This window comes from Gymnoscopelus braueri (assembly GCF_963280865.1).
Source record: "Gymnoscopelus braueri genome assembly, chromosome: 16".
Lineage (NCBI taxonomy): Eukaryota > Metazoa > Chordata > Actinopteri > Myctophiformes > Myctophidae > Gymnoscopelus > Gymnoscopelus braueri.
Window position 1 is genome coordinate 25,948,187 of NC_137616.1, and position 63,255 is coordinate 26,011,441.

A 63,255-nucleotide genomic window follows, 5' to 3' on the forward strand; every position below is an offset into this window, starting at 1 on the left:
GGGTCGGTCAGGACCCCTTCCCCTCTCCTCTCACCACATGAGACAAAAATGCTGTCTTCCTTCGAAGGAGGTTGCTTTTCAATTCAATTCAAAGGAGCTTTATTGGAATGAGAAAACATACGTTTACATTGCCAAAGCAAGTGTCAAAATATAATAAAATATAATATAAATATAGTAAAAACAGTTGAAAATGGGGAAAGTATATACAGTTTCCCCTTTCCCTTGGTGGAGGTGGGCCTGCCCGTTGAAGGCCTTTAAACACATCCTGCATACTGTCAAGTATACCCTCTAAATTTGCTGCGTGAGCGAGGAGGTCGTCGACCACAAAATATATATATTCTCCTACATAAATTCTAGCCGCTAATATCACAACCAGGATTGTCGAAGCCGCTCTGTGGCTTTTGACCACTTAAACCCCATATGGGTAACCGTAGTCTCTCAATACTAGTGTCTTTTCCGTTTTCTGTTATTGTGGGGAAAGCTTTCGCTGAAAATAGTCGATCGACAAGCTCACAATGCGAATGCAACCGATGCTGGGGTTTAAGTGGTTAAACTTATTTTAAACTTGTATGTTTAAAAAATCATAAACAAGTGGTCATTTGTGGAGATTATCATGTTGAACAAAACATGTGAATACCATAAGGCATGGGTTTATTTCCTTCATTCATCCAAAACCCAATGTAAACATTCCATTGGAAATATGCGGTACAGCCTGAACCCATGGCAGAGGTAACTTCTGTGATGGCCTACAAAGAGATATGTCATCCCTGCAGCAATCTATTGGCAGCATGGCTGACATTGACTACATCCAGTGATTGAGGAAACAGAACCCTACACACACCAGTGAAACAGTTAGGGATTTGAGTAACCACAGGATGGCAGGCACCGCTGTTGATGTATTTTTCCCCCTTTTTCTAACTAAAACATATTTAGTACATCCTTCCAATTTATTAAATGCTGATTTCAGAGCTGGCTTAGGTTTTTGCAGCATCTGCCTTGCTCTGAAAGTGTGGCCAAGCAACGACTGAGCTCAGAGTCCAGGGTAGCCACCAAAAACAACATCTCGCACATACACACAAACATGGCCTCCCAAGTTAATGGGCCCCATGATATTAAAAATTCAACTTGTTATTTACAGCCAAGCACTGTGACATCCACCCATCGATGGAATCGGCAGCACTAAATCTTCATATGTCGGCTATTTTCCAGTGTATGTGTCAGTTCCTCTGAAGTAGTTTTTATGCAAGGAAGTGAAAGTCAAGGTCTGCAGATCATGCTGATCCTTTATACATATAAAAAAGGGTAAAAGGGAGTCCTGGGTTGATTGAGTCCAGGCTCAGCTGACTTTCCACACGTGGACCTCACATCACAAACTCTGCTACTTTTCATGCTAGCTACCCGATGCTAACTTTCAGTAATATATGGCCGCATTGTGTATTTATTTAGAATAACCAGATTTCTATATATTTGAATACAGGAAAGAAAGATCAGTGCATATAAGGGCTTATAAAAAATTGAAATGTCACGTGACAATAATTTGCAGAGGCCATGAAAGAATGCAGGTCCCTCCCACATTTTTCCACATGCTGTTCTTTTTTTCTTTTTTTCTTTCTTTTTTTGATGGAAGTGGGTCACACTCTGTTTGGGTTGGAAAAAGTTAGACTTCATTCTGGAGAGATTAAATCATTGGTAGAAAAGTCATAGGAGGGGGTTGGGGTTCTGAGAATAAGCAGTTTCACAAGACATCAATCATTTCCTATGGCAAAATTTCAGTCCTACCAGATGTGGGTAATATTTTCTAATCAAGTATCAACTGTTTATAATATTGAATGGGAAATTCATGGATGTATGTAGAAATGTGGGTGAGCTACTGTAGATTATGGAGATTTAGAAAAAGATAACCAGGGATTATCACAGTGTATACAATTTGTTTTGTCTATTTCTCAATTCTGATGCAAGTTAACTACTGTATATAGTGTAAAATAACACAAAAATGGTGAGTCAACCAGGTTATCAGAAAGCTCATGCTAACAATAGATACTTTTGCTGCAAAAAAATATTAATTGCAAACAGTTTTCTTTCCCAATGTCTCATTTGGTAGCCTGTTTTTAAAATGTCAGCCTTAAAATGACCAGGAGTTCCCAATATGTGACAATTTAAAAGTGTGGGGCTATTAGTGAGTAATGAAGTCTGTACAGTGTCAAAGCAGTTCACCCAACCAGGCCATAGACATGCAAGTAAAGACCTCATTCTTTTTATATGTCCATTTTTCCATTTAATGTATAAGAGGAATCCAAAAGTCTAATTTTCCAGTGAAGCATTTGGATGGTTATTCATCCAATCTGGACTCAACTAAAGCATCAGCATGCTATATTTACCCCATTATAGCCTTTTGGAAAAAGTTCAAATTTCTTACCATTTTGGGGGTTTATTGTTTTTGTGTTTTTGTTTTAATACTGTCAATTGTTGATTTGCAAAAACTTTCTCGTATATCAGAAATATTATACACTGTGAAAAAAACGTTTTTTTTAAGATGTCATCGTTTTTATTCCCCAAAAAGTTTTGTTATAACTCTTACGTGTATTGGAAGGCACACAACACTGTCTGGAGTCTGAAGGAGAATGAGCAAAGAATCCAGGGGGACATCCTGTATCCCTGGCAACCGGCTTAGAACTGCAGGGCTGCCTGGACCACAAGCCCATAAATAGAGGCCACAAACAACACAGAAAGAAAATGGCTTCCCCTTTCCAAACAAGGATTTTATAAAAGAGATATAATGGAAATAGAAGATCTGAGAACTCAGCTTCTCTGAGCCATAATATTTACCCAGCTATAAGATGACATACTGTAAGAGGTGCGCCACAGCGACACCCACTTTTAGTCGTTTTGGTCTCAACTTACTTTTGTTTTATTGGGGCTTGGATGAGAGCCGAGTTGCTTACTGTTCACCACTCTGAGATCATTCTGAAAGCTCTGCAGTATGAACCCGTTTTGAGACCCCGCTGAGACTTGCAATTATATCATCGCTTTGGCAAAAGAGCAGGTCACGCTGCTCACGCATCAACCTAATTCAACAGGCTACCCTGTAAGGGGAAATTAAGGGTTGAAGCGCAAGGGGAAAGAATTGGCATGGAAAGATGGTTTTCACTTCCTGGTCAAGTCACAAAGGCAAAGATCTGTATATCACAGTAAATAATCATTTACTCCCCCCTCCCCCTTTATCCAAGTTTAAAGTTATATGTAGGGTTAAGTGATTTTCTTTGGTTTAAATAAGTGTTAAATAGCTTTATATTCCGAGTACTCATTGCTATAGACTATAGAGTGTTTGTTCAGTAACAGGGCTCTTTATTAAACAGAAAATGCATTTTCAGGTCTGGATCCAATCAGGATCAAGACAGAGAACTCAGACAGGATACAGATTAAACAAGTGAAATTGGAAGTGATGACACAAAGAAATGAGCAGACTAAATTGGAACTGGAACGCTATAAAGATGAACCTGATAAATGGGTACTTTTTCCTGATTGGCTGAAATTTTGTCACCTACCTGGAAATGAATTTTCTATTTATTAAAGAGCTGGAGAGACGGGGAGACACCTGTGACTGAACAAACACTCTATAGCAGGGGTCTTCAACGTTTTTCAGGCCAAGGACTCCTTAGCTGAGAGAGAGATGAAGCAGGGACCCCCTGCTACATATTGTATAGTCTGGGAGACTTTGCCTCAGAGCCTGGACAGCAGGGGCGCGGCCACTGCGTTCTGATTCAAATCAACAGCCAATGAAGAAAGGGGGGCGGGATCCACATGCAGTGGGTGTTGCATGTAAATAGGAGCGACGGGAAGCAATTTCTCCTTGAGAAATTGCGGCCGCCATTGTTGTGTACTGCTGTTTGCCTCTTGTCGGACTTTTTAGACGAGTTGCACAGCTCTCAGACCGGTAAGAGGCGTGTCCGCTCAGATTCTGAGCGTAAGTTACATCCCGTCCACAAATACCAGGGCTCTGGCCCAGAAGTTTCCTCGCCCCTCCCGTTTGTATGCGAGAGCTGGCGAAAACTTCTGGGAACTCAGATTACATATTGTATAAAATTGTGTTGCACTTTTTCATAGATTTCATAGATAGACAGCTTCATAGACTTGCTTCATCCATCAGCGTTGGATTCATGTTAATGTGTTTTTTCAGACATAACTTGACGTTTGGTTCTGTACTTTTTTTCCTGTTATTTTTCCCATCTACACCAAACCTCTTCGCAGAGATTAGCCGATCTACAAGCTCACAAGGCATCACTGCGCGATGCGTTGTGAGCTTGTAGATTTGCTTATAATAATAGGGATACTAGGGTTCAAGTGGTTAATACATTTTGTATTATCTTTTATGTTCCTATCACACAAAGATTTGGCGGCCCCCCTGTAGTAACTCTGAGGACCCCCTGTTGAAGATCCCTGCTATATAGCAATGATTACTATCAGAATACAGTGCTATAACCTACTTTTATAAAACTTTTTGTTTTAACCAAATAATACTTACCCTAACTTATAACTTATACCCTTAGTATAATAAACTGACAAAAACAAGCAATGATGACAACAGAAATATGCAACAATCACGCAAACCAATTAAAAGATAAAATACTATATTACTATACTATAAACATCAAACAGTACAGTACAGATTTAATACTATATGGTTTAAAACATGAGCAGGACAATGACAGCTTATCCATTATCTGCCTTTTTCAATAGGGTAATGAAATGAGGTGTTCAGGTTTAAGTTTTCCTGCAAATCATTCCACAACCAAGCTCATCTGGCCTGCCTCGGCTCAAACAGCAGGTAACGTTACAGTATAACGCAACCATTTTTTTGTGAACATAAGTTATGACTACTCTGTGAAAATAAACACTAAACATTTATATACATAGGCAGCTTATAAAGACTGGCTTTATCCTGTATCAAAATTGCCTATAGAGGGTGGGTCAACGGTGGACGGTGGACGTCACAAACCTAACATGCAGACTTGCGAGGCGCACCATTGCTCCAATCCACACAAAACACTGTTCAGGGGGTCTACCATGACAATAGTCACACCAGGGTCCATACTGTACTGTATGTGGCCCCCAGGAACAGGTAAATAGCATCACCTTAGTCAAGCGGAGATAGGAAAAATCCTAATGTGGTTGATGTTAGGCTTGCACTGCAGTTACCTATTTACAGTAGGTGAGAATTATATGTTCTGACCTTTACTGGTAACCAAAATCGGTTTATTTAGCTACGTCTAGTCTCCACATAACCTTTTAGCATACCTTGGTCAGTGTGCAGGTCCAGAAGCTGTTAACGGATCATTGTTACTCCGTAGTGTTAACATGCATTATTATGTTTATGTAATGTAGTAAAGCAACATGGGAGGGTGTAAAAACTGCGGTAAATCCAGAGAAGTGGACAGCTGGACTTGGCTCGGCACACAAAGAGCAACCCCTGAGGGCCATGTCTGTTATGCTGTAGCTCTCAGTGTGTGAGTGCAGTGAGACAGATAGACAGAGACGGAGAGAAGGGAGGCGTGAGGAGTAGGAGCACCGTTTTAAAAAGTGTTGACAGATATAGGATTGAAGAGGTTTAAAGTGAGAGGAACCAGGGCAGACAAGTATGAATAGGGACAGAACGAGCGAGAGTAAAAACTAAACTAAACAAATTTGAATCGAATGCCAACCTTCTCTCCTGCATCTCCCGTCTCAGCCTTTCCAACATGTAAGTTGAAAACTCCTGAGTGGTATTTAAACTAACAAACTAAAAACATTTACTAAAACATTGAGGGTCCATAAGGGTCCATTTCTAGACCCACTTGCGGCAGTGTGTCTGTCCCTCCAACAGTCCCAAACAATATCTCAAGAAATACTGGCCAAATTGGCCATTTCTGTGCACCTTCATAAGCCCTACTGATGTTGATCATCGCATGGCCTTTCTTTTTCAGTGTATAGTCAGTTCCTCTGAAGTAGTTTTTATGCAAGGAAGTGAAAGTCAAGGTCTGCAGATCATGCTGATCCTTTATACATATAAAAAAGGGTAAAAGTTTTCTCGAAATCAGATTGAGCAGATTGGGCAGATTTCCGTGAAACCTATACTGAGCACATTCATATGAACATTTCTCTCATTATCTACCCTAATGACATTGGTGATCCTATGACTTTAACTTTAGTGCCGCACTTCGGCCAGGGTCTAGTTTGGTGAAAGGAGCCTCATGGGGGTCAGTCCTATGTTCCCTCATACCCTATGGTTGCTCAGTTTAGGATTAGGATCGGGGCTATGGTTAGGGCCAGGGTTGGTGCACCATGGGGGACCGGGCCTTCTGCTCAGCTGCTGCTCCTCGGCTGTGGAATGCCCTCCCTGACCATCTGAGAGCACCACAGTCCGTTTACGCTTTTAAAAAGGGGAATAAAAACCTTTCTTTTTAACAAGGCATTTGCCTAGATGGACTCAGTGATGCCATGTGTGTTTTGCTCAACTTTTTTAGACTTTTTCTTTTTCTGTGTATAGCTGATCTGAATTGTATTAATTTCACTTCATCTTTTTTGTTTTTGTTTTAATATGTAGCACTTTGAGATTTGGTTCAAATATAAAGTGTGTTAGAAATAAAATGTATTATTATTTAGGGTTAAGGTTGAGGAAACATAGGGTTGAGGGAACATACTGTAGAGCTAAGGGAACATACTGTAGGTGCGCACCCGCCGCACAGACTCTCAGGGCTGCTAGTGGGGTTTTTAGTCTTGTTACACTCTCAAAGTCAAATTAACGCTCTGGATTTTTCGGTGTATTGTCTCAACAAAGAACAAATGCTAAAAGGGGAGTGAACTGTCGAGTCTGTTTAAACTAAGAGGGAGATTAAAGAGGAACGAGAGGACGACCGGGAGACACATTATGGTGACAGGAGGGAAAGAAATGAGTGCCTGTGAGAGATGAGAGGAGACGAAGAGTCCTCCTCATGACATGAAGTGTTGGAAAGGGTTTTATACTCAGCTAGGGTTTCCTAGGCAATACTGCTGCCAACATTCCAACTTCCCATTTAAAAAGCAATGACGCTGTTTGTTAGAAAACTGTTGCTGTTTTGGGGGTTTATAATGTTAAGTCTATGAAGTACACACCGCACACACACACGCACACGCACACACACACACAGTGCACCAATCTGTAATGAAAGGAAAACTTGTATTTATAGAGGGACACTAATTTTCAGATAATTATGTCAGGCGAGAGCTGTATTGCCCCTTATCCCAATTCTGTCATCAGTTGCGGATGTGGCTGTCTAAAATGCTCTTTTGAGGTAGAAGAAACCCTCTGGAAAAGTAGTGAAGAATTTAAATTTGCCATCTTAAACTATAATGGAGAGACACTAAATATTGAGTTGATTGTTAATGGTTTTCCTCTGTAAATGCATGTGAGGTCTGAGGTGCAATTAACCTCTATTGAAAGTACACACGCGCACACATGCGTGCGCACTCGCACACACACACACACACACACACACACTCATACGCGCACACACACACACACAAAATTTACAATCCCTGATTGTAAAAGAACATTTTGTATGTCAGTTTTACACCAAATGAACAGACCCTCCCAAATCCAGTGGCTTTTAGGTAATACAGTTCTTTATTGGCTCATAAACCACATGGATTGCGTTGAGGATTATGCGTAATAGCGGCTGTGGTTTTGGCTTTCGCAGTTAGCTGAGCCATTCTGTCATCCTATCTCACATAGCCTGTATTTTCGATCTGATAAAGGGGCAGCGAATGTCCATGACTAAGTTATTGTGCCTTTATAGCCTCTGTTAAAGCACTAATGAAGTCTGCTTTAGACACTGGAATCGATTAATGAGGTTCCAGACTTCCATGCTGCCAGGACGGTGAACATAGAAGCTTAAAGCCTTGCTGTAAAGTCTTTGAAAGTTACTTCATTGACGTACTCCTTAAAACCTTGAATGTGATGATCCTCTAATAGAGGAATGATCGTTTTATTACAGGAATTTCTACTGTTACTTCATACGCTATAAAATCATCTGTGTTAATTTGTTAATTTGTAACTCTGAGAGTGTACTAATACATCTACACTCTCAGAGTTAAATTAACACTGAGGATTATCTGCAACAGAAATGGGATACAGCAGAGATACAGAGCTGGAGTAGAAAAAGTGAACCCTTAACTACCAACATCACTGCTTTTCCCCTTTGACTGACCAGTACAGTGAAATTCTCTGTGTTAATTGAACTCTGAGTGTCCAAATGCAACCGGTCCATTTGGTTACATTCATACACTCTTGGAAGTTACAAATCGATAAATTACCACTGTGGATCTGTGTGCCTGCTCTGAAATGCCATTCCTCACAAATCCTAATTAGTTCCGTTCCGCACTACTTTGAACCAGCAGCTGCTTTTTCGACTGCGCCATGACTGAGTGTAATAATGGCTGTAGCAGATACCCAACCTAAATGAAAACTTGAGGATTTTGCATGGTGTAATCAACTAGACATATGATCCAAAACCACAAGACATGGGTCAAATAGTATTGTCATATCGTTTTCAACATTTATTTGTGTCTATTTTGAAGCCAAATAGACAGTCACTACAATGAGTGCCAGAAATCGCTGACAATCACAGGAAAATATTTGAAAGTATATCGAGTGTACTTTTCCTGACTGACAACTCATGCGACATGAGATTAATTGTCCTGATGTGGTAAACCCTGCCCGTCTGCTCCTTCGATGACCTGACAGATTGTTTTCAGACTTTGGGCCTGGCTACAAACCATTGGATTCAAGTTCATTAAACCACCTCCACTGCTCTTGCCCTGTGCCAAAATTACTCAAGTTTTCTATTACTTCATTATTATCGTCAACCACGGTCCGCAATTGATACAATTACATCATTGCACCAGTACGTGCCAGTGGAATTCATGGCCAGAAGCTGTTTTGCTTGATAATCAAAACACAAAGTTGGCAGTGGTGTCTACCTTTGACAAGTTTATTGGTATTGGAAGACATTTTCCCCTCATCTTAACCTTCCATCATGGCTGTCCGTTATTGCCCCTATTGTTCAAAGGGTTTCTATAGATTAATCATCAGTGTTAGTACAATATTTACAGTATGCTGTCACTTTTCTGAACAACTCAAACATTGCCTGGTTTACCATAGCAGCCTTATAGTCAAGTACAGATGAAATAGTGAGCTGAGCTTAATTTAGAAGGGCGGAATCAGCTGAGATTTAATTTGTTTGTTTAACACCCCACTGAATATTTGCTGAGCACATTGGCACCTAGGAGTTGCCCAGTGCAACCACAGCATTCTATCATTATTACACTTTACAGGAGGTTAGTGGTATTGTAATGCCTCCAGTGGCCCTAGTCTTACAATCCAGGTAAATACAAGTCTGTGACAAATACAGCCTATATGGACATGAATCTGGTATTCCTCTGCTTCAGATCACTGACACGGTATGTTCATCAAGTGCTCTGCTCTCCATCTCTGGGTTGTCACCTCTCCTTATCCAATTTCTCTGTCTGCAGTAGGTTAAAGAACACTTCACCTATCGTCCTACTAATGCTTACGATTAAGTTCTCTTTATTCACTCTGCGTCTCAGAGGCGAGCTTTGGATATCTTGAAAATGTACCTTCTGATGACATCAGCAGCAGAGACTTCAAACTAGATTTAAATATATATATATATATATATATATATATATATATATATATATATATATATACATATATATATATATATATATATATATTATATATAGAATATATATATATAGATGCAACAACCATGGCTACAATAATATCGTGCTAACGTTCCAGCAAGAGAAAGGCTGTAGTTTCCAATCCATTAGCTTGAAATCCCTGCAGGTCCATTTTTGAACTATCCACAAACACCAACCAAGTAGACACTGTGCAAATGCTGACCTATGGTGAACATTACTGACAACATCGAATATATGGACACAAGGTAAAAAATACACCCTGTGTGAAGTGGGCGGTGTCTTGCTAGCTAATCACAATACTGAATGGAGTCGATCAATCATGTACAAAGGATAAATACATTTATTGAAACACTCTTTATGATGGACAAAACCATAACTTGAAAAAAACCAAATTTTGGTTTTTTTCAAGTTATGGTTGCTTATATAGGGCTATGCACATGTGTCATGTGACACTGGCCAATCACAGTCCTGAATAGGCTGTGATTGGCCAATCACAGCCTATTCAGGACTGTGATTGGCCAGTGTCACATGACACATGTGCATAGCCCTATATAAGCAACCATAACTTGAAAAAAACCAAATTTTGGTTTTTTTAACTTGAAAAAAACCAAATTTTGGTTTTTTTCAAGTTATGGTTGCTTATATAGGGCTATGCACATGTGTCATGTGACACTGGCCAATCACAGTCCTGAATAGGCTGTGATTGGCCAATCACAGCGCAGGATAATTCTACTAATTTCCTGGGCCCAGATCACAGCGCAGGAGTTAGTACATTTTTCCAAATCTCACTTATAGGGGCGGTTTCACCGCCCAAAAAGAGTTAAGAGTTACTTTCATTCTGATGCATGGGCTGACACCACAGGGGTTCTGATGACAGTTCTATCATAACCACATACTGCAAATGGACATTTTATATCTCCCTCTTGACATGATCTACTGTTGACATGCAAAGGCCATCATGTTTGGCAGTGTGGTGGAATCTCAAATCCAACATCACACTGAAGTAAACTCAGCAGGTTTAAATGCGAGCTGTGAAATTGCACCAGTGCAACTAGACAGACGTGACGTCATTTAAAAGCCATGAGGCAGCTTTCCAACAGCAACGAGTATCGACACTCCTTTGGTAATGAAGCAGAAGGGGGGAAAATACAGAGGTGACAAGCGGTTACATAATATAATGAAGACATGCATTGCACTGCATGGGACCAGAGAATAGAAAGTGTTTGGTTATTTCCCTTTATCCATCTTCTTCCTTGCTCACTTTCTTCTTTCTCTCCATCTCCTTCTCTCTTGCTCTCTCTCTCTCTCTCTCCCTTCTCTGTTAAACTGAAAACAGTAGAGCGACAAGCTTGCTAATTTCCCCTGGCCGTGTGTTAGATGATGGTGGAATATTTGCGTTGTTCTTCTGGAATCCACCCGTGCCTGTAGGCTTGTGAGTGGTACTCCTCCAGCCTGTGCTGCATCAAAATCAATCAGCCAAGACCAGACTTGACTCCAATGCAATGTTGCAATTATCTATCAGTGTTTATTTTAACTTGCACCAGATGGTCAGTTCAGAATGGTGTCAGGTCTGTTATCATGCAGTCACAGATAGTTGTTACGTAGTGAACACCTAAACTTAGCCGTCTGAACCACAACATCCATATTCTGGGGAGGACATTAGCTGTTTGTAAATCGGTAATTTTTGGCGAAGAGATAACTGCACTTGTTAATACGTTTATGAGCACTTCAATCCGGAAGAAAGCGGTCCAAGTACAGAACCGACTCAGGGCCAGTTTACCACGTCTCGAGGGTTTAAGTGGTTAAACATCTAAACGTTCTGACCTTGTGGCAGTTCTGGCATTGCGGCATACCTGAGCCTCACTTGTTTGGTTTCTTGGTCTCGCTTTTTGTTGCCCTCTTTATTTTTCCTTTATTTTGTTTGTCTCCCTCTTGCATCATCTAATGTTGATACCATACCTGATAAAGAAACCTCTACTCCCAGTGGATGAGAAAAACAGAGAGGCAGCCAGACAGACAGACAGCCAGCCAGACAGACAGACAGCCAGCAGGAAAACAGCAAAACAAAGACGCCATCTGGGTTAAAGCTGCATAGCGAGTACATCGGTCTTGTCCTTCTACTCAGACAGGTATCATCATTTATTATTCATAATTGACCTGGGAACTGGAATCATTTATACACAGAAGAAAACAGACAGATGTGCCCATTGCCCAATTTAGCAAAAACATCCTCACAGATGTGCATACAGTACACATGCAAGCACGCACGTGTGCACACACACACACACACACACACACACACACACAATGACTGGAAGCAATGCTTGATCCAGACATCGTAAACTTCCTGAGTGTCATGAATCCGAAACTACTAGGCATTGAATATATTATATGCATTACTTTCCTCCTTCCTCAGCGTCTGTGTTAACACCACTAAATCTCAACAAAAACACATCTTGAAAAGCCATCTCATACCAAGGGAAGTCATACATGGAAAAATTAGAACGCAGTTTCCCGAAGCGCCTTCCAGAGCAATATATTACTTAATGTCTTATTAATCACCGGGCATTAAAAAACATCCTCACTGTCAGGGCCAGAAGATGCTGCGAGAGAGTGCAGGTCTCGCTCCATTCTGGCTGATTGGCCGTCTCCCACCATTGTGGATGGAAAAAGTCACATCACATGAGTAGCTGCCTGTGCTTGCTGGCTAGCTGGCCAAGGTAGAGCGATACTGTAGCCAGCAGACGGAAGCACAGGGGAAGAGAGGACAGCAGGAGCACAGTGTAATACGTTTATGAACACTTCAATACGACTTTCCAGTGAACTTTGACAGGGAGCCTACATGGACTCGTAAACACAGTAGGGCTGGCACTTAAGGTTGATTTATACTTAGTTGTCATGCACAGAAAATAGCCGATCTACAAGCTCACAACCCGTAGCGTTGGCATAAGGTGTCAACTTACAGTTCATGAAGTATGCCAAAGGGTGATTACTTGATTTGTTCCCGCCAACTGTAAAGAATATCAAATGGATACTTGGTGGTGGTTAGGAAAATGTTATATTTTGCTCACGCAACTCTGCATTTATGTTTATTATACCTAGTATTTGTATTTGTAAATGTGTCTGCCAGTAATGAATCACTGGTTTCCATCTTCTTATCTCTAATAAACAAACACAGATGTGTGTGTGTGTGTGTGTGTGTGTGTGTGTGTGTGTGTGTGTGTGTGTGTGTGTGTGTGTGTGTGTGTGTCTGTGAGACACACACACACATACACACTGTAGCCGCTTGCTTTGAAGATCTGTCCATAATGTGCTCATAACCGTATGCTCCTAACTAAGCGTGAACATGATGATGTAATGCTGAGTACAAACACTTCTGCCGTGGAGTGAAGGCATTTATTTTGCTTTGGTGTTTCGAAGGAACCCCTTGAAAATTCAACTGTATGAAAGTAATTAGAGCACAAGCGAGTGCGTGCGTGCGTGCGTGCGTGCGTGCGTGCGTGCGTGCGTGCGTGCGTGCGTGCGTGCGTGAGTTCATACACAGGTGTGTGCATGATGCGTGTGCACGTGTGGCTGTGTTTCTGCGAGTGTGTATGTAATGCAGCATGCGCACGTGTGGGTCGTAACCCCTGGGGAGCACCGAGGCTGCTGTGTCTCAGCTGTTAAAACGCTGCCGCATGTGCATGAGGATGAGCTCATCCACGTGCTGCCTTAAAGAGTTACACTCACACTGGACCACCTCACATGGACACAGAGAGACATGGAGGGGGGGGGCATGAATGATGAGAGTCTGAGGGGGGGGAATAGTAATTGCTTGTTAGCTAAATCTTTCCTCTCTAAATGCCATCACTGCAGATGATTTGGAAATGTGTGTGAACTCACTTTAAACCACAGATCCCCAGAAACGTCCTGTCTAAAGAGTGACATGGTCCACACACTGAGGTGTGAAATGAATTGGCGCCTTTCATCAAAAGCATCAGTAGAGAACAAGAAATCCAGTGGACTTAACCACGTTTTTCTTTTTTCAAAGTTGTAAATCGGTTATTTTAATAGCCTGTAGGACTTAAATGGTTAAGCACAGAAAAACGGACAGAAAAACAGAGCGAGTAAATCATAATTTATACAAACTTCCAAGCTTGCTTGCTTGAAGAAGAAAAAAAAAATCGGCAAGCGCCGGCGCCGCTGTCGTGCAACAAAACATAAATTAGGCTTTCATTTGTGAAGTGCGGGGCAATTTTAAAAGGGTGATCTGCAGTGAAAAGGAGGTTGAGTGTGAAATTAGTTGGGACAGAGGCTGGATTGCTTTGAGGGCTTATTTTTCTAAAACTCTATAGCTCAGTCTCCTGGTCACACTGCCAATATTGCATCTGTTTCTAGATACAGCCGTGAGTATGGAAAATCCCCTGGCAAAGAGAATCACACACACACACACACACACACACACACACACACACACACACACACACACACACACACACACACACACACACACACACACACACACACACACACACACACACACACACACACACACACACACACACACACACACACACACACACACACACACACACTAGATCGGAGTCCCCGGGGGCCCTATACTAGTCCCTCTCGTTTTTTTGCCCTATCCTAAATATCTTCTGCAAAAATAGCCGATCTACACGCTCACAACGCACCGCAAAGCAACGTGTTGTGAGACTGTAGATTGCCTATTGTTTAACTGTGCAACACCATCGTACGACGAAGTATAAAATAGGGCTTAAGTGGTTAAAGCTGCTGTAACCTTAGTTTGCACATCTAGAGGATGTGCACGCTCCTTCACTTCACCAGACCTCATCTAATACCATCCATGTCTTGCCCCGTTTCCCATCTCCTTCACACAACAGCAGTGAGCAGTGCTGCATGCTATATTCTGTGGATTTGCACCTATCAGTTGTAAAAAGACTGCTTGTTATTATGGAGTGAAAGTCTAATCGCCATTCCTGTTCCTTCCCCAGCTATCTCCTTGGTTAGTTCCATCTGTTCGGTCATCATCTCGAACAGGTCCCCAGACTGCCAGTTGCAGGTGAATCCAGAGGGGAGAGGGGAGGGAAAGCTGGCTTGGTGTCTTTCACCTCCGTAAAAAGTCCCCCCCTGAGTCTCTTAAGAACTACAAATGTGGCTTCTGTGGGGAAGGCTATGTTTTGGGGGGATTTCAATCTGGACCAGTGGCGTAGCCAGAAACTGACTGACAGACGGACCAGGAGAAATTGAGGGAGGGTTCATAACAAGTCCACAATCTATCAAATAGTAAAGCTGCAAAAACATCTTGTAAACTGCAAGATCTGATCTGACCAGTGGATAGCGAAACCAATGAAAATACCCCCTTAACAATCAATGGTTGCATCCATTGATGATAGACAGGAGAGAGAGAGAGAGAGAGAGAGGGGGAGAGAGAGAGAGCACCCACTGCAACTGAGCTATACATTACCTAACTTCCCACAAATTACAAACACCCAAAGAATTTGAAAACATGACTAATAAAAGAAGAAAACTCGCAAATCTGCTGGGGGAAGCTGAAGTACAACAATGTGCAAACACAGCAGCAACATTTGTGAGGTGTTGTGATAGGAGAAGGATGTCCAATGAATACAACCACCATAAAGACTGACAACAGAGAGAGATTCAGAACTGGCATAAAACACAGGCCTACTAGGCGGCATAAACAGTCAGGCAATACTCAACAATTTTCCTCTCAACTAGCAAAAGATGAATATGATCAGACCACTCACATGCTAACCAAGCCAAGCTAAATGCTATCTTTGAACCAGAAGGTAATGAGTGTGGCTAAAAATCTCACCTTTCATGTTGCGTCTTGGTCAGCCCAGTCATCTCTCAGTGGTGTCTACCCGTCGCCCAGTGGCGGCGTCCTGGTCACTCACAGCTCAGTTCAGTTTAGATTGATTCATTGGTTGGGATGAAAACAACTGGAGGAATTGTTTGTTTCAAAGGTATCGAATGGCTTCTCAAACAGTGCTTTGATTACTACTGGCTTACATCCCACATGTGGCAGTCCCAGAAACACTTTGGTCAGTCGACTTCCACGCCAGACGTCACCAGTCAAACATGAACCTACCCACGAATGAAGCTCTTCACCAAGGCACACAATATAGGCCTGAAATGGAAGGTCAACCATGCCCACTTCCTGGTCCAACATCACATGATCTATAGGCTATGCGCTCTTAACCCTAACTCGTAAACATTCTGCCATTACCCTTGAAGGTAATTGTGCCACTAGTAATGATTAAACATTTTCTTTTTTGTTTTGACATTTTTGTCCCCGATAGTGCACTAGTTCAGAGCACTTTGGTCTGGTTGGTTGTAAGGAGCAGTACAGCCTCTGGGGACCGCTAGCAGGGCTTTTAAACTTTTACTCTTGTTTTACACAAACAAGCAAATCATGTCTTATTCATCCAAGCAATTCCATGGTCTTTATTTATTTTACACAAATATAAAATAATAATGGAATAACATTAATTTCAGCAAGAGAGCAGTTTGTACGCTTTTACAACTTCAACAAATAAATAATCTTTTAACTCCAGCATTGGGGATGGGCGGGTCCAGGGTGGGTTGGTCTAGGCCTAGCCATCTGTGGCTATACACCACTGGACAGGAGGTGAAAATGTCTTCTCTCTCTCCCACTCTCGCTCCGTCTCTTTCAAAATACCTTCTGTCATGATCCCGTCACTTTTTCCACTGCTGGTTATCGGTCCCAGTGTTCCATATGCACACCAGTCTGCTGTGTTTAGTCCGAGGGTGACATACAGCAGACCAGAGAGATGGATTGAGACGGACGCTGAGAAAAATATAGCCTCGTGTCTCTTCTGTCCAGGGGGGGATGTCCAATGACTTCATCTCATCATGGGTCTCATTATGACTGAATTACGAAGACAGCAGAGAGCAATTTATCCAGATTGTTGAGACTATTGGATAGCACTTTTCTTTTTATAGTGGATAATGTGTCGCTTTGCAGTTGCTAATGTAACACCTGAGAATGCAATTGGACATTACTGTTATAATGATTTATTATGGTGATGCAAGTAATTTCTGGAGGCAGATACAAAAATGAATTGAAGCTGAACTAATATGAAACGCAAGAATCCATCCCTAACAGAAAGACTGTAGGTCTGATCCCCACAAAAGCCAGTGTTTGTCCATCAATAACCATGTACAGTTACAGCAACTCATATCACAGGTGCTTTAGCAATTCACCGCTCATTCAATGCAACTCACTCTGCATAAGGCTGTCAGCCAAATGCCTATGATTATATACTAGACGTAGGTGCATCCTAAGGACAAACACCTGTTTTATTCCATGTTCAGTCAAGAGGCATCTTGTTACTAACATGACCTCACCTCACTCTTTCTTCCCGTCTTTCTTGCAAGTACATCTGTCAAGGAGTCTGTTTTCCAACTCGTGTGTATTTGAAGAAGATTCTGCCTCACTCCACTGCCCCAGGAAAAAAAGAAAAATCTGCTGCTGCTAGCACGGCCAGTTTTCCATACTGTATTGGTGAAGGTTAAGAGGGGAAAACTGCAGACGCAGCTCAGTATGTTGGCAGATGTGCAATTGGTAATATATTTTATATCTTGTTCCACCTCACATGTACTCCCAAACATGTAACTTTGATCAGGATACCAAAACAGCACAATGTCTGAGCTTAATGGATACCATCAGTGATATCAAAGATTTCTTTTTCTTTGCTTGCATCTTTTTTAACGGACCATGCAAGGTCTTCTTTAGTAATGGACCATAACAGCCTTTTTGACATATGGGTTCTTTGTCACTCTCACTTTGATAGGATTTGATAGGATTTTGGTCCATTGTGAATCAGATATCTCCATATATGGGCATAAAAGGGACAAGGACTGACAGATACAGAGATCTCCATATATGGGCATAAAATGGACATGGACTAACAGATACAGAGATCTCCATATATGGGCAGGTAACCCACCTAATATCCAGGCCAATACTGGGTACCGGAACCTGAATACACAATAACCCTGGCGACGCTGGGCATATTTCCTGTTTGTAATATATGAAACTGAGTGAGAGCAAAAGGAAATCAACCTTTCCTTCTGCATTCTCTCTCACTCCAACTTTCATTCCTTGATCTTCCTGTTGCAGATGAATTGTTTCCAAAGATTCCCTGTACATTTGCTAAATCCTATTAGGCAAGCAATGTGTATTATGGCCTCACACACAGTGCCAATATTCTGTCAGAGATCTGTGCTTTACATACAGTAGAATCACCCAGAAGCAGATGTACTCTCCATATACACGGCAAAGAACATAATGTAACAGGAAGCAGAAACAATATACGGTAGTGTACTGTACCCCAAGGCTTCTGTGTTGTCATCCCACGTTCACAGATACCATACCTCCTTTTTAGTGTCTAGAACAGGTGGCTTGAAGACCAGAGATATTTAGATACAGTAGACAGACCCCCCCCCACACACACACACACACACACACACACACACACACACACACACACACACACACACACACACACACACACACACACACACACTTACAATAAGCCAAGTGGAGGGAGTACTTGCGGAAAGGCTTTTCTTTTTTTCACACTTTTTGGAAAGGTTTGCAAAAGCAGGCATGACTTGTGAAAAATTGCTTTCAAATCGCAATCTTGGGGTTTTATTCCATGGATGTGAAGCATAGTTAACACGATTTACTCAACATTTATAATGTGGATCCTAACCTGTTTAAATCGTAGCGCTCTGCAGAATTAATTGCACTCCTGTTGCAGTTGAAAGCGGATCAAGCACTGCGTGTGCACGTGGATCCTCATGACAGCAGGAACAGCTCCCTCCCAGACAGGAAGTACAGTCTGCTGCGAGTGCCAGCACCCTTATGGCATCATGGGAACCTTTATGATATCCTGTCTGTGAGTGTCCTCCAGGATCTCTCCAGTTCCCTCTGACATCCTGAGGGCTCGGCCAAAGAGGATCTGCTGAGGAGCTCCGAGTCCAGAGGAGGAGGGCCCATGTCATGCCAGAAGAACTCTCTCCTCTTGATTAAATCCAAGGGGATTATCCTCTCAAGATCCAGCAGGCTTAATTGCCAAGATGAATAATACAGCAATGGGGAAGGCCACTCCAGATTTAAAGGCCAAGAAACAGGCAGAGGGAGGGAGAGAGAGAGAGAGAGAGAGAGAGAGAGAGAGAGAGAGAGAGAGAGAGAGAGAGAGAGAGAGAGAGAGAGAGAGAAAACACAGCCGTGTTGGCTTGTTCACATATGCGCAGCTCAGGGACGTGCGCTTGTACAGACACAAGCACACACACACACGCACACGCACACGCGCACGCACGCACACACACACACACACACACACACACACACACACACACACACACACACACACACACACACACACACACACACACACCCCAACACAAGCATAAACACAAACACAAACACAAACACAAACACAAACACAAACACAAACACAAACACACACGCATGCACGCACACAAACAAATCAATCCTAAGCCACCTTGAATGATGAGGTTATCTAAATTGCAAAGCTTTAAAAGTTTTAAGGCTGGCCCCGTGGAAATGATTCACAAGCTTGTAAACTGATCCATAAACTTGTCCGGAGTTGATGTTTTACAAATATAAATCTCACTCTCCTTTTTTTATCGACAGAAGGATCATTGTGGCCTCATTGGAGCTACAGCTGCCACCGAGGACATATCTCTCTCTCTATAGCTATCTATCTAACTATCTATCTTTTCATTTATAGTGCTGTGATGGGAGAGGAGACATTTGGACATAAAATTGAGGAGTCTTGATCTCTGTGTGGATTTGTCAAGTCTGGATGGATCCCATGTAAACCCAATTGACCCTAGTCCTGTGGCAAGTCCTCACACTCACTCTCCTGCCCAAATGATGTCCACAGTCCTTCAGATGCTGTTATACTCGTGAGTTTAGCCACTTACGTAACTGCTGAAAAGAAGCCATACAGTGTGTAGTCACACCCTCCCTCCCCTCTCTTTTCCCCAACGCTACCCCTCTATTCTCTTCTGAATGTGTGCATGTTTTGTCTACCTCTCGGTCTCTCATATCATAGCCACGTGCAAACATGAACATTAGAGCCAGCTGCCAGACCGATCAGTTTGGCCAATATATCAGCCATTTACCTTTATCAGTAGTGCCAATTATGCAGCTGATGTCTCCCAGTTGTTAAGCTTTTACAAAAATAGTACATCTACAAGCTCACAATGTATCGTGTTGCGACATGTGAGCTTGTAGATTCTTTATTTCTTTATAGGGATTAAAGTGGCACTATGTAACTTTTTTTAATGAATAAAATGTAATTTTGTCCAATCTGTATGGTATAGTATATTAATACAATATAACTTTTACAATTGGGGTGGTTGTATTTTGTCTCCCTGCTCTTCTATTGAGACATTTAGATTTAGTGTCAAAGGTCATGTCTCGTCTAGACCTGATGGTCAAGATTCAATTTAATCCCTGAGCAAGCAGGCAGGCTCTATTAATTAGCTCAATGGTAAAAATGTCAACACTTGCGCAGGAAACCGGGTTCAAATCCGGGGAGTGCAGCTTTAAGTGGTTAAATAGAAAAAACTATGGCTAAATAGAATAGAAATTCCCACACACTGTTTATATACCCATTAAAGTCATTGTTTTATTTGAAGACAGAGTTTTGGGGCCCCCATTCGGTCTTTTCCTACGTACCTGTTGCCTTTGTAGGTGTGCAAAAGACTTGCTTTTCTCTTGAGTGGTTAAAGGTATCATGACATTCATTTTCACTTTTTTTATTTTCAATGTTTTATTTGGGGTTTTATGACCTCAATTACACCAAAAAAAACTGAACTTAGAACATTCAGTGGATTTTCTGTGGTCTGGGGTTTTCTGAATAATTAGGCTGAAAAGTAATCTGAGCTTGGCCCTTCGACAGTGAGGTCACAGTCGATTAATCCCGCCCACTCTCCTCCTCGCCCCTCCCCTCCCCTATCCTTTCCTTTGGGGGGGGCGGAGCAGAGGCGATGATTGACAGGCAAAATCCCTCACCAGCGACACCCGCAGGCAAAGATTTCTTTTTTCATTGCAGTTGAAAAGGCTTTAGAAATGTGAGAGATAAACACCTGCCATGGATCACTGGAATGGAATTTTCACTTAAAACTTTTTGTACACTTTTGAAGGACCAGGACAAAGACTTTGAATGTAGTGTAAAAGTGAATGTCATTAAACCTTTAAATAAAATGAAGTTCAGTTTGTGTGTATTTCAGATGTAGGCCTACTTGTGCTTGTTCATTGAATAATTGATATTCTTTGCATAATTGAAGTTTACTTTATTAAAATCTATCATAGTTATTTGTGTATTTGTTGTTAAGTTAAATGTTGGTCAAAACATTGGTAATATGTGGTGTAGGACTCTTCATAATTGGGATCAGCATCAGACGGTTTGGGTAGACTCTTGGGTCTATGTAAGGCATATTGCACACGCAGACATACAGAGTTGTTTTGTTTTCAGGTATGAATCATGTTGATGTTTAAAGAAATGAAACATTGAGGGAGCACTAAGAAAGGCAGAGAGGTCAGAGACCAATGTTTCATGCCATTCCCCATATCTCCACTCATATTCCTGTCTGTCAACAGTCTCCTATCTAAAATAAAGCAAAGCACTGCCTAAACAAAATCTTAAAGAAATGTAACTGTTCTCTGCATAGGTCCTTCTCTGCCTGTCAAGCCCTCTCAGTGGCCATGTTAAACGGAACTGCCTCCTCACCATAGCTGCAGGAGAGGGCATTTAGCCAGTCCAGATGGCATGCCAGTCCCACTGAAATGTCTAGTTCCTGGCACTTCAGTGCCCTGTGGAGAGCTCCTTCTCAGAGCACTTATACTCAGAACCAAATGGGTGCCTTGTATGCAGCTCCATTGCCCCTCTTTGCCAGGAACAACGGACAACCAAAGCTGGAAAGTCTTACCTCCCTCTTGTTGCCACTCCATTTCTAATAGTTTTCCACTTCAAGTGGGACTGTGACGGCTTGTATAGGACAAGGGGCATAATGCATGTTACACTGCTGAAAGACGGACACCTTTTCTGTGGGGATTATAAGCCTGTTCTGATCGTTTGCTGATTAAGCTAGCTACTACACTAGGGTTAAGCTTTTGGGTTGCAGTTATGATCTGTGGTCGTCATAGGACAGAATAGCCCATGTATTGGTTTGCTGGGAGCGAAAATGGTGGCTATCCTTCTTTCACCACAGGTCAATCTTATTTGTCTGTCTGACTATCCATCTTTCTATATTTCTGTCTGTCTATCATTGTGTGAGCTGACAGACTTGTCCCCAAATAATCTGTTTTTCAAAGAAAAAAATATAATTCCCGCACACCAATGACCTCTGCATTGATTTATTTCGACGTTTAGTTCACAAGCACCTTTATCAAGACAACCCAACCATAATTAATACACTACCAAAATGTTAGAGACAAGGGAAATTACAGTTTCAGCTCAATGTCTTTGTCTACAAATCCGACCCAAAGTCAACTAGAGAGACTGCGAAAAAAAATGGCAGCACTTCAGGAAGTCTGAATAAGTAATACAAGAGTTTATTTTTGAGAGCTGGTATGTTTTTCTCTCCTTCGGGCCACCCTACATTTATCTTTGAAATGCCGAGTAACATTAACATTTTTATGCAAGGAAAACCTGACTATGTGGCGTATCCCAGACATAATTTGGGCACATTAAAGAACACAGTATGTGATCGGCACGCACTTTTCTGCTCTTGCCATAACAATGAAAGTAAGGATGTGAGACAAAGCCACATGTGAGATTCCATCAAATGCTTGTGTGCACCCACTGAAATCAACAGTGGACCTTGTATTAATTTCCTATTATGGGTGTGTATATTGTATTTCTGTATACGTGCATGCATGCATGTCTTCACACATGCATTCATGTCATGTGCTTGTGCGTGCACATGCATGCGTGAGCGTGTGTAATATGATAGACCTGGAGCTAAAAGCAAAAGACTTTCCCTTTTCTGCTACTAAGCTAATCCTAATAATTAACTTATGTTAAAACTTCACCTGCAGCCATTCTAGAATGTTTAATTGCTGAGGAGGATTTACATTGTACTACTATAGTTTTTCTTCTAACAGGCCTGATGAAGATCATAGTAGTCATTTAAACAATGAAAATAAAATTACAAAGGAGATGTGTGTGTCTGTGGGGTACACTATACGCATGACAGTCCCCTGGAAAGAGCTTTCAAGCCAGAATGTCTTGTGAAAGAAAGCAACAGTGAGGATCAGGATGTGAGAGAGAGAGAGAGAGAGAGAGAGAGAGAGAGAGAGAGAGAGAGAGAATATTTGGGAAGAGTGAAACATTGCCCTTCATTCCTTCCAGAGGTTAGAGAAACTGCATCCTGAGTGAGTTCACTGCTCTTTGTAAGACTTGTAAGAGGAAGAAGGAAATGTTTTGGCACGCCCCAGATTCAACAGCGCAAAAGTAGGCCACATTTAGGCTACCGTCTTATGAGGGGGAAGACTTGTTAAATGGTTTTCAAAGGCTGTCAGAAAAAAATCTAACGTCACTAAATTAAGTTGTCAAAGCTTGTCTGCTAATGTTATTACTAATATATTTACAAAAGTAGGTGCAGCCTCTGTAGTCCATACCTAAAGAGCACCTGAGGGCAGACGTACTGCTTCAGTACCAATTATTGCTGCCACATTCATGAAAATATGGGCACAAGTCCCCAAAAAAATTTAAACGTCTGACAGATCCGCTAATCAGAAATAACATATCTCAGTTGACCAGACCCAAAATAAAAGTGGAAAAGCAAAAACTGACTTCTTCTAAAGTACACTTCAATTTTGAGATATTTGATCATTTAATGGAGCCCAAATATTAAAAGTCACATTACGGTACATATACTGTATCAGTGTGTTGGGCCATTGCAGCATGTCCCGGCACTATGACATCTGGTTCTTAGATGTACCATACAAATGGAACCAAGCTTCCAGAAAACAAGCTTTGAAGTTGCAAAGTATCACTCATGAGAGGGTAGTCAATTGTATTCAGGTATTAAACATAGAAAATAACTGGTAGAGAATTCAAATTGTGTATAAGAACAATAACTACCATATATTTGATTTGGTGCTGTGTCAAGTCTCAAAGTATTGTGTAAATCACAGTATGAAGTCTGATCACTGCCCAGGACAGTGTGGCTGACAGAAAGCTCCAAGATGAGGGTGGGACTTCTGGAATCCAAACTTCCTATTGGTCATCCGATTGGTGACAATTCTTAACTGGGGAACTGAATGGCTGAAATTAAAGTAGACATCTCAGACCAATTTGCAAAAACAATTTTTGATAGGATCTGAGAGAACAACACAGTGAGAGAAAGAGCTGTGATGAATGGTTTGTGTGCAGATGTTAGACAAACTACTCATGAAATAAAAGTCTGCTTACTGATGCAGAAAATTGAGGAACATTGGCCTTGTTAACATTTCTCCATAAATGAGCGCAATAGACTGAAAGGCATATATCAAACTATTTAAAGCATCGTTTTGTACAAGAAAGACTGTACTGTGCTGGTTAAGTGAGGAAACTAAAATCTTATAAGTCTCAAAAGAACGGTTAAAAAATATACACTATAAACATCTATTAATATAATACAAATGTTAAGTATTTCTTTGGAAGCTGTTTTACAAACTAATTTAATCAATCAGACAGAGATGCCCCTGAGGCCACTAAGTGAGACAATTAGTGCAATACATGGCAACTGGGGATTTTATTATCGTTTGTTGCATGATCGCATGCCATATAAAAATTCTGTTGATTTTAAAGTCATTAATCATTGAGTATACACTTGACTCAAAGCATTCTTGGAAAGGGTAATTAAGTTCTGATGTGCAGCCAAGGCAGAATTCTTTGGAGAACACCGCCACCTTTTGGCTACATGGTATACTTCCAGTGAACAGATCTAAAAAAGCAGAGCATTAGATTGAAAAAGAAATAAAATCCCTTATAGTGATGCCATTTTTCAGGACTCAGGAATCACAATTTTAAATAGTCACCCAATTCTTTCCTCACAAAATCGTTGTACATCATTAACTGTAGGGCTCTAGATTCTTTAAATCGGAATATGTTCTAGATTTGTACGGTGATGAAGTTATCGTATCGTGTGACCATCTAATTTTAAAAAAAGAAACGTGACATTCTATTAAAGGAGAATTCCGGACAAATTAAGTGTTATCTTTCATGTCTCGTTACTCACCTAGCGACGTAAAAAGTGGCGTTCTTTTTTTCCATATATTCCCGTCGTCATTTTTTAAACACCCTCCGTTGTTATAATGGGAGCGCGTGGCTTAGTGAAGTTTGTCAATAAAAATGACGACAGGGGAATATATGGAAAAAAAGAACGCCACTTTTTACGTCGCTAGGTGAGTAACGAGACATGAAAGATAACACTTAATTTGTCCGGAATTCTCCTTTAAGTTTCTATAAAGTGACACCTTTCTTAAGTTCCTTGATATGCATGCCACTTAAATAAATACTTTGCCAAAGGCCTTGACCCTCACTGGTAACTTCATGTTGGCTGTATAAATCTGTGTAGTTTCCCTTGCCTTTAGAAGAGTTAAGAAAGTGAACACCAAAGTCTACAACTGTCTTTGAATATAGAAGAGTTTTAAGAAAGTGAACACCAAAGTCCAAAACAAACAGAAAAAGTTGAATTGAAATCCTACATTTTATTATAATACATCATATCATACAACATGAATTTTCAGTGACTGCAACCGATCTTGGTGCCAACCATTATGACAAACACAAAGCTCAGTAGATTGAATATGCATTCTGGATATTTAACATCAACTACCGTATAACGGTCATCACTTGGTTATGAAAAGCCAGCCAGCCTTGCTGTGAAAGATATATTTGTGCGCTTTCAAGGAAATAAAGTCCAGGGGATGGAGAGGGAACTGGGTCAGATCCATTTGTGTGTGGGTGTTTTTTTTAATATCCTACTTAGGAATCAGATGGGTGATGTTTCACATGAAAGACCATATGAGAGTCTGAAACACTGACAATTACAAGATTTGAAGTTAGTATCTAAATGTCAAATGTTTTTCTCCAGAATTAAAAGTGTAATATTTGTATTACACTTTTAGGCTTGATTAAGTAAAGCCCACCTCTCAGGTTTAAACAAATTCTTAGAATAATTTGGAAACGCTATTTGACCCAGTTCAAACATGCTCTTACCCCTAGAAAGTGTCAGTTGGGGACATTTTAAAGAATTATAGAGTTCACTTTTTGGCATTCTGGAGACGCTCAGTAACGTTCTCCCAGTTGATGACATTCCAGATAGCTTTGACATAGTCAGGCCGGACGTTCTTGTACTGCAGATAGTAAGCATGCTCCCATACATCAATACCAAGTAGGGGAATAAGAGCTGTGGATCAGAAAGAAGAAACCGATATAACATAACACTGAAAACTCTGTACAACGTGACCCATAAGTGAAGGAAAGCTGATGCAGAAAGATGGCCAGTTCCATTTAATATGGCTTTGCCGTTAGAAACTGACCTGTGGTTCCCTGGAGAGGGTCCTGGTTAGCACAAGCAGCAACGCGGAGCCTGCCACTCTCCTTGTCGTAGCCCAGCCAGCCCCAGCCTGAGCCCTGTACTGCCACTGTAGCAGCAGACATCTTCTCCTTCAACTTCTGGAAGGAGCCAAAGTCGCTCTGGATCGCCTGCATCAGCTCCCCTGCAGGACGTCAAAGAAAGAAACAAACTATTGAGCTGACCAGTTTACATGAATGACTTTAGAGGATTAAGAAAGTGCTTTATTCACATCTAATCACGATATTTAGGGGGAAGGAGGGCCCAGTTAGCTTTAAAACAGTTAACGTCATCCACCCATTATCTAGCTAGGGGTGTGCCGACGATACGTTTTCGTGACGATATGTATCGTTTCGGAATTTATTTTTTAAATAATGCAAAAACAGGTATTTGTTTGCATTTGCTTCCCCCCCCCATATATTTTCATACGCTTTGCCCCCCCCATATATTTTCATAATAAAAAAGTACCATATATCGTATCGATATCGTGAGCCCAATATCGTATCGTGAAATTAGTGTATCGGCACACCCCTACTAGCTACCTTTAAAGTTCTTGAAGCATGAGCACAGTGCATTGTGAATAGGGTTGGGCCTAATGCAAGAGAATACATCTAAAATAATATCAATAATATTGAATTACAACGACGGTACATAGACTTACAGTGGTCATGACATTAAGATTTACAAAGGATACATACAATTAGATTTTGTTACAAAGGATGTTACAAAGTAGGAGTGTGGTATATTCTGTATACTGATGTGAAGAGTTTGAGATAACATGCTCCATCCTGCAGGGCAGAGATAAATGCTTGCATGTTATGTCATAGGCTAAAATGACTTAAGAAAGTAATCATTTTATAATCTGCCTAAAGGCCAGACCGCACCAAAGCAACTATGCATGTAGGTGGCCTATAACAAAAAATGACTGTTAGGTTATCTTGTAGCAGTAGATTCATCTTTGCACCATCTGGTGGCGCAAAGGGAGGTGAATCCTTAGCCCGGTGATAAGCCAGTAGGAATAACAGGCATAACTCTAAAAAAATAAACTACATCAATCAATCAATCAACACATGCAGAGACAAACAGTTTTAACACTTCTCCAAACAGAATTTTGAAATTCTTGCAATGCAAATAAAAACATTTTAGGAAGTAAATTCAGGTTAAAATGACCAATTTCAGGGGTGCATGATGGCTCAGCCAGTTAATTAACAGATGATTAGAGATCTCAGCCTATAGATATGTCAGGTGACATCTAAAGTCAATGAATGAGCCAAAACATCTGTTTTAAACTAGAATTTGCATCTTGCCTCATGGTGGGAAATGTATGTACACACCTGCATGGAATATGCATGCATCTTTTAACCCGTTTCTATCCTGTATTTCTCTTCTTGCATCATCTCTCCCTTCTCATGAAAACAACTAAATGATGGTGCACGCACCAGACATTATTCCACCCACTTCTTTACACCTGTAAACCTGTGATGTGACAATACAAGCTTTGTTTTCTGCCTCACCCTGTGGCTCCCCTCCACCATTTGGTGAGAGGTTTGTCCAGAAGATGGTGTGGTTGATGTGGCCTCCGCCGTTGAACTTCAGAGCGGCCTGGAGGGAAACCTGTGCCGTCACATCACCTGGAGTACATTACATTACATTACATTACAGTCATTTAGCAGACGCTTTTATCCAAAGCGACTTACAATAAGTGCATTCAACATAGGTAGGGAACGAAAACTACTAATCACCAGAAGTCCTTAGTGCATTATCTGCAAAAACAAGCAACCAAGAGTATACCTAGCGCTAAGGTAAAAGTGCAATATATCAGCTACCTATTTCCTTAAACAGATGAGACAAAATAGCTAAATCAAATGAGCATGAGCTAAAACAAATAAGTGAATCGACTAAACAAGATCCAATAAACAATCCAATAATCCAATAAACAATACAGCAATAGAAAACAAGCGTTCGTACAACTAGTTAACAACAAGTAGGTCAGGCAGAGAGGAAGGGTAGTGTTTCCTGAAGAGGTGAGTTTTCAGCCTGCGGCGAAATATGGGAGTAGGAACCAAACACATCCATGGGAATTAGCACAAGAACACAAGCCCCTTCACCCCTTTAACACATTGGGTGCATTTTTTTTTCCTTCACAGCAACATGAAATATCACTCCTACAAGATTTAGACTCCAATCCACCTCCTGGTTAACTTATGACTTCAAAAACCTGTATCTCGGCTCCTGTGCACTTTTTTTTTTTACAATGTTAATTTAACTATTTTCAACTGGCTGCAACTATGGAATGGATTTCCGAATGTTTTAAATTTTTTCCCCCCGATTGTACGAGACCTGTATGTGTGTAATGAGGGGATCACCGTGAGGACGGTGATCACTGAAAATATTTTGTGACTACTTGAAAAAGGTTCAAAATGTTTAAAAAGTCCTGGCACTCAAAGTATAATATTTTAATAAACCTCTGGCACCCAATGTGTTAACATTTGATTTAAAGCATCATCTGAGCGTTTAGTTTGTACCCTTTGCAAGTGCTTCCTGGTACTTCTCCTCTGTGACGTTGAGGTTGGCCACATAAGTGGCATGGTGCTTGCTGTGATGGATCTGCATTATTTCAGCACAGATGTGGGGCTCCAAGGCACCATAGTCATACGCCAGGTCAGGTAGCGTGTGCTTCTGCCTTGATGCAGTAACCTGGTTTAATGTTTGACACAGGCTGGCTGTGCACCTGAAACAAAGACAAGTGCTTGAATTATAACACTATAGCTGCAAGCAACATAGATGCTATAATGCTATCTGGATATCTGGCATCTAAGTTGCAATACCAACCCTGGCCTTGACAGCCCATTCATTGAAACCAAAAAGTCCTATCTGGCCCCCGGCCAGCCATTTCAATGCATTGTTTGTGCTCCTGTGTGCTAGCCCACAGCTTGATAAACTTTTTTACGACTGGTTCTCACCGATAAACACCCCCCCCCCCCCCCCCCCCCCCCACCCTGGAGCTCTCTTCTGATAGTAATCATTGCTATAGTGTTTGTTCAGTAACAGGGATCTTCACCAGCTCTCTATTAAACAGAAAATAGCTACATTTTCAGGTTGGGAATCCAATTTGATATTTTCAGAGACTAAACACAATAACACAACACAAAATGCAATATGACCATGTTTAGTTAACTAGTTGATTATATAGTCGAACCCCCCCCCCCCCCCCTTAAAGATTGCCAGGATCCACTACTGTCAGATAGGACTTGTCGGTTTCAATGAATGGACTGTCAAGGGTTGGTTTAACTTAGACGATTGCCAGATAGCATTATAACAGCTAAGTTGCTTGTGGCCAACACTACTAGACAATTGGTGGCTTCAGAGGAAATGACATTTCAGGCAAGAAATGTCACTGTTAAGTAAGTAGCAGCCTGGTCCAAGTTATCCAATACAATGGGTGGAGCACCTGTCCTCAAGTGACTGCCCTGGATTCAGGATTAAGTTAACATACTTCGGATACTACTGCAAACGTAATGTGGACGGACATTCGGACAAAGAATGCCATGCATGCGGGGATGTCAGAGCTTACAAAATGCTTAATCATGTCATAACCAAATAAAGCTGGAAACATACTTGTACGACTGTTTAAACGCCACAAGCTAACTTAGCTCTGCTGCTAGGCTATGATAGCATCTCCTGGTTTCAATAAACATCATGCCAACGTCTCAAGTTCATGGACATGCTATCTATAGCTAACATTATGACTGTACCTTGGCTTAACTAGGCGTTTTCTACAGAATACAGTCAGTTAAATCGCTGTTGGTTTTTGTTTTACCTGCGTACTTGACCAACTCTGCACAGCATGATGTATGACTCACGGAACACACGTCGTCTCAATGTACAGTAGATGCACGCTCAAACACACACAGCTGGGATTGCCCTTGAAATTACATTTCAACGTGACAGCGTAGGACTGGAGCCGGTGTTGCCAGGTTTTGTGAGAGAAATAAGCAACCAGGTCTAGCAAAACAAGCCCAAAAGAAGCGACTATTAGGCCACAAACATGAGCACTTTAAATCTATTATGCTGTATACATCGGCTATTTAGAAATAGCCAATCTACAGATCTGTTATTTTCAAAAATTCTTGTAATAAAATGTCAAATATTTTGAATATTGTTTTAAACATTCTAACAACACAAATGCTCCCTGGCACAGAACATTTTCATGCAAATATTTGAGAACCACTGGTTTAAATAATACATTTGGAAGCAAGCCTAAATAAGCACGTACACTTTAGAAACAATCCCAAAAAACCGCCGCAACCCGCAACTACCAATTTTTATAAGCAACTTTACAGAAAAAGAACCCCAAAGTTGCTTATATTAAGCCGACATGGCAACGCCGATGACAGCGTATGACTGTACCATTAACACCGCATGGGGGGGTCCCAATTTATGTACAAATCCACAACATCAGGGTTTACACTTTACAGCCCACCCCTGACAGTTTGTACACACTTAAAATTCATTGTATAGCTAAACGATTTGTAGTGTGATTATCGAGACACATTGACGTTTCCCTACTTCTTTTTTTTTTGTTCCCCCCTAGTTCCCCACTCACCCATCTGGTTGGTACCGCTTGGCCTCTACATAAAGTGCATCAGACTGATCTAGGCCTAGGCTACAATGATGACTATATAAATAATTGTGGAAATGTTACGTTTTTAACATTTGAATTAGGCCTATGTGCACATACATCCTGAAAGTATTATTTGATTGTTAGATGGAAAATATGCTATTTAGAACTTTCAACCCCATCCTAAATCAAGGTTTATTTTTTACCCCAAACAAATAAATACTACCGTGTTTACAACATTACCAACGTAAACAAAATTAAAACAGCCCTAAATTTAAATATATACAACAAAAAGATAATTCTATTTTGTGGCGGGGCCAGCAATTTGTTTACGTTCGTATCGCTGATTGGGGCTTTAAATGTCTAATATTCTCCAGCGTACGACTGCATCGCGCGCCGAAAATAGACGATCTGCAAGCTCACGGCGTCGCGTCCGCTCATACACCTCGTGAGCTTGTAAATCGGCTATTTTTGGCAAGCGACACCTGCCGTACGACGAAGTACAAATTGGGCTCGAGTAACAGAAAACCGACCAATAACATGAAGTTGTTAGTCTTTTTGTCCCGCCCCCTCAAGGGAAAGCCTGTCAGCCAGCGTTGCCATGTCCGCTTATTATTATAAGCGAATTTGGGCTTATTTTTCTGTGAAGTTGCTTCTAAATTTTGGTTTGTTTGATTGATTGATTGATTGAATACTTTATTTAGAAGGTTGCAGAGAAAAAGCACATGGAAGTACAGTTTACAATACAAGGTCAACTAAAATGGATCTAGTTGCGGCTTTTTGGGGGGGGCTTGTTTCTAAAGTATAGTTGATTATTTGGGCTTGCTTCAAATTTTTTGACGAGTGGTTCTCCAATATTTTCACGTCATGGACCCTCAAATTAATATGTATTTGTCCCTAACACCCCCATCTGAAAATGTTTTGTGCCAGGTAGCCCTGTACCAGATTTGTGCAGATTTTTTTTTAAAGATCTACTACAAGCTCACAGCTTGTAGATTGGCTATTTTCAATGTATACAGTATATTATTCTAAAGGGTAACAGGACAGGTGGACTACTGGGCACCAAAACCATCTGGGCACTAGGGACATGTGGGCACCTGAACGAGTGGGCACTTAGGGGTGGAGATAACTGGGCACGTGGATGAGTGGGCACCGGGATAACTGGGCAATAGGACGAGTGGGCACTGAATTAGGATTCGTGTCCAGTGGTTTTTAAGCCTACTGCTTTGTTGTTGGTAAGTGATATTCAACCCACTGTTCTTTAAACCCCCAAACACAACACAACAACGAGGTCAAAAGTAGCCTACAATTTAAGAGTTTATTTGTCAAACGTACATCATAACAGAGTTTCAAAGTACAATATAAGAGTGTATTTGCCAAAATAGAAGTAATGTTAAAAAATTAAACAAAATGTTAAAATACCAAAAACTCAACTCAACTCAAACTTTATTTATAAAGCACATTTACAACTAGAAAATGTGCTCCTCGGAGCACAAGTCTCCGCCAGCAGACCCGTGCTATTTTAAAGGTTTAATGACATTCACTTTTACACCACATTCAAAGTCTTTGTCCTGGTCCTTCAAAAGTGTACAAAAAGTTTTAAGTGAAAATTCCATTCCAGTGATCCATGGCAGGTGTTTTTCTCTCACATTTCTAAAGCCTTTTCAACTGCAATGGAAAAAGAAATCTTTGCCTGCGGGTGTCGCTGGTGAGGGATTTTGCCTGTCAATCATCGCCTCTGCTCCGCCCCCCCCAAAGGAAAGGATAGGGGAGGGGAGGGGCGAGGAGGAGAGTGGGCGGGATTAATCGACTGTGACCTCACTGTCGAAGGGCCAAGCTCAGATTACTTTTCAGCCTAATTATTCAGAAAACCCCAGACCACAGAAAATCCACTGAATGTTCTAAGTTCAGGTTTTTTGGGTGTAATTGAGGTCATAAAACCCCAAATAAAACATTGAAAATAAAAAAAGTGAAAATGAATGTCATGATACCTTTAATAGCACGGGTCGTCTTGGTAGAACGGGTCGTCTTGGTAGAATGCGCGTGGTTTTTGGTGTTCTGCAGGGGCGACTGAATATGTAGTGTCTGCATCTAAAAAATGTTCTTCTTGAAGCAATGTGTCATATGGGAGTCGTCGTAATTGACTGGTTTGTTCAAATGCTTGTCTGTCTTCTTCATCTTCATTGTCTTGAACAGTTTCAGCAGTTGATTGGTGTGTTTGATCTATGTCAGTTTTCTCTAGTGCTACATAATGTATTTGATCAAGGTGGCCAATTGTTACAGTATTAAGACTTCGGCCTTGTTGTGGGATCAATTCAACTCTATAGTCCTTATATAGATCTTTATATATAGATCTTCTGTGTTACTGTTGTAGATGAGTATGCTTTCTTAGCTTTGGCCTTCTGCGCCTTTGCTTGACCAATGTTAGGTGTTCTCAGAGGGACACACACACGCACGGACGGGTGATTTGTACTGGAAGGTACTGTTCCAATCAAGACTGATTGATCCTGTCTTACCTCACTTCAAAAAACATAAATGGATTTTTGAAGTGACACACCTATTTATAGGATTTCATTTCGTCATGCGTCCCTCTAGCCAATCAAAGGCATTGGTGTCAACATATTGACACGTGTCACGTGGAGCATGACCAATGTTAGCTTGGCTAGGAGGGAGGTGAACACACAGCGGGACAAAGCGAAAACATACTCTCCGCCTCCGGCGGAGACAATAACCAGTGGTCAACCAAAGTGCTGTACAAGATTAAAAACTAGAAAAACAGAGAACAGAAAACAAATTACACAATTCAACAACAAAAGAAAAATAGTAACAAAAAGAATAAAAACAGCATTTCACAATTAGGCCAAGACGTGAGCCAAACGTAAGGGCCAGGTTTATACAATCAGACAGAGTTAAAAGCCAAGGAGAAGAAACACGTTTTTAGTGAGGATTTGAAGACCGCTAAGGAGCAAGTAGACTTGATATGTAGGGGCAAACTGTTCCAGAGGCTGGGGCCGGCCACAGCAAAGGCTCGGTCACCTCTGGACCTGTAGTTAGTTGTGGGCTCAATCAGGGGCAGCTGGTCAGCCGACGTTAGGGCCCTGGCTGGGGTGTATGGCTCTATGAGATCAGACAGATACTGGGGGGACAGCCCATTTTGGGCTTTAAAAACAAACAGTAAAATCTTAAAATCAATTCTAAATTTGACGGGTAGCCAGTGGAGTGAGGCGAGGACTGGGGTGATATGATCGCGCTTCCTTTTGCCAATAAGGAGGCGAGCGGCAGCGTTCTGTATGAGCTGTAGAGGTCTAAGGGCCGACTGGTTGATGCCTACATAGAGTGAGTTGCAATAATCGAGGCTTGATGAAATAAAAGCATGGATTACCCTCTCTAGGCCAGGAGGGGAGAGATAGCCCTTAATCCTGGCCAGCAACCTAAATTGGAAAAAGCTGGATCTGACCACAGAGCTGATCTGTTTGTCAAACTTAAAATTATCAGAGCATCACACCCAGGTTCTTAACTGAGGAGTGGATGTTAGTGCTGAGGGGGCCCAAGGTGGTAAGAGGAGGGACTGACTTTTGGACAAAAAGTTACTTTCATTCAAGGTGAGGAAGTTGCTGTTCATCCAACTTTTTATGTCAGTGAGGTAGTTTAGCAGTGGCTGAAATGGGACAGTGAGCAAACTATCAGCTTTTAAAGGCAGATAAAGCTGTACATCATCAGCGTAGAAGTGAAATGATAGATTGTGATTCTTAATAATGGCTCCTAGGGGCAGCATGTACAATAAAAACAGCTTGTAGATTGACCAAGAATCGAGCCCTGGGGGACCCCGCAGGAGAGGGGGGCAATGTGTGAGGAGTATTCGCCAAGCCTGACTGCGAAACTCCTGTCAGTCAGGTATGACCTGAACCACTGTAGGGCGGCGGACAGTGCTCGAGCCTGGAGAGCAGGATGCTCTGGTCCATCGTATCAAAGGCGGCTGTCAGGTCCAGGAGAACCAGGGCAGCGGGCTTCCTAAGTCAGTGGTTAAAATCACGTCATTAAAAACTCTAAGTAAAGCAGTTTCGGTGCTGTGACCAGGTTTAAAACCAGACTGAAATGTGTCATGGATACCATGAGTGGTTAAAAAAGCTTGTAACTGGATGTACACAACTTTTTCCAAAACCTTCGATAAAAATGGGAGCTGAGAGATGGGCCTAAAATTAGCGAGGACGGAGGTGTCTAGGTTGTTATTTTTCAGTAGGGGCTTGACGATAAGAATTAAGGATACCAAAAAATTGTCAAATGATCAATGTTAGGATAGAGAAAACATAGATAAACACTTAACACTACCAAATGATAAAAAATATATAGTAGCCTGCTGTTAAAAAAATAGAACAGTACACTATAAAAATGGTAGAAAAATAAATTGAGGTAAATAATAGCCTACTGTTTAAAAAGAAGATTAAAATGAGTAGCCTACTGTTAAAAAATAGAGGGAAAACAATAACTGAACTAAAAACATTGCTGAGCTGAATGCTATAGGATAGAGAAAACATAGCTAAACAGTACACAATAAAATTAGAGGGGAAAAAAAACCTAGATATGGACAGGGCCAGTCAATCCATTGGCCAGGCTGGTAGCAACATACAGTAGCTTGTCTTCTGAGACAAGTTGGAGGCAGTGGAGTTGGAATCTGGATGAGGATTAGGCTTGCATGCTATGTAAAGTTAAAGAACAATTCAGTGCCCATTCGTCTAGGTGCCCACATGTCCCTATAGTGCCCAGTTATCCCGGTGCCCAGTCTGCCCACCTCTCCAGTGTCCACTTGTCCAGGTGCCCACATGTACCTAGTGCCCAGATGGTTTTGGTGCCCACCTCTCCAGGTGCCAACTCGTCCAAATGCCCATGGTCTTAAGTAATGTAAAGTATACATGATGTGAACATGCATGGTATATGCATTATCAGAGTTAATTCTATCCTTCAACTTGTTTATGCCCCAAAATGACTCACTGGATGGATATACAGGTCAGGTTTTGTAGCAATTGTAGAAACTATAAGTTCGGGCCGCGCAGGACTCACTGAATATACAGGTTTTGTAGCAATTTGTAGCAATTGTAGAAATATTTGTCCTTAATTGTCGACTGTTTAAGCATGCTCTAATACATCGAGGTTCCCACCTATCCTGCTACCCTCAATATGGCCTAGTGCCCTAGTTTCTTCTTTTGGGCTTGTTTTCCTAGACCCGGTTGCTTATTTCTCTCACACAATCTGGCACCACTGGCCTGTCAGCTCGTGTGCCGCAAAGCAAAGCAGCGCAGCAGCACAAGCTGCCATATCTGGTTTCTCTCCGCGGTATGAGGATGATGGCGACGACTACACCGACGCAAGACAGCGTTTAGTCATCTCCGAACTGTGTGGATTGTATCGATTCCGTGCAGCGGCAGCTTTGGTGGCCATTGAAGCCGAAGACGTTTCCAGACATCGAAGAAAACGGCTCCGGTAAGTGTTTCGTGTTGTAACCATGGTAGGGTTTTCGCGAGCGGAGACGAAGACCCCGATATACTTTCAGGAAAAGGAACACCACCACAAGGGAGGGAGTCTTTTCCTTCACCGCCATTTTGTGTGATAACAAGGAGCAGCGCACTGGGGGCCAAGAAGTTGCATACTACTTGGCGGAGCTTTCTTAAATTTAAATCCCCGTTAACCAACACAGTATTACGCCAGCGTCTGTTTGGGTTCTAAATGAGTGTTTTTGACAGACCTTCGGCCAGGTAGCAGGGCGGGCGAGGCTTTTGTTTTAATCACCGACATGCGTTGCACCGCAGAGCCGCTAAACAGTGGCTGCCACAGCGGCTATAATGCAGGGCAACATTTATCCACACTGCTATAACTTAACCTGATCTAGACAGTAGATAGTCAATCTGGCTGCTGTAATTACCCGTTATTACTGTAAACCCAGCAACATCAACACCGGAAGCATGTGATTATCTTGCCAAGACGTTTCTTTTTTTAATTCCATCCATTGCCCCAGAAGATTATCCCACGCTTCCACCTTGTAGACAAGTGTCTGTATTTAATATATGTGAAAGGCTGTTGGGATTAAATTGTGCTTTTCTTTTCATTTGGTCATCCTTTTCAGAGTTGAGAATGACTAACGAGGAGCCTCTTCCAAAGAAGGTCAGTATTGCTGTTTTCATAGATTCCTAATGTTGTTTGTAATGTAAACACGATGGGATTTGTATGTTTATCTGACCATTTGTTGACGTAATCTTTCATACAGGTTCGCCTGAGTGAATCTGACATGAAGACCATGACCAGGGAAGACTTGTGTGTCAGGTAGGTAAACACCCTGTGTGTGTGTGTGTGTGTGTGTGTGTGTGTGTGTGTGTGTGTGTGTGTGCGCGTGTGGAGGGGGACCTCTTGTATTGAGTACAGAGCAACTGATGTTAAGAAATGCTTTCTTCCCCATAGGTGGAAACAACACGAAGCTTACGTCCAGGTCCTGGAGGCGAAATACGCAGACCTTAGTTGTAAGTGCAACAGTTATGACATACTTCATAACATTCCTATAATATTTAGCACACATTTTGATCTCTCCCATGACTGCACACGGTCACTGTACTTATCCCGTTGGAATGTTTTTTCTATCTAGTGATGTTTATTTTATCCATATGCATTTATTCTCTCCACCTTAGCGAATGACGTGACGGGGCTGAAAGAGTCTGAGGAGAAGCTGAAACAGCAGCAACAGGAGTCAGCACGCAGGGAGAACATCCTGGTCATGCGGCTGGCCACCAAGGAGCAGGAAATGCAAGAGTGCACGGTATGTGCTACTTGAACTTATATAGTTCCTCCTTTCAAGAGCATTTGGGGGGAAATGGTCTGTGATCTACCTTTCAATAAGGGGATACTTGATGCTCTTGAGCATTTTATGTACTCAAACGGCATCTGGAATGTTGTTTGCCCTTTAAAAAGCACAGAAATGTCAGTAGTGCTGTTTAAGTTGATACTGTAAACAGTCATGCTCTGTAAACTTGTGTCATCTGTTGATACTTGATTCTTGATCATTTGCAGGTTACGGATAATAACTTGAGACCATTCACAGTGTTGTAGCGGCTACAATGTAGCCTATTCATTTGAGACATTACTTCACACCCTGTTGTCATTCTGTGCCATAAACAGCAGTCTAAAGGTGGAGGGCTGCTTTTATCAGATTGACAGTTCAGTGGATCATTCAGGGGCTTAATGCCAGCAAATGGCATTCAGTCAGTTAAGGTCAGATGAACTGACTGCCGGGCGGGCGGGGGTTTGATAGTTGGAAAAGGCTTCAATGTGAAGAACGCTTGCTACGACTGCATAAGAATAGCATGAATTAATGCAGAGTACTACCTTGTCTTGAAGAATATAAGACTATGACCTATTGCCTGTGCCTTTTGCGCCATGCGAGTTGCACCCGTTGCCTTGTATGTAAATGTAATCAAATGAAATCAAATGAGTTCGGTGGAAATATTCATCATGGTGGCTGAAACTTACAAAGGTGAGTTTCTTTGTGAACTCATCCATAGTGGGCCATTTACTTGGGAAAGCTCAAAATTCTTATGGGGTTAATAGGAAATTGATTGCTAGCAATAGAGTCTCATCATTGTACAGATAATTTTGTTTTGATATTACCAGAGGTACCCAGGGGGACATTGGACTTGAATGTAGCATCTAAGCATAATAAGACACCTGCATCTGTTCTAAAATGAGTCTTCAAAAAACTATTTGAACAAGCAGAAGTTCCTTTAAAGTGATTCTAAAGGTCCTACACACCGGTAGTGTATATTTTGTGCGATTAAGCAACATTCATTTAAACTGCTGTTTGTGTCATGAGTACATTGACTACAGAACGTGAATATTTGTGGCGATAAAGAAACATTATTATTTTTAGATAAAAGCATAAACCAGTCATCAACCTAAATAAGGCATCATCAAAATAATATGATGTGAGATTTTGACGCATTTTCGGATCGGCTATTTGTCATGCTCCCGATGTGTAAAGAACTTAAATGTCCTGCACTAACTAGCTTGCTATTGGTACATTGCTGCCTTGAGCTAAAATTCATGGATGCGTGCATGAAATAATTATATGTAACAGTTAACCATTTAGTGGGCTTACATCTGTACCATGGACTGATACTTGTCTCTATTATCCTGCAGACCCAGATCCAGTACCTCAAGCAAGCGCAGCAACCCAGTGCCGCCCAACTGCGAACGTCCATGGTGGACCCGGCCATCAACTTGTTTTTCCTCAAAATGAAGGCTGAACTGGAACAGACTAAAGACAAACTGGAGCAGGCCCAAAATGAATTGAGTGCCTGGAAATTTACACCTGATAGGTAAAAACAATCAAAATAACCTCCCCCTCAAAAAGTGAAGACTTCCCCACGCCCCCCACTCTCACTGCAGGCATGCAGGACTAATGGTGGGGGGGAAGGCTGAGAAGTGCTGTACTCACCACGAGACACAAACTTTACAGAAAGACAAACACTGCAGCAAACTGCCATTTGTTTTTGTACTCTTGCACTGTGCCAGCTACATATCACATAATCATAACTGAAAAGACAGTATGGTCAGGTGATACTTGTGTTTCAGCTCGCTCCCCTTGTGCCCCCATTGCCATCGGAGGGCCTGAAGGAGTCGGGATGGTTCCTGAAGAGGTGGTCACTCACTTCCGACATGGATATGCCCAGCCTGCCCCCTAAGCCCAAACCAGACAGTTGACATAAATAAATAGGGGGGTTATGGTGGAGATCGAGTCAGACTTGGGTAAACTGCCCAAGCAGAGAGCGTCCCTAGCCTAAATCAGCAGTAAAGACTATTCTCATATGCAATTGCATAAGACATTTAAACGTGGAATACACCACATGCATATGTGCTAGTCTGCCTGAGATTCATAAAGACTTTTCGGACAGTTCTAGAGTACATTGCAATAACATGGGAAAGTGTCTAGGATAAGCTTTTTAAGACTTTGGGGGAGGAGCCACTAGAAATGACATAAGACTGTGGGAGGAGCCGGTAGGGGCGGAACCAGACCCTCCGTCCAGAAGGGACTATGTTTCAGGCATGAGGGTCCGATCACCTGTGTTTGAGCATGGGTCCACGGCCGGGTAGAGTGTATTTACATGTTTTACTTTGTGACTGCTTTCATTTATTGCCGTTTAATTTTATTGTTTCTCTGAAGTCCCCACGGCACTCACTGCAGTGTGTGAACTGTGAACATTTTACACCTTGTAAAACAAGAAATGTGAACAATGAAAGGCTTCATTCTTCACATTGTTTTAGTGGCACACACTGCCGTTGGTGCATTGAGGGCTATTCTTCACATTGTGAATGCAAATGTCTTAAAACGGATAATGTTACCATTTTAATGAGTGTATTCTGTGTGATATATCTGTTTGTGTGATTGACATCGCAACCCCTCCCTCAGCGATTGTTTTTCTAATCACCTCTTTGACATTGGCCTATTATGTATTAACAGAACAAAATAGGTGGAGTCAACTTCTTATTTTGACAACAAACATAAGATCAGATGTTCGTCACATAGCAAAGAATCAGATTTCATGATTGACATTTTATACATTTTGAAAGTGAAAGAGCCACTTGTAAACATTATTAGGGGAAAAAAACACTAATGTTACTCTAAGTTATACACATTAGTTGTTGGTAATCCTGTAAGGCTCTGGAGTTCACAGATATTGCTTCAATGAACTCTTGAAGCAATAGCAACTTGAAGCAACTCTTGAAGTTAATGACTACTTCTGTTTTTCTAGGGTTCATCACCTGGACAATGTGCAAGCAATTGCTAATGTATAATTTCCTCTGGGTAGAACCAATTCCATTCATCTTTTACAGACTGATTAGATGGTGGGGTGTTAATGGTTTGAAATAATTTAGAACTTAATCCCCTTTCACAGCTTGGCTGGAAAATGTGGTGATTGTGTCTTGATTGTAAAACCTAATTGCTTGGCAGTCCTAAGTATAATTGACACGCTGAACTGTGGCAATTGTACTCGACCTTGAGATGAAGCTTAGAAAGCTTTTCTAAACGTTTTTTCTAAGTTTTATCCATTGAAACATTTGTCCTGATTGTTAAAGTTGAATACCAATCCAATGTGCTAGGTTTTGCAGAGCATAGTAATTGGATGTTCTGTGGATAATTAAAAGCTAGGGGTCTTTTAGTTGGTAACATAGCTACTGCTAGTTTTTGGTGTTCTACTCTCATCTTTAACATACATGTTTCTAGCGGTTACTAAATTGCTAGGAAATGCTCTGTTTGGAATTTATTTTGTTCTTTGATACACCATGTGGTGAATTAAGTTTTACTGTAATGATGGGGGCTTCACGTAACAGACCATTGTGCCTATTCTAGGTTGGGTCATAGTAAAGGTACTAGACTTTTTAATGTGGCTAGATTTAAAAAAATATTAATTACGATTTGTCAAGGAAAGGACATCAATTTGGACGATCAATTTGTATTTTGGGCTCACAATGCAATAGATGCAAGCATTGTTAAATTTCACATGTTGCTTGGAATGTGACTCCTGATGACTTACTGTAGCAATGCATTCAAGTCTTGAGTTGAATGAAATCCCAAGTGGGACTGACTTCTCTTAACCACAGACTAAATCATACATTAGTGGGTAGAAAAGTTCTTTTTGGCTTTCGGCAAACAGGAAAGTAGGTCAGGCATTTTGGTAGAGAGAAGTAGTGTCCCTGTAGATGTGATTGTCTCCTGGTTCACTGTGTGATGTCAGAATTATCTCCCTTACAGCCAAACAGGGAAGAAACTGATGGCCAAATGTCGAATGCTGATTCAGGAAAACCAGGAGTTGGGCAGGCAGCTTTCCCAGGGACGCATTGCCCAGCTGGAGGCTGAGTTGGCTCTACAGAAGAAGTACAGCGAGGAGCTCAAGAGTAGCCAGGATGGTGAGAAACATAGCCTGCCTCTGTCTTTTGGCTGATCTATACTTTTCCGCATGACTGCAATTGTCGCTCTCCAAAGTAACTGATTTTAATTTGTGACAAATTACGCAACATGGCATGTTTCTCAGTTTAAAATCTATTTTCCTTGAGCCAAAGTGTTTTATTATTAAGTATAAATTAGGCTTCAACATGCTGACGATTTCTTTTACTTGCTTTTCTCGCCAACACCTCATGGCAGGTTCATTTTGTTGATCGTCCGCCATCCTCCTCTCCTGGAATATTGATATCTGTATATAAATCTGATCCTTCCCCAGAGTTGAATGACTTCATCATCCAGCTGGATGAGGAGGTGGAGGGCATGCAGACCACCATCCTCGTCCTGCAGCAGCAGTTGAAGGACACCCGTCAGCAGCTCAACCAAGACCCAGGGGCCTCTGCCGTTGCAGGCCCCAGCAGGACTTCCCCTTCCACTGAGCCATCTGTTCAGATGGAGCAGGACACCACACCCTCCGAGCCAATGGGCAAAGACTTCGGGAGGCTCTCTAACGGACCAAGCAACGGGAACTCATCCCAGAGAAGCGAGACCACTACCCCCAGCCTGTACCGAGAGGTCAGCAGCACCGAAGAAGACTTTCCCATGTCCCCGGTGGCCTCCAGTCCCGGGGAGGCCGAGACCAAACTCTCGAACCACTCGGAAGAGGCAGCGGGGAGTCAGACACGTGCGGTGAATGCAGGAGGAGCGGGGGGGTTCGGGACCCAGCTGAGCGCAGGGTACGAGAGCGTGGACTCTCCCACAGGCAGCGAGACGTCCCTGACTCAGCACTCAAACGACACAGACTCCAACACTGACCCCCATGAGGACAAGACTGGCCCGGTGACCAAGGCCACCAGGACTGCAGGGTCGCGGCACACTCTAAATGGCCTGGACTCCAACATGAGCGACGGGGCCGTTTTGTAATGTACTTTGTAACACGTACTGTCTTTTTCTCTTTTTTTTTTAATACAACACAAATTACAAATGCGTAGTCTGTAACGGAACTGCTGTGCGTAGTCTGGAACAGAACTGCTGTCCAGAACCTTTCTTTTCTTCTCCTTTCTCCCTTGGATATTGTGATGCCTCTGCCACGTTATGTTGCTAAACAGACATATTAATGTGAATGGTATAATGTTGATAGATTTGAAATGAGTGGGTGTATGATTTAAAGTAGTTTATTTTCCTTTTGGCTCTTGCTTGGTAATTCGAACACACCTGGTTATTTGAACACAACTGGTTCTGTTTTTGTTTGAGCTCTCGACACTGAAATCATCAGGCATCTGGTGTTGTAACTCATTGTCAATAAATGTCACTAAATCACAGCTGACTGATTCACAGTACCTTTACAATGTTGAGGGAGGTATATTTTTTAGATGTTGGCCCATGTTTTTTTTTTAATCCATATTTTCATTTTTCCATCCCTGACAAAGAATTCTGTTTGACTTGTGTGTAGTTTATATACAATGTACCTTGTTCGTATTGTTCTGACTTCAATCCTTTTCATGTACTGACCAAATATCAATAAACAACTTTTAATATTATGATGAGGAACCCTGTTATTTTGCCTCATGAAGAGAAACAGATGACTTAGATTAAAGTCATGTCAAGTCCAGGATTTACATAATGTAAACTACTTTATCATCTCTTGTCAGGTGGAAACCTCATGTCAAACTGTTACTTTTCAGGATTCAAATTCAAAAGTAGCTGAACTTCAAGCTCAAAATGCGTCCTTTCGAGCTTGCAGAGCTGCTACTTTTGATGCTTTTGTGGGACGCTGTTGTGTGATCAAGTAGGGCGTTAATTTACGAAAAAACACAATGTTAAAATATGGAGATAAGAGGTTTCCGGCCGACAGCGACGTTATGCAAGTAGGTTATGACAGAACTGGCTTCTCTTTTTCATTAATTAAAAAGTTTTCCTCCGGTACACATGGTGGCGCTGTGGTTGAGCTAACTGCTCCATGCTGTTGGAGATAGTGTAGTGCTGTCAGTCAGGCAGTGGCAACAACAGCCCACACCACAGTCATCGGCACCAGAGAGAGCAGCGATCATCTGAAGCAGGGACTTAAATTCTTCGGGATGATGAACACCGAGGCTATTGTCATCGTTTCTGCTGCTAGGACACCGATCGGTAAGTTACTGTCTTGTGTACAACAACATGGGCGCGTTTATGAAACATTTTTCCAGACCCAACAACCGCTTTAAGCCTCGTTTATACTTAGTTGCGTGTCGGTGTCGGGCTCAGTAAATAGCAGATCTACAAGCTCACAATGCGTCACATTGCATCACGAATGTGACGCGTTGTGAGCTTGTAGATCTGCTATTTACTGCATGCAACTAAGTATACACTAGGCTTTACTGTTGCTTAACAACGCCCGTATACGTGTCTCTGGTGAAATGATTTCTCTAGGATTGCTGAAAATAATGTATTTTTTTAAAACATTATTTTTCTAGTTAATAGTTTAACATGAATGTGTTTTTGTCATTGAATAATAACACCAGTCATAATTTAATAAGACTAAGTGGCTGCTTGTCTGACATTCATCCAGACGTATTGCTGGAACCTGATTGGTCACTTCACCTGTCCAGTTTTCTTTCGAGGCAGCGATTGGTTCGCTTGCCATAGAACCACGGACCAGGAACTTTGCCCCATTGGCTGGTTTTGTTGCTCAACTTGTCCTGGAACTGCTCCAGGCGTGTCTTAATAACTGAGCATCAAACTTTGTATTGATGGATTGATGTAATCAGGCTAGGATTGATGATGATAGGATAAGCTTTTAAACACATTAACATTAGCATCACTATTGTGGGAGAGACAAAAAAAGTCCACAAAGATCCACAAGCCACAATGCAGCTTGTAGATTGCTGTTATTAATAGCCACATTTTATAATAGGGCATATTAAGTGTATTAAATGTATTTGTTCAGTGTTTACTTACATATTTTAACAAGTGATCATCTCTAAATGAGTCATGTCATGTGAATAATATACATTTACATCAAATGACCCAAATAATGTTATAATAATATGCATTTTGATAATGTAATGTTGCCTCATTCCTCCTGACCATTCCACTAACGTGGTCTTATCAACATAACTTTCACATAGTAATTATCTCAATGAATCGTTCTCCTCGTGTATGTAACTTAAGGGTCTTTCAATGGTGCTCTGTCCACGGTACCTGTCCATGATCTGTGTTCGGTGGTGATCAAGGACGTGCTGCAGCGAGCTGGGCTGAGGCCGGATGAGGTGTCTGAGGTCATCATGGGACACGTCCTCACAGCGGGTAAAGCTGATAATCACTTTGATAGACTTATGTGCATGTTGTTGTCATCACCATGCGATTATGCTGCGAAGTGATTTAGCTGAAAATTTATTTTCAGCTTAATCTGACTTCTTTTTCTTCTTTTCTTTTGGCAATTTGGATTCGAAAAAAAAATCTTCCATACCTCTTTTTGCTCCTCAGGCCATGGGCAGAACCCTGCCCGCCAGGCCAGTGTTGCTGCAGGGATCCCCTATCCAGTCCCAGCCTGGAGCTGCCAGATGGTGTGTGGCTCTGGGCTGAAGGCTGTGTGTCTGGGAGCTCAGTCCATCCAGACTGGAGATTCCACTGTGGTGGTTGCTGGGGGCATGGAGAGCATGAGCAGGGTAAGTATCATGATGAGGAGTGCCAGAATTGAAGGCTAAGTGCCATAATTTAGTAGGGTGGGTTTGGAATCAGACCTGGGCCAAAGTGTAATTTGCAAATGCTAAAACTATCTATATAAAATTATGCATCACTTAACTACTTTCTCTTCACCTTGTCACCCCCAGGCACCTCACACATTGCATATGAGGGCAGGAGTGAAGATGGGCGATGCCTCGCTGCAGGACTCCATGGTGGCTGACGGCCTGACCGACGCCTTCCATGGTTACCACATGGGCATCACAGGTCAGAACGACAAGAAACAAGAAACACTGATTGCCACATTTACTTTGACATATCACCAATAGGAGAAAAGCCTTTTAGATGTCACTATGTCGGTTGTGTTTGGCCAAGTCAGTAGTTCTTCAATCCTCAAGCACCTGTGGTAGTGCTGCTGGTTCTCCATTTCATCAGAAAGAATGCACTGCACAGATGCACACAATTAACTACATAGGATAGATAACGAGCAGAGCTTGAACCCCTGTTTTAAGCTATGAATCTTTTCATCTTTTCTCAGCTGAAAATGTGGCTAAGCAGTGGGGTGTGAGTCGAGAAGAGCAGGACCATTTTTCCATCCGGTCCCAAAATAAAACTGAGGCTGCCCAAAAGGCAGGATATTTCGACCAGGAGATTGTCCCGGTCATGGTGCCGTCCAGAAAAGGCAAGACGTGCTTCTAAGTTCTAGAAATGTGCTCATCTACTTCACATTTCAGCAGCTGTCAGTCTGCCAAGTCATTACTTATTACATGGAAATCCTGCAATTTACTCCTCCTCTTCTCAGGTCCAGTGGAGGTGAAGTTGGATGAGTTTCCTCGCCATGGGACCAACGTGGACGCCATGCTCAAACTCAGACCTTGCTTCGTCAAGGACAGCAGTGGCACAGTCACTGCTGGCAATGCCTCAGGTACACAGAGGGCGTGCATCAGCCCTCAACGCACGCAGACAGATTTTATCACTAGAGGGTTCTTTCATTTATCAGTCACTTATCAAATGGCTTCTTTCCAGTGGAGCTCTCTGTGTTCTCCCTTGACCTTTCTAGTCTAAGCCTGTTATCTAGGTACATGGTTAACGTCATTGGGGTCTACTTAAAAGGCTTTTTCTTTAATCAAGTTAATCCTACTAGGTATAAATGATGGCGCAGCAGCAACCCTTCTCATGAGCCAATCAGAGGCTGAGAGGAGGGGCCTAAAACCCATGGCCAGAATCATCTCTTGGGCTCAAGCTGGACTCGATCCATCAATCATGGGCACTGGACCAATACCAGCCATCAGGAAAGCGGTAAGAAATTACTGAATATGCACATCTGTACATAAAATGCTTTCTAGATTTAATGTTGTATTCATTCCTGTATTTGTTTGTTTTCTGCTAGGTTGAGAAAGCAGGTTGGCACCTAGATCAAGTTGACCTGTTTGAGATCAATGAGGCTTTTGCTGCGCAGTCCATTGCTGTGGTCAAAGAGCTCGGACTAAACTCAGACAAGGTAAAACCTTTTGGTCCCCACAAATCTAAATGTATTTTAGGATGGCTTAGGTTTTATTTAAATATTAACATGAAATTGAGGGGAAAGGCGTTCAGGTGGCTTACTGGCAACGTAGCTGGCCGCCACCTCGGAGGTTGTGGGTTCGAATCCACCGTGGTGCATCCGGCTTTGTCGAGCGTCTATACTAACATAATTGGCTCGTGTTCGGGGAAGGGAAGCCGGACGGGGAGGGTAATATCAATGCACGTATTCCAACGGGCTGGGGCGGGTGTTGGGGCGGTAGGAGTTGGACGAAGGCTCTACGTCCTCCTGGTGGGGGCCCCTTCACTGGCAGATGAGTCAGTAGTATACAACGCACAAAATGTGTCTGGGGAGTAATCAATTGGCATAACGACTAAATTGGGGAGAAAAAGAGGTAAAAAGCACACCAAAAAGAGAAGAAATTGAGGGGAAAGTAGTTGCAGTTGAACCTGTAACACCTGAGAGAACATTATTTAAGCTTTTGTTTCATTTATAGCACAAACATAGTCGAGCTGATTTTACGTCAGATGTAATGCTATGCTTGTTTTGCCAGCAAAGGTGTTCATACCAGTAGTCTGCCATGTTTAACCCATTGAATAAGACTCACAGAATGCCGTTACCATTATGTTAACATTGAATGATTTGTAGTCTGATCAAAAATAGACCCTGGTATAAATATTGATGAGTGAAATTCCAAATGTCCATAACCGTTGATATGTTGAGCCAACATTGACTCAGTTATTCATGTAAGTTAGTTAACATTGTAACTAAAGACTTTGACGAAAATGTTACAAACGAGAAACCTAGACAGAAAGCCATTAACATGGAAATTGTCTATGCTTATCTACGATAGTGTATGGCTGAAGCTATGAATAGACAATGCTGTGTATTTATGCTGGTATGATTACTAATGATGTCAATGCATAAGCTGTACTCTCATACAGCTATGACTGTATGTATGGTTAGGTGCTCCATTTTGTTGTTCAAGTCTTCATAAGCAGTAATCCCAGAAATCTTTGCATACCTCAGGTGAATGTTTGCGGAGGTGCCATCTCTTTGGGACATCCCATCGGCATGTCTGGCTGTAGGATTCTGGTGACATTGCTGTACGCACTCCAGAGGACAGGAGGCCTTAAGGGTGTGGCCTCCCTTTGCATCGGAGGAGGAATGGGCATTGCCATGTGTGTGGAGAGAATGTGAGGTGACCAGTTCATCACACAGTGTCCAGGAGTTACAACATTCATGTTCATGGAGAATAAGGGACTGGTCTGGGACCCATTGTTTACATGAGGGAAATTATTGAATGGTAACTGTAAGGGCTGGGCGATAGACAAAATCAAATATTGTTTTGACTAAATACCTCTATAGATATTTCGTGGGGATGAGATTGAGGTAAATAATCAACAATAATGTATATATAACGAAGTGGGTAAAGGCAAATAGAACAGCCAGGTACGTTCTGAAAATTACAAATTATTGTAATGCATCCTTTAATGACTGTAAATATGCTTGTACCATGATATCCAAAATCCCAGACATCTAGTCTCATATCACAATATTGATATATATCGCCCAGTCCTAGGAAACTGCTGTCTCTGCCTAGAGACTGTACCTATAGCAGAGCTACTGAATGTATATGTTGTGATTGCCTTCATTGCACTGTGAATCAACTTACTCCTTCCCATTTCTTACTTGAAATTAGCTATTGAAGATTTTAGTCTCGTTTAGTCAATGAGTATTACTTTTATCAGGTGAGGGAAATCTCGTCTTAGGTGACAACTACACTAGTCTTATAAAATTGAACAGATAACAGGGCATGTTTTGAGCATTTTACCCCATTTAATATTTTTCATGCAACATGGATAATTTTAACACCCATTTATAATATTCTTTTGCCTTACCACTGACAGGTTGGTGTCAATACACTAGTCTTATAAAATTGAACAGATAACAGGGCATGTTGAGAGCATTTTACCCCATTTAATATTTTTCATGCAACATGGATAATTTCAACACCCATTTATATGCTTTTGCCTTACCACTGACAGGTTGGTGTCATTTCTCAGCCACTGAAAACTACAAATACACAGGATAAACTTACTATAATCGCTTAAATAATTGAACTGGTAGGTGATTAATGTAGGACAAATTGTGCCATGTAGGACAAATTGTGCCAAATACTGTCTGCTTAAAGATGCAACCATGTGATACTTTACATTCCAACATCTATCCCCAGTCTCCCTGTATGGAATCCTAGCCATGGTTTTTCCATACTAGATCAATAGCGTAGACTACAGCCTTTAAGTGCCCTGAGGTTAATGCTAGCCATACACCAGTGCTTCCTGTAGATATCCAGTTGTGAATGGTAGTGCTAGCTACTGCAAACCTGTCCCGATTGTACTGAAGTGAAGTGAAAATGTTTACCAACATCCAATTGTTACATATGTAATCGTTTCTAATTGTTACCTATATCAATAAAGAGTTACCCCCAGCACAACTTGTTCCTCAAAAACATGCATAACCAAATCACAGATGAGAAAATGAATTAAGAAATCAGGTAGTTCACAACCATAGAAGGTTTATTTGCAAGTGTCCAAAAACAATCAACAGTATCAGTTAATGGTTCCCATAGCAATGGGCTGCCCTGTGGGAATGGAGAGAACAGTAAACAGGCAAAGTGCACACACGGCCTACACTATAGACAACAGCCATGAAGAGCTCTATGTATAAATACAGACATTTAAGCCTAGCGGACCAGGACCGCTGTTGACTTAAAGCAAGAGGAGATGTCGGGACCAGTCAAAGCCTTCAACCGTCCAGGGATCCTGAATTTACAGCATCCTGGTATGAGGGTCCTCCCTCTTTCTGGTCGGGGAACAGCTTGATGAGGTCATCAATACGAAGGATGGTGATGGCGGCTTCGGTGGCGAACTTGAGGCTTTTGGTCTTTACCATGGTGGGCTCGTACACGCCTGCCTGTTTGTTGTCTCTTGGTTTGCCATTCACCAGGTCCAAACCAATCCTGAAGGAGACAGCAGTGGACAATATTTATTAAATACATATAAGGACTAGAGTATTTGCACTTACCCAAACAGACCTGCTCAGTGGAATGGTCAAGCCAGGTGAATAGTCATGTCACAAAAATGCATGCACACTGTATTTTCCCCCCAGTAAGCTTTACTTGCTGCATTTCAGAAAGCACCATATCCATATTATTGGGAGCTAGCAATCTCTGCTAAATCAGTGGTAGTACTATGCATGTTTGCATGCTTTATATGATTCCTGTCTGTTTTAATTAGTGGAGCGTACAGCCTCTCTGGAGGATGCACTAACAAATATTAGTTCTTTAAGAAATTACGCTTATCGATTTGAGATTGTGCCATCATTTCATATGGAGGTGGTGGAATTAAGGCCACTCAACCTCCTCAGATCATGAAGGACATTTTCTGTATCCTGTTCGCATAGCCACACATCTGAAGTGGAGGCAGATGGGCAGTCCAAGTACAGGAAGTCAAACTTTTCAATGAATATAGGACATAAGAGTATATGCACTTACCCAAACATACCTGCTCAGTGGAATGGTCAAGCCATATGTAAAGTCAAACCACAAAAATGCATGCACACTGAATTGTCCCCCCAGTAAGCTTTACTTGAGCTGCATTTCAGACAAAGCACCATATCCACATTATTGGGAGCTAGCTAGCAACATCTGAACTGCACCGTGTAAACCGGTAACAGACCATATCAACAGTAGTGTATTTAAAGATAACACACCATTTGAGGTTCTTGCGTTCAGGGTTAACCTGGGCCTCGTTGTGGAAGGCACGGAGCTTAGCCACCAGGTCAGTGGAGTCCTGTGCTGCATTCACAGCCAGTGTCTTGGGGATGACAAGGAGGGAGCGAGCAAACTCTGCAATGGCCAACTGCTCCCGGGAACCCTGAAAACAACCCATAACATACAGTAAATGCCACATTACAAGAACTTTGACAATACAAATAAAATGCAGATCGTGTTTAATACATTATACAAAGTCACAGGTGGTTATACGTAACAAAGTCACAGGTGGTTTGTAGTGTATTATTACACTACACTTACAGTGAATATTCAAACAGTATTAGTCAAGCCAATCTCAGCTAAATCAGTGGTAGTACTATGCATGTTCCCGTGCTTTATATGGTTCCTGTCAGTTTTAATTAGTTGAGCTTACAACCTCCCTTGAGGATGAAATATCAAATGTCGTTTTAAAATTACGCTTCGATTGAGATTGTACCATCATTTCATATGGAGGTGGTGGAATTAAGGCCACTCAACCTCCTCAGATCATGAAGGACATTTTCTGTATCCTGTTCGCATAGCCACACATCTGAAGTGGAGGCAGATGGGCAGTCCAAGTACAGGAAGTCAAACTTTTCAATGAAAAAGACACTTAGTACACTTTTATATCACCATTCCTAAAAGCGACTACATCCCGTTTACAGGCCCACCCCTCTATGATGGGACAGTTAATCACACCCCTCTATGATGGACCTTTGAGTGCAGCCATTCAGTAAAGGTAGGAATGACTTACATGTCCAATGTGGCAGTACAGTGTACCGACAAGCTACATTGAAGCCTTTAGTTCATATTTTAATTATCAAGTGAGAGCTAAATTGGCGACCACACTGGCACAGCAGCTTCAGATTGCGTTTCTGTATGCATGCTTTCTGCCAAGGTATTCTTCCAAGAGCCTCACCATGCTGGTGGCGTAATTCTCCAGGTAAATGGACAGAGCTGCCTCCACAGCGCCACCTCCTGGCACAACAGACTTGGACTCCAGTACCCTCTTCACAACGCACAGTGCATCGTGCAGGGAGCGCTCCATCTCGTCACACATGAAGTCATTGGCCCCGCGCAGGATGATGGAGGCCGATGTGCGTGCTTTGGTGCTGAGGGAGAAAGGCGATGGGACAGAACAAGGAAGCGTTAAACGCATGGATGTCATGCACCGAAACCAGCAGATTTACCGTGTAGTAGGCCTATGCATGTGTGATAATTCCTGTATTTTCATATCTATGCAATGTTAGCAATCTCACCCTAGCAATGCCTAAAATGTTGTTATACCAAAAGAACAATGATGCGTATGGATTTGAGATTGTGCCGTCATTTCATATGGAAGTGGTGGAAATAAGACCACTCAACCTCCTCAAGTCATGAAGGATATTTTATTTATCCTGTTTGCATAGCTACACATCTATAGTGGCAGATGGGCAGTACTGAAAAAACAGGAAGTCAAACTTTTCACTGAAATCAGAAGTACACTAATTCCAAACAAGGCAGTATTATACTGTGCAGAAAATAGATCAGTGATATAAAAAAAGCGATTGAAAACTCAAATATCAAGGTAGTGCCGAGTCTGCTGACGCAAGTGATACACATCATCATCGCAGTTGTTGACACTACTCCTAGGCCTGTTATGTTATGTCATAATCGCCTAATTGCAATTAAAATAATCTCATAATTATTTTGCATAATCTTTTCCATGCTGAACATTTTTCATCCATTTTCAAAAATAATGGAAAGAGAAGATCTACAAGCTCAAAACGCGGCATCGCCTATTTCCAAAATTCATTTTCTTTTAGCCATTAAGACCTGATGCCGAGTCTACAAATCATCTCTGCCGGGTGGAAAAGTTATTTTTCAGGATTCAAAAATAGCAAAAGTAGCAGATCTACAAGCTCGAACGGCGTCGCTTCGAGTTTGTGGATCTGCTACTTTATATACTTTTGAGTGACGCTGTAGTATACTCAAGTAGGACATTACATTAGTTTTACATTAGTTTACGAAAAAAAACCAAAAGTTAGAATACGAGGTTTGTGCCCGACGGCAACGAAATGCCTTCTAAATCATACGTTTTCTGAAAAAACTTAAGTTGCCACACACACACATATAGCTAAAATCTAAAATGACAGATGCTTTCCCAGTCTTAATTGGTCAAGTATTAAGTTATTAAATTGCCCTGTGCACCTTGTGGATCACGGTTTTCCCTGCCATTGACATCACTATCCCACTCTGTTTTTATCCAATTTACTAAGACAGTATGACTTGAGAGAAATTATACAAGCATGTTATTTATTCCTTTGTTTTCAGGTCTTACTTCTTAATAAGGATGAGTTCGTCATCACAGATCTTTTCCTGCACCACCTCCTCAGCCTGACCCAGCATGGTGGCCTCAAATGTCTCCTCTCCCTCCAAGTTGGTCAGTGAAGGACACATGGTGGCTGGGGACAGACAAACATACAGTAAATACACTGATATGGAATATGGATACTTTACAAGTACTGGCAACTGGGCTTCAAGAGTGGCTCAACAGATGTTATTTCAAAAGAAATAAGACTATCGCTTATCACGTTACCTCCTGTGGCTTTGGCGATGCGTTTGAGGTCCCTCTTGATGACCCTCCTGACAGCCATGGCACCCACATCCACAAAGTACTTCAGACACATGTCGTCAATGCCACCTGTGGTCAGGATGACATTGGCGCCTGATGCCAGGATCTTCTGGATTCTCTCCTTGGTGATGTCCGATTCCCTGGATTGGCAAATTCAAATGCATTAGTTTACCAAGAGACAAGCGGGCTTGTTTTTTTTTATTGCTGGATATAGTAAATAGTATTTTTGTATCTGTAAATTATACAGACATGTTGATTGTGCCATCATTTCATATGGAAGTGGTGGAAATAAGGCCACTCAACCTCCTCATATCATGAAGGATATTTTCTTTATCCTGTTTGCATAGCTACACATCTATAGTGGCAGATGGGCAGTACTGAAAAAACAGGAAGTCAAACGTTTCACAGCCGATTTAAATGGGAGGATCCATTGTGTGTGCAATGTGCATACAAGAGAATCGCAATACAATGGTCACCTCTGTCTGATCAGGTCAAGCTTCTCAGGATCGTTGATGACGACTTGGACACCCATCTTCATCTTGGTCTTCTGCAGGCTGAAGTCAAGGCACGCTATCTTGGCGTTCATAACACGTTTTACCATGCCTTTGGAATGACAGCAAGTTATTTACAGTCAACATGCCCAAACAAATATCACACTTTTATAGGTAAATGTTTAGTCTGGCTCATAGAAGAGGTGCCATAGTTTATAGAGGAAGCACTGCAATTGCATCCATCACTTTTAAAGTCAAAGCACCCACTTCCACACATATGCTATCAGAAGGAAGTGGGACAGTGAATTTAAGAGAGTAGATCGATTAACCTAATGGTGCACAAGTGCGTCAAATAAATGTTTTTAAGAAGTTGCGCTTATCAATTTCAGATTGTGCCATCATTTCATATGGAGGTGGTGGAATTAAGGCCACTCAACCTCCTCAGATCATGAAGGACATTTTCTGTATCCTGTTCGCATAGCCACACATCTGAAGGAGGCAGATGGGCAGTCCAAGTACAGGAAGTCAAACTTTTCAGTGAAAAAGGGTAGTACATTTTTATATCACAATTCTGGAAGGGCCCAATTGAATTGGGTTCTTGGCCAAATTAAGGAAGCACATCGCTTTCAAAGTCAAAGCACCGACTCCCACACATACTATATCACTACATATGTCATCAGAAGAGTGGGATATAACATTACATTTAAATGAGAGTAGATAGATTAACCTGATGGTGCACAAGTGTGTCAAATGTTTTGTCTGATAGTGTACGTACTTTGTGAGCCAACTGTGCAGTTCACTGCGTAACCGTTGACCAGGAAGCTTTCTTTCTGGCTGCGACCGTGGGCTTTAAGCACATTGACAGAGTTGATTGGATACTTAGCCACGCCCTTGCCGTCAACAAACTTCACAGCCAAGGTAGCATCTACCACCATGTTGGCAAAGAAGTCTGCATCACTGAAGCATCACAGGTTAAGGGAGGCAACCATGTTCCATTTGTATACGATTGCACACTCAACCCTTAATCAAAGCATGCAGGTGAGCTTATGAGGTATGAGACTGTGCCGTCATTTCATATGGAAGTGGTGGAAATAAGGCCACTCAACCTCCTCATCATGAAGGATATTTTCTGTATCCTGTTTGCATAGCTACACATCTATAGTGGCAGATGGGTAGTACTGAAAAAACAGGAAGTACACTTAGCCCAAAAAGCAGTATGCAGAGGTATGTCTGTCTAAACTAGATCCAGGTGGCTTGCATTTTAAAACACATTTTAGAAAGGATGATTCATGGGCGTGGATTAGGTATCTTGATGTCACGTTCCTAACTTAATGAACCATCATTCCCTGTATGGATATTTCAATACTCAGCAGCAATATTCACATGGTACACAGGCCAAAAGGTTGTCTAGGGATGGCAATTTCAAGGAATTTAGTCAAACATATTTCCATATGGTGATATCACAGAAAATCCTATGTATCTTTTTTCTAGAGTTGTTTTAAATGTTACAAATATATAACTGCCCTAGTGTTTCAGTCGCTCCTCTAGCCCAAATCAGACCACTGATCCGTTACAAGTCAAAAGTCTAAAGAGTGTAAAGGGATTCAGTGGACTGGATACAAGTCAAAAATGTCCCATGTGTGGATTGCGACCCAGGCCAAATACTTCCAGTGTTGTTTATTACCAAAGTAAGGCTTACCCAGGTAGGCAAAGAACAGGAAGGATACACGCCAATGATTTTAGAAGACATGGACGTCTTGGCTGCATTGATCAGGCATTCCCTGCCGAGTTCATCTGTCGCAATGGTGAGATTCTCATTAATGTAGCGCACAGCTTCCCTGGAGAATGAAATAACAAATACAAGTTTTAAAGAACTTAGACTTACAACAAATATTAGTTTAATAAATTACGCTCATCGATTTGAGATTGTGCCATCATTTCATATGGAGGTAGTGGATTTAAGGCCACTCAACCTCCTCAGATCATGAAGGACATTTTCTGTATCCTGTTCGCATAGCCACACATCTGAAGTAGAGGCAGATGGGCAGTCCAAGTACAGGAAGTCAAACTTTTCAGTGAAAAAAGGATGTGGTACAATTTTATATCACAATTCCTGAAGGGCCCAATTTAATTAGGTTCTTGGCCAAATTACCCAAGGCTGAAGTTAGAAACTAAGGACAGAGCAAAGAGATATGACTTACTTGCAAGCCAGACGGTATCCACTGATAACTGATGTTGGGTGAATCTTCTGTTTCACCAGTTCATCTGCATTCTTAAGCAACTCTGCCGCAATGATCACCTGAACAAAACCCCAACACCACAAAAGTTAATCAATGACCACCAGAACTAATTCCCAACACCACAAGAGTTCATCAATTACCACCGTTAACACCAACACCACAAGAGTTATTCATTGATCATCTGTGCGGGGGAAGAAAAATAAACTAACATTACAAGAGTTTTTCAATGATCACCTGAACCCCAACATTTTACCAGTTTATCAGTGAGGGAGGGAGGGAGGACAATTCCATTTAGAATATTGCCATTTTGCAATCGCACCCTAGCAATGCCTAAAATGTTGTTACACCAATCCATAAGAACAATGATGCGTATGGATTTGAGATAGGGATGCACATTATCAATTAATTAAATTGATAACCTATTATCACTCGATGAATTGATTAGCGTTTTTTTAGGACCAAAAGGAAAATTCTTGTCCGATCGAAAATGAGTGCAGAAACATAATTGCCTTGATGTATATAACATTAACGAGCATCAGCTGGACAGACACACACCTCCCCTCTGCAGTGCTCTATGGAGTCTGTCTCATTTCCATCCAAAAGCCCTTGAATATGGAATATAATTAAGGATTACTAACATCCCTAATTTGAGATTGTGCCTTCATTTCATATGGAAGTGGTGGAAATAAGGTCACTCAACCTCCTCAAGTCATGAAGGATTTTTCTTTATCCTGTTTGCATAGCTACACATCTATAGTGGCAGATGGGTAGTACTGAAAAAACAGGAAGTCAAACTTTTCACTGGTAATCAGAAATACACTTATCCCAAACAAGGCAGTATTATACTGCGCAGAAAATAGATCAGTGATGTAAAATAAATTGAAAACTCAAATTACAAGGTAGTGCAGAGTCTGCTGACGCAAGTGATACTGCGGTCCTTAACTCTATAAACGCCATTGACTCGAAAACGCGTCAATTACTACTTAATCCACCCACGCCATTGACGCGTTGGATTTGCGTTCATTGTTTAATCTCTGATCGCGCTATGCTGCTTAAAATTCAATGTTATTCTCGAGTTCCACTTACTTCACCCATATCTGCATCCGGTTTAGTGACCTGGGTTCCGTTTCCGGTTTTTGATTATTTTCCCCCGGTCATTTTCGTCCAAAATAGGTAAACAAACGGCTTTTCACACGGTATAACGGACAAACAGACAGCTTCTCTTCTATAATCTATGGTCTGGGTGACGATCAGTCATCGCCGTCGTGTATCACATCGTAATTTTGACGATCAAAACAATCTGGGAGGACGTCACATCCGTTTATGTTTTTCCCTGTCTAATCGCTCAAGAAGGGTAACAGTGACACAAGGAGCTGATCAAGCTATCATGTGCTACTCTCTAGTGGCGGATTTGTGCGGCGTCTTTAAAAAACAGTCTGATCAATTATTTTCATGAACATTTTCAAAATATAAAAATAAAAAAAAACACGAAAATTGCTGGCAATGGGGGAGTACTTTATGAAAATACTCTGGCAGTCAAAGAGTTAAGATATTCAACACAGATGCTTTCCCAGTCTTAATGGGTTAAGTATAAAGTTATTAATTTGCCCTGTGCACCTTTTTTTTTAACGAAGCCTAAAAGCCAAAGAGAATAATTTGAGTCACAATTATTTGTGTGACAATTAATCGTCATGTAAAATGTCATAATGGTGATAGCCCAACTCACCACTGAGGTGGTCCCATCCCCGACCTCCTTGTCCTGCAGCTCAGCTAGTTCACACAGGACCTTGGCTGCTGGGTGCTCCACTTCCAGCAGGCTCAGGATGGTTGCTCCATCATTTGTGATGGTGACATCCTGCCAACACAGCCCATGAGATATACATGATAAATACTCCACTTTTCATCATTTGCAACAAATCTAACCATTGATGCAGGGATGATGTTATCATAGTGAAGAGCATCGAATGTGACACTAACCCCAATGTCGTCCACCAACATCTTGTCAAGCCCAACAGGCCCAAGGGAGCTCTTGACAATGTTGGCGATTGATGATGCAGCCATTACTACAAATGCAAGAGGGAGACTACCATTACAACATACCAACCATATTATCACTGCAATTACAATATTTTACACACACACACAGATTGTGCCATCATTTCATATGGAGGTGGTGGAATTAAGGCCACTCAGCCTCCTCAGATCATGAAGGACATTTTCTCTATCCTGTTCGCATAGCCACACATCTGGAGTGGAGGCAGATGGGCAGTCCAGTACAGGAAGTCAAACTTTTCATTGAAAAAGGACTTGGTACAATTTTATATCACAATTCCTAAAGGCCCCAATTTTAATTAGCTTCTTGGCCAAATTACACAAGGCTGAAGTTAGCAATTAAGGACAGAGCAAAGAGACATGACTTACTTGCAAGCCAGGCGGTATCCACTGACGTTTCGCCGTGAGCTTCGTTAGGTGCTGAAGCTCACGGCGAAACGCATAGTGCCAATACATCACTTAATGCAGCAGTAAATTGTCCATCTCTGTTCTGGAGTGTGCAGTCCATCCGTTTTTACAATACATACATATATAATATTTAAAAAAGATCCTGTTCTGTCGCTTCATGGAGTAGGATGCATTTATGTAGCTGCAAGCAACTTAGACGCTATCATCTGCATCTAAGATGCAATACCTTCCATTGCCAACCGATTCATGAAACAGGAAAGTCCTATCTGATTGTATTAAACGACCAAAAACTCCAATATTGCAAGTCTGTCAAGTCTTTGTTTGAAAAAAAAACCCGCCGATGTCATATAATGAGCAACTTTCTGTCAATCAATATATGCGTTTGACTTTGGAAGCACTCGTTTTAAATCACTCAACGTGCGTCGTGCGAAATTGCACTCACGCAGGAGGCAGCAGGAGGAGGTAAGTGATTTACAACGAGTGCTTCCAAACTCGAAAACAAGAATAATCGCTGCACGGAGTTTACATAAAGTTGCTCATAAGTATAAAGGCCAGACCGTACCAATGCAACTCATTGCAACTGCCATTGTGGATAATGGTTGCAGCAAGGAGTAGCATTGGTGTGGACTGGCCTTATCATGACCACGGTTGATTTTTATTAAACAAAGACTAGACAGTCAAAGAGGATAATCCAAGCTGTCCATACAGCTGAAATAATAGTGGGTTATCATTGTTTAACACAATCAAATAGGAATTGTTTGTTTCATAAATGGGCTGAGGTCAAGAGAGTACTGCAACTTAGATGCAGATTCATTGAATACTTTAACAGTTTGGTAAAAGAAAAAGTACAGTTGTGCAGATTTATACAAAAGGATGCTAAAATTATGACCCCCAAAAAGCCCAGGGCTTATTTCCATCGAGGTCCTATGTATTCAATTCATTGAGACATTTAAAGACAAACAATATACAATAATGTGCATATACAATAAGATAGCATCATAGCATCTAAGTTGCTTGCGGCTAGGCTAGCACTGATGCACACATCCATATAGCCACACCTTCACATCATGACGGTGTTCATTCTAGCTCGTTAGCATAGCGGCTCAATCAGTCAGGGACGGCTGATTCAGCGGTACTAAAAGGGGAACGTTCACATGAAATGTCCTAAAATATACATTTGGAGGAAAGCTGCTCCTATTCCAGATTAAGAAACGAATAACCAATTTAAACCGTTACGTGTAGACATTACAGGAGAGAGACGTCACATTAGCTAGCCTAGCAGCATAATCCACACGTGCTGCACGCAGTGGCTAAACAGCTATGGCTGACTTTTCTATCAAGTGTCCGTTTCTGTCGGACACAGAACGTCAACTTTAACCGAAACATAAGGAAATTGTTGTATTAACTCACCATTTTGAGTGCGAACAGACTCGCCAGTTGTTCTCTGGCCGAGCACATTTAACGGACCTTCTAACATCGACATTTTTGGACCGTCACCGCACGAACGAGAAGAAAGACAGTGTGGAAATGCACTGTGGGTATTAAACTGGTCAGCGTTGCCAGATTGTGCGAGATAAATAAGCAACTAGGTCTATCAAAAACAAGCCCAAAACACATGAGCGTCGGATAATTGGAAATAGCTGATCTAGCTTGCTCAAAAACACGTCGCGTTGTGAGCTTGTAGATCTGCAATTAAATATAAAAATAAATCTTGAAAAAGGTGAAAAATAATATAATATTTATTTTACTTTTATTTAACAAGCAGCTTTACAGGAAACGCCCAAAGTCGCTTATAATAAGTGGACATGGCAACACTGACCGGTGTCTGTTACGCATGCGTGGAGTCTCCTAGTAGGGTCGCTTCTTGCATCCCATCCAGCGTGAACCAGAATGTTCGAGAAAATAAATATGTCAAACCGAAGTTTCAATCGTATATAATTTGTACATTATAGCATTTTTATCATCCATTATGTGCGATTATTAATCAATCCACGTATATTACTTGAAATTCACGTTTTGTCGTCATAGAAGTGACTTCTTATAAACTGCATCACCCAGCAGCTCTTCTATTACTGTATCAAGGATGCCCTCTGCTGTTGATGTTGCACATTCCCCATCCTTTGTTTAATTCTAAAGTCATGGTTTTATGTTAATAGGAAAAAGAAGAAAAAATACAACAAATACATAAATAAATCACAGCACATACATACATACTACTAAATAGTTTTTTTAATTTTTTTATTGGAGGATAAACCCCTTGACTTGAGATGAATCATCTCGTCTTCCAGGGGGTCCTCAGGCACAACATACAAACAATGACAAAAAAACAATCACATAACATTCAACAACAACAAAACATACACACAAGGGCTCTCACACCATCCCATCCTAGTTAATTAATGCAACCAGTCCAGTGCAGTAATTTATTCACACAACTGCATAGTGAAATGCTGCAGCTTCAATTTACAAACTCCAATCTGGCTTCAGAAAATCCCACTCCACTGACACATGCCTTCTCTGAACGACTATATCAAACAAGAGGTTGACAGGGGCAAATATTGCGGCATGGTCATGCTGGACCTCCAGAATTCCTTTGACACCATTAATCACACAATCATGAATGATAAGTTAAAAGCAATAGGTTTCGATAAAACGTCGGCGTGCTGGATGAGATCCTATCTGGAGGGGAGGGAACAGGTGGTGGAAGTGCACGGAACCCTGTCCCCCCCTAGGACCTTTACTGTTCCTGATATATGTGAACGATATGTCATCAGCTTGCGACTGCAACCTGTTCCTGTTCGCAGATGACTCGGCAGGTAGAGAAATCTCTCAGCTCTGAACTCGACATGATTCGCATCTGGCTCACTGACAACAAACTATCATTACATCTGGGTAAAACTGAATCCATTCTCTTTGGGTCTAGTGTTAACCTTAGCAAGGCTGAGAGCTTCACAAACAAAGCGGGGATGATGTTATCACAAGAAAGGAGGAAATTACCTACCTGGGTTCCATCTTGGAGGCAAAGCTCTCCGGTTATAAAATGGCAGAAAGAGTCATCAAAAAGGTCAATCAAAGAACACGTTTTTTGTATAGGATTTCCTCTCTAGTCAGTAAGAATACCTTGAAGATTCTTACAGGGGCCCTCATCCAAGGTCATTTCGACTATGCCTGCTTCTCATGGTATCACAACACCAGGCCTTAAAAAAAATGGTCACTTTTGGTGGAAGAAAAGTAATATTGTGGACCAACCATTGTACACCCCTAACTTAAAATAAAAATCACACCCAGTGTGAAGTGGGCGGTGTCTTGCTAGCTAATCACAATATAATAATATATCACAATGTTATTTAACAGTGGTCATCACGGTGATGGAAGCTCACTTAAAATAATAATGTGTTTTTTTTAATACCCTTTCCACCCACAATGTGTGATTCACTTAAAAAAAAACATAAATGTGTTTTTTTAAGTGCATAGTCCTATTTATAGGGCTATGCACATGTGTCATGTTTCACTAGCCAATCAGTCCTGAATAGACTGTGATTGGCCAATCACGGTGCAGGGTTAGGGGGGTACACTGGTGGCCAATCACAGCGCAGGATTTGGTGTGCAAATATCCAAACCTCACATATAGGGGCGGTTTCACCGCCCAAAAAAACATAAATGTGTTTTTTTTAAGTGCATAGTCCTATTTATAGGGCTATGCACATGTGTCATGTTTCACTAGCCAATCACAGTCCTGAATAGACTGTGATTGGCCAATCACGGTGCAGGGTTAGGGGGGTACAATGGTGGCCAATCACAGCGCAGGGTTGAGGAGGGGGTGCAATGGGACCCCCTGTCCAAACCTCACATATAGGGGCGGTTTCACCGCCCAATAAGGCTCCAGACAAGCCAAAACAAACTAGTAAGGCTACTTCCTCAAACCTACAACCTAAGTTACCTAACCCCTGCTCATTTTGCCAGGGCTGGATCGCTCAGGGTTGAGGACAAAGTACTGCAACTTGCAATGGGCCTGGTCTACAAGATACATCACAACATTGGGATACCCATGTACCTGTCAAAATACTTCAAAAACGTCCACAATCACAACACCAGTCCACAGTCCACAATCACAACACCAGAGGTAGCTCCACTGATCATGTTCAACCCAGATTTGGCACAAACAAGGGAATGAATTCGTTCTCATGCTATGCAACAAAAATGTGGAATGCCCTACCAAAAGGAGTAAAGGAGTGTAAAACCCTACTCACTTTCAAAACAGCCCTAACAAAACACCTTCAGGAGGCTGCAATTCCAAACTAGCCCCTGTCAAAGTCTTAACCTACCCCCCCCCTCCTCAAACTGTTTATTGTATATATTTATATATTAATGGTTTTTCATACCAGTAACCTGTAAGCTGATTGTATGACATTCTGCATAGTAATGTATATCTGTCTGTTTTCATCATGATTTGAG

At 41.6% G+C, this 63,255-nt stretch overlaps 4 protein-coding genes across 9 annotated transcripts; 2 read left to right on the top strand and 2 right to left on the bottom strand.

Annotated features, from left to right (window-relative positions):
* Positions 1-25,508: 25,508 nt before the first annotated feature.
* Positions 25,509-30,360, bottom strand: sod2 (superoxide dismutase 2, mitochondrial). Its single transcript, XM_080452627.1, has 5 exons — positions 30,218-30,360; positions 28,923-29,128; positions 27,912-28,028; positions 26,363-26,542; positions 25,509-26,229 (listed from the first exon to the last, which is right to left on the bottom strand). Exons 1-5 carry the CDS (start codon positions 30,244-30,246, stop codon positions 26,084-26,086), a joined length of 678 nt encoding a protein of 225 aa, XP_080308753.1. The 5' UTR covers positions 30,247-30,360; the 3' UTR covers positions 25,509-26,083.
* Positions 30,361-36,322: 5,962 nt separating this feature from the next.
* wtap (WT1 associated protein) lies at positions 36,323-43,537 on the top strand. Of its 4 annotated transcripts, XM_080452379.1 has the most exons (8): positions 36,323-36,496; positions 37,137-37,174; positions 37,278-37,333; positions 37,469-37,527; positions 37,693-37,820; positions 39,197-39,375; positions 41,811-41,965; positions 42,277-43,537. In XM_080452379.1, exons 2-8 carry the CDS (start codon positions 37,145-37,147, stop codon positions 42,918-42,920), a joined length of 1,251 nt encoding a protein of 416 aa, XP_080308505.1. In that variant the 5' UTR covers positions 36,323-36,496; positions 37,137-37,144; the 3' UTR covers positions 42,921-43,537. The 4 variants fall into 4 exon arrangements, with proteins under 4 accessions (XP_080308505.1, XP_080308508.1, XP_080308507.1 ...); XM_080452382.1 differs by lacking the exons at positions 41,811-41,965; positions 42,277-43,537 and having other exon boundaries at positions 39,197-40,094; XM_080452381.1 differs by lacking the exons at positions 36,323-36,496; positions 37,137-37,174; positions 37,278-37,333; ... (1 more) ...; positions 37,693-37,820; positions 39,197-39,375 and adding an exon at positions 39,383-40,153.
* A 456-nt stretch (positions 43,538-43,993) lies between these two features.
* Positions 43,994-49,625, top strand: acat2 (acetyl-CoA acetyltransferase 2). 2 transcript variants are annotated; one of them, XR_013934754.1, is made up of 10 exons: positions 43,994-44,126; positions 45,147-45,281; positions 45,462-45,643; positions 45,809-45,926; positions 46,198-46,341; positions 46,462-46,584; positions 46,804-46,958; positions 47,050-47,160; positions 48,211-48,680; positions 48,725-49,625. XR_013934754.1 is itself a non-coding variant. In XM_080453588.1 (9 exons), exons 1-9 carry the CDS (start codon positions 44,075-44,077, stop codon positions 48,379-48,381), a joined length of 1,191 nt encoding a protein of 396 aa, XP_080309714.1. In that variant the 5' UTR covers positions 43,994-44,074; the 3' UTR covers positions 48,382-49,625. The 2 variants fall into 2 exon arrangements, 1 of the variants encoding a protein (XP_080309714.1); XM_080453588.1 differs by having other exon boundaries at positions 48,211-49,625.
* A 114-nt stretch (positions 49,626-49,739) lies between these two features.
* On the bottom strand, positions 49,740-60,341 carry LOC308103557 (T-complex protein 1 subunit alpha). 2 transcript variants are annotated; one of them, XM_080453587.1, is made up of 13 exons: positions 60,211-60,341; positions 58,318-58,403; positions 58,067-58,195; positions 56,302-56,399; positions 55,828-55,938; positions 54,876-55,057; positions 54,086-54,212; positions 53,574-53,749; positions 53,316-53,439; positions 51,915-52,107; positions 50,956-51,119; positions 49,972-50,203; positions 49,740-49,936 (listed from the first exon to the last, which is right to left on the bottom strand). In XM_080453587.1, exons 1-12 carry the CDS (start codon positions 60,281-60,283, stop codon positions 49,990-49,992), a joined length of 1,677 nt encoding a protein of 558 aa, XP_080309713.1. In that variant the 5' UTR covers positions 60,284-60,341; the 3' UTR covers positions 49,740-49,936; positions 49,972-49,989. The 2 variants fall into 2 exon arrangements, with proteins under 2 accessions (XP_080309713.1, XP_080309712.1); XM_080453586.1 differs by having other exon boundaries at positions 49,740-50,203.
* Between the last annotated feature and the right edge of the window lie 2,914 nt (positions 60,342-63,255).

Coding starts and splice junctions, on each gene's coding strand:
- sod2 (XM_080452627.1), bottom strand. CDS start 30,246: ATGCTGTGCAGAGTTGGTCAAGTACGCAG. Junction 28,029..28,922: donor CCAGGAAGCACTTGCAAAGG/GTACAAACTAAA, acceptor AATGTACTCCAG/GTGATGTGACGGCACAGGTT. Junction 26,230..26,362: donor CCCTCTCCAGGGAACCACAG/GTCAGTTTCTAA, acceptor TCTGATCCACAG/CTCTTATTCCCCTACTTGGT.
- wtap (XM_080452379.1), top strand. CDS start 37,145: ATGACTAACGAGGAGCCTCTTCCAAAGAAG. Junction 37,528..37,692: donor GAAATACGCAGACCTTAGTT/GTAAGTGCAACA, acceptor TCTCCACCTTAG/CGAATGACGTGACGGGGCTG. Junction 37,821..39,196: donor AGGAAATGCAAGAGTGCACG/GTATGTGCTACT, acceptor ATTATCCTGCAG/ACCCAGATCCAGTACCTCAA.
- acat2 (XM_080453588.1), top strand. CDS start 44,075: ATGATGAACACCGAGGCTATTGTCATCGTTTCTGCTGCTAGGACACCG. Junction 45,282..45,461: donor GGGACACGTCCTCACAGCGG/GTAAAGCTGATA, acceptor TTTGCTCCTCAG/GCCATGGGCAGAACCCTGCC. Junction 46,342..46,461: donor CATGGTGCCGTCCAGAAAAG/GCAAGACGTGCT, acceptor TCCTCTTCTCAG/GTCCAGTGGAGGTGAAGTTG.
- LOC308103557 (XM_080453587.1), bottom strand. CDS start 60,283: ATGTCGATGTTAGAAGGTCCGTTAAATGTGCTCGGCCAGAGAACAACT. Junction 55,058..55,827: donor TCTTCTAAAATCATTGGCGT/GTATCCTTCCTG, acceptor GTGATGCTTCAG/TGATGCAGACTTCTTTGCCA. Junction 52,108..53,315: donor GAACTCATCCTTATTAAGAA/GTAAGACCTGAA, acceptor TTTCTCCCTCAG/CACCAAAGCACGCACATCGG.